The following is a 72,089-nucleotide window of genomic DNA, read 5'->3' as shown; positions in this document are numbered from 1 at the left end:
TGTTTCAATGTAAAATGAGTTGCTTCACTAAGTGATAATTCCTCCTTTTCGAATCGAGCGCACTCTATCGAATCAGGAAACAAACCAACCTGGCCCAGCTATGCATGCCTATGTCTCCCCTGCCCGTGATGCCTCCAGTCTCAGTGATTGATCTGAATTGGAATAGGTACGTAAATCGATAGGCATTCCCTCCCTTAGCCTTGGGTTCAATGGGTGAATAGCAACTGCTTTGAGAACCGAATTAGGCCTGAACTGCTTGTCTGAATTAGGAACTGCAGAACTAAACACTTTTTTTGTTTCCCTTCCGGTGTCTCTCCTGTCTCCTCAGAATGGAATGAAGAAGCAACTCAAAATGTGACACACAGTTGAATCGAATCGGTGAGATGTGAGTACCTGTGGAATTACCCTGCCTTCTTGATAAAATTGAGTCAAGAGGCCGGCTATCTATTATATACTTAATAATAAGAAAACAAAGTGATTTCTTTTTACTTCAGATTGACACTTATTGAAGGTTCCCTATGATTGGCAGGATGCCGTCGATTGCTTTCGCCGCTTGCTTGGGGAGGCACCGAGGGAGAGAGGGCTAGTCAATGAACCGAGCGCGAGGGCTGGCTGGCTGGTCGATTAACCAAGGATGGATGAAGAGATGGCCGGTGGGATATTTTAGCTTGCTGGAGGAGTGTGGGAGTAACTAATAAGACCGTTTGGCCACCCCTAGGCTAAGTAGAAAGCCCTAGTTGCTACGGTGCGACACTTTCCATGGAAGGTATAACCTTGCCAGTCTCACCAGACTAGTTAATCCAGATCCTCCACCAGCAGCACCTCCACCAGTAGCACTAGCACTAGCTCCAGCACCAACAGCAGCATGGGTAGAAGTCAAGGTAGCAGCTATTGACCCATAACCATAAGCAACAGATTCTCCACCAGCACTAGAACCAGTAGCCGCGGAAGCTAATACAACAGCAGCAACACCAGCACAAGTAGCAGCTTCAGTAGCACCAGCAGCAGTAGTCAATCTAGTAGCTTAAGCAACACCTATTGAACTAGCAGCATCACTAGTTGTTGACCTTGAACCAGTTGATCTAGCAGTTTCTTCAGCTTCTCCAGACCCAGACGTAGATCGAGTTGTTTCACCAGCGAAGGCAGGGGGCCGGAGCACCACTAGCGTCGAAAGCAAAGGTATCACCCGCATTTCACCTAGCCTCCGTTGATCCAATTGATTCAGGTGCATTTGATCGAGATCGAGTTTTTTACCCCATTCCATTATACGGACGATAGCGCTTCCTTCCCTAGCGCTTTCACCTTATACCCTAGACCTATCAACTTTTAGGAACAGATCCTAATGACGGAGCAACACCTCTTGTAAGAAAACCTATTCTAGGGAACTAGTTGAATACCTCGTAGCATAAGAGGCAGAGTAACCATCACCAACATAAGGTAGCAGCATAAGAGCGAGCAGTTCCAAGTCCAATACCAATAGTAGAAGTAAAGGCATCGTTTTCAGTTTATCCACCTTTAGCAGATGTAGCAGCACCAAGAGCGAAGGCGGAGGCACCACCCGCGGCTAAGGAATTAGAGAACGTAGCTAAAGGCGCTGTCGACCACCACCATTAGAAACAGGTCAGAGGCCTTTGAATCCATGGGGAAGACAGCCGCGCTTGGGGTTGACCTGGGCACTCATGTACGGCGTTGAATCTATAGATAATAAGCTGTTGTTGACAATTGTGATGGGTTTATAGCTCCTCCTCTTCTTCTAGCATCTAGCTACGAAAAAACAAAAGCAGGAGTGGGGAGGGGCGGCTAAGCGTCTTTGTACAAGGGCGGCTAATGCTTTATGTTCGAATGACGGTTGGAGCTGTTCATCGTCGGTATAGTTGCAGTTTCAGTGGCATGATACACAAGATTGACCTACTAATGCTACTGGAGATGGTAGGGGTTTGGCCGCTGCTGCGTCCGGTAGGGCTCTGCCTCCATAGGCTGGTGCAAGGAAGCGAAAGTCTGATCTTGCAAATAGGAAAGAAAAGCACCTTGTTTCTCCATGTGATTGACGTGAGAGTGATGCTCTTTGGTCGTCCAAGCCAGCAAAAACGGGCAGTATCTCTCTCCATTGGACCGTAAATAACAGCATTTTCTTAGTCCAAGCGATGGGCACTAAATCGGTGTTAAGAATTGCTATCTCCTGGCCGGAGAGTAGGATCTCGATCCCTAATAAGATGATTAGATTAAGTAATTCGATCCATATAAAAAGATCTGGTATGCACATCTGGGGTTTCGTTCCTGATCTCGATAGATAACTGCATTTGCCTCTGTCCATGGTGGTGCTTTTGCTCGGTCCATTCTTAGGCGTGCATAGTTCCTAGGAGATTTGTCCCAGGATTTGTGAGTGTTCCAATAGGCTATGTACCAACTTCTGCTCTGAGCGTTCCTACTTATGATGTTCCTACATAAGCCTGTGCCCCTACATCCCCTGCTTTTACATGTGCCGTTGAGGCATCTGCACGTGTTTATAGTGTTGGTTCCAACAAAGGCTAATGTTATTAAGGAGATATAGGCAAGACGACAGGACAGAGATACCAGTCGCAGTTCGATAGTCAGTAGCTACCTAATACCTTCGCTTGCTCCTTCTATTTTATAAACTATATGCTCCGCACGTACCTACTACGCATGTACCTATCCATTCTAATCGGTGGTCAATTGATGCTCCTACCTTTCTCGCTGCCGGTGATCCTGAGTCCACGAGGTAACCTACTTGAATAGGCTCTTCTACGGAGTTGGCAACGGGCCATGGAAATGATGGATATGCCACTGGTGGATCGATTTGAACGACCTTTGCCTTAGCTGATGGATCTACCGCTTGCTTTGATGCTGGTAGACTTGGAACCGAAAAAAGTGATAAGTGGAGATTTTATCTACACAGATGCTCCTTTTACGCTGCTTATTCAACTCTTTCAATTGGTGCTGGTAGTTCCAGGTCAAATGCAATGGCTGCTATGTATGGTGGTCTCGGATAAGCCCTATACGGCATACTTATTTCCATATCTGAGTGCCCGAAGAGGGATAATTTCTCTCACCGTCTTGACCCTCTTAGTGGACCTCATTCCATCTTGCTAACTCATCACATTCGTATCATCATCACCCCATATAATTCGGAATATCATCATTGTACTAACGGATCCTTGCAACTCGATGACTCAGTTTACCCTATTATATATCTCTCATAAGCGGTTTACCCCACAAATCCACTAGCAGAGGAATATACAGCCATAAGTGCATCATCCATTCCAGATCGAGAGCCAGATGCACCTAGGAAAGGTCCAACCACTGCTCATCCAGTTGATTGAGTTTACCGAGCATATGAACTTGAACCAGTGAATGCATAGCAGTCCTAGTTTATCCAGTTGGATAAAACATGAACCTATAGGCAGCACCTTAATAAGTACCAATTTCCACAAGTAAACCCAATTTCACTAGCCACCACAAAGGCAGTAGTCTCCCCACCACCTTGCTTAGCTTAGTTCTAGGATAGGGTTCCAGGATAGGAAGCATTCCAAGCATCCGAGTCAGAAGCAAAGCCAGCATCATCCCGCTCAGTTCCAAATCCCGTTGAAAATCCATTAGTTGACCTTGCCCGATGCGGACAAGCGACTACGTTCCTTTCATCAGTCGATGAAATTGACTTCGTTGACCGAGCAAAGATAGTAGCTTGGGTTGAGGAACCAGAACCATAAGAGATAGCAGCAAAGAAAGAGACAACCAAGGTGAAAATAGCAGAGGCGCCGATTGGGGATTGGACAGGCAGCTAGGTGTTGACTGAGTCTAAAATAGCAGAAGCGGTTGAAGCACCACTAGAAGCAGAGGTGGAAGCACCAGAAATAGAGCCAGTGGCCCTCACCATATGAATAGTGAGTGAACCCTATGAAGAAGTAAGGGCCCTTGTTTACCGAGAAAAAGCTACAGTTCGAAGGCAAGATCCAGAGCCGGTGGGGATACAGAGCCAGTTGAATCAGTTTACCTAGTTGTGCCAGGTGACCCAGCATCTTAAACCAGCATCAGTGTAGATCAAATATCCACTTAGACCTTCGCACGGTTCCAGATATAAATACAAATGTGAATTTAGTGGCAGTCAATGACTTTGAAGCGGTTTAAGTTTAGCCGGCCTAGACCCAGTGAATGTTCCAGTTATTGATGATGCCGATGAAAAGAAGCAACATGGATGGAGCACCCAGAGCACAGGCAAGGGCAGCAGCATCAGAAGAGCAAGCAGCACTCGCAGGAGATCGAACAGATCCGGTTGGTTCAAGTCTAAGTAGCAGCTTGAAAACAAATAGAAAGGTGGTTTATCCCCATTGACCGAGTGAAGTAACAGCAGGCATCATAGGCTACACATAGGCCTTGAACAGAGAGGCAAGGAGGCCTTGATTGAAACGTACGTAGGTTCTGGTGGGCGTTAACGGGGGTGCATGGAAGTCTCTTTATTGGAATCAATGGATGAAACTACTCGAGCAACTCCAACTACTTAGTCCACCGGACCGGATCAACCGCCTACCAACGCTACGGCCTATACCCCTGCTACTGATAGTGCTGGCCATACAATCTATTTCCCCATGAACTGGCTTTCGCCCCTCTATCCCCACTGGCTTTCAGAACTCTAATACTAGCTTTGGCTTTCACAGAGAGAATATAAAAGGGGGGGGCATTGTTTGCTAACTAACCCTTAGCCTTTATGGATAGTAGAGGCAGCTAGTGGAATAATGAGGGTGGGACAATACAAGTTAGAATGAGTGGTTACCCGTAACCCACCAAAGCAAGCAAGACTAGCCAGCACCTAAGCTAGCAGCATCAACCAAAGCCAGCACCTCACCCATGTATAAGATGCATATTCATGTCGCTCCTCTATCTAGCAATAGAGCGGCCTGTAGGCTCCCCGTCTTTTGGACAGCTTTCCGTACGATCAAAGCCACATCGATCAAGCTGCTCCGATCGAAATAGATCCCTCCAGCTCGAGTAAAGCTTTGAAAGGGTCGACAGAGTCGGAAGTCTGGGCTGTGGTAGTTTATGTTATCCCAACAAGGAATTGGGGAACAACAAGAAGGATATGGCCCAACCAACCCGTGTCGAGAATTAGGATCGAGATAAGAAAGCGCCTACCTGACCCACCTCCGGACTATTTGTGGGGCACGATATATCAATGGCGTTGGCTACGGCAGATAATACAATTTCACTTTATGTTAACCTGCCCAGGAAGAAGCTCTAATGCTTAACACCGTGTAATCAGGACTTACGCTTCGACACTTTCACCTTTCTTTCTCCCAGCCCTCGGGTTCAACCAGCTCCTAAGCTAACAAGCTAACAAGCTCCTCATCCAACTTCTAAACATCTCTTTTCTTTCCTAAGCTCCTAAAATGGGTAATCAACGTATATAACGTGAAGTGTTATGAGCACCTACCTAGCTGGTATGGATCGTTCCGTTGTGGTTGGACTGGGGTTGGTTTCGCCAGGGCTCTTGCTCCTTACTGGGTTGTGGAGTTTGGTGGGCTTTCCAAGCAAGGTAAGAAAGCAAGATCTATTATCCGGGCAAGAGAATATCTCTCTTGGTAGGTGTTACTGGCCTGGTGTGTGACTGGCCTGGTGAGACTGGACTGTCTAGGTCCGCCTTTGTTGGGCAGGTTGGAGCCCATGGTGATACTGGTGGGAGGTGTGTTGGTCTTGGACTGGTGGATTTTTGGTGTAGGCTGTTGGTAAAATGGAGTATATCAATAAATCCATTCAATCCAATAAAAGAAAATCAATCGATCCAGCAATAAGCACGTAAGTAAGCCTGGCGATTCTTGATTGGACCAGCCCGTATTCCTTTCATCTCCCAGCCCGGGTTCAACTAGCCCCCATGCGTTCTAGCATAATGGGTTGTTGGCCCAGCTTTGGTTTATTATTTCGATCAGCCTGGTGGGATTAGTTCTACCAGCTCTCCTCGGTTTCAACCAGCTCTCGGGTTCACCCAGCCCAGGTTGATTGGACCTGCCCTCACACTACTACGTTGGTTGTTGTCCGTCTAGTGTACTGCCTTACCTCCAACAATGTTTGCCATCAATCTCATCAATCGATCACTATCAAGCATCGACCTCCCATCCCATACAGGCACTCGCGGATACAAGCACTAAGTGTATGTTTGTCGCATGATCCTCTACGGAACACGATGGCGTTCAGACATCGATTGGATTGAGGAGGTTACACGATGCATGCCCAGTTCAATTTTGATGTTTATTTTCTTGCGTTGACAAGGGCAGAGCAGCATGATACCACCTACCCGATTTCAAGCTTACCGAGGCTAGACAGGGTTCCTACCTGCACCGCATGACATTAACGAGAAATTACTTACGGTGCACCCGTGAAGGAAGGGTCATACACCTCAAGGGTATAGAAGCATATGTCCAGCTTAAGTGGGGTAATCACCAGGGGAAGTTTTCTGTAGCGGGAAAACATATAAATGGGCAAGAGGGAAGCTTATATGTCCTCCTGTTGAACTGGGGCAGTCAAATCACCGGAAGGCAGTTGAGAAAGAACATAAGGTAGTCGAAACGTAACATAAGAATATATGACTCACTAACTAACGTCTTAACTCACCAGATTGTTGCATATATGGAACCGGTGTATTTTGTTAAGACCTATATTTTGAGTCCAGGCCTGTCGTCAACCCCGCTCTTGTTTGAGGTATAGCAAACCCTCACCATATGAATAGTGAGTGACCCCTATGAAGAAGTAAGGGCCCTGCCCCTGCCCCAAGGATTATTCCCCCTTCAATTATTCCCCATTGAGTAGCTCCACTTAGTAGCTCACATAATACTCATTCCTGGCAAGTCTATGCATCACTCGAAGCTAATTTCTCATACCTAATTGCTAATCGTGTGATCGAACCTCTACCTACGTCCTCATCATGTGTCATGTAATCATCAGCTACGTGTCAGCTACGTGTCATCATCATGTATTGTGTAATCACCATCCATCGTGTCTGCACTAATTGTTTCTGTACTAATTGTGTAACCTCATAGGTAACCACCTCCATCGGTAAGCAAACCTAATGGGAAAAACCTACCTGATTGTGAAAACCTCATTGTGTAACCATTGTATCGTATCGTAAAGTGAAAGGGGCTTATTGAAAGGGTATGAATGAAAGGGGGATTGGGTAATGGTAGAATGCATATTGAATGGAATGCATTAATGGGATTGGGAAATGCGGAATGGTGGCGAATGTGGGAGAATGTGGGGGCTATCAGACTGGGGCTCACCAAGGGAATCAGCACCACATCTTGATGGGTATGATCAACTGTTCACACACAAAGAACCACTACCTCCTGGGGGGGATTGAGAAACTATTCACGCACATAGAATCGCTTCTTGTTCACGTTGAACTGGTAAACACGTAGGATCACCACCACCACAACCACCACCTACAGGGCACGGGGTATTGAGAACTGGTCACGTCCAACAACTGGTAACGGGGGATCATCTCCAATAGGTGGGCACGTACAAATTGAAATACACGTACTAGAGCTTCATTCATGCCCTAGTGGAATAGACTTCATTCCTGCATCGACAAGAGCTTAATACACTCCACTGAGTATAGGTTTGATGAGTGCTTCCCCATGGAGTAGAGCTTCATTCCGCCATCGACAAGAGCTTAATGCACGTTACTAGAGCTTCCACGTGACTAGAACTTCCATGTGACTAGAGCTTTTGGCAAGGACCTTCTATCAGCAATGGCTATTGACAATGCTTATGGGCTATGACTGGCGTATGGTCCTCAAACAGGTGCATCGTAAGTAATGCATCGTCATGGCATCCAGTGGAGGTAGTAACTCCTGTTCCATAGGGGTAATCCCAGCCCCTATGGGTAAGTTCTCCTCTCGTTAGACATGGGCTGTCAATTGCCCGTCCGTTGACCACCCCTCTGTTGGATGAGTGTTGTAGTCTGTGGGAACCCCTCTCATGTGGGCCCTCAATCAATAACTCTCTGACATAGCCCACTTCCCTGACTGTCCTCTACCTGACTAGCACAATGTTTGTTTATGGCGCATGATCCTCCTCAACAGGTGAATCGTATATAACGAGCAGTGTAACCCACTCTTGTCGTGAAGAAGGTATCGCTCACCTAGTTGCATATATTCGTTTGTGGCACCTCATATGGGCACCTCAATGTAGCACATATTCATTCACTACACGAAACCATTCACTGAAGCCAATCACAGAAGCCGTGTTCACTCACCGCACGAATCCATTCACTGCATGCCCCTAGCCCTACCCCACAAGCTAGTCAGCTCACTGTAGCAACACGTCTATCCATTCTATCATATGGCACATGGGTATCCCCCCTCCCTCTCGGCAGGTATGTAGTAATGATGGGGAACTAACTTCTCTCTAGGGCATGGATTGAACGTCTATATCCTTCACGTAGATTGAACTGAACTTCTGTATTGACTGGATTGAACTGAATTGAATGGATTGAATGGATGAAACAGAATGTGTATGCTTGAACTCCTATCTATCCATTGGTTCACATCTCTCTTGTCAGTTGGAACTTTGTCATGCATAGGTGTATCAGTAGTTAGGGTAATCGGTGCACCACCTCACACTTCATCTTCATTTCTCTATCCATGCACTTCACTCACTATCTGGTATGAACTGAATGGGGTAATGATTGAACTCCTATGTCCTGTATGGCAATTCGAGGTAGAGTTAGTATCGTATCGGTATAGAGGTTAGAGTTAGAGTGTAGATCGTTCGAGTATAGAGATAGAGGTAGTTCGTAGAGTTCGATGTGAGGTGCACCAAACACAAAACTTCTCCATGCATCATGAAAAGCAACATAATATGATGAATTTTAGTTGGATGGATGTGTCCCAAAGTTTGTGTCCAATTCCATTAGAAGAAATGAAACAGACTTCTTATCGCTTTCAAAACCACATTAGTGCACTATCGTTTTGTTCTAATTAGTGTGCAACACAACTTGTAGTTCAACCAGCTCTGTTAGTGGCAACAATAAGAAGAAATTAGCTTTGGCACTTGATTCAATAGTTATCCATGGAGTGAAAGCCCCGTAGTGTTGTTTCCTAGAAATATGCTATCTTCATGTTGTTGTTTACTTAACACCAAAAAGAGAAAGAAGTAGGAAGTGTGAGGTTATATTCTTCACCTTTGTTTGTTTACCCAAGCCCAGCCAAGCCCCACTAGCGAGCGTATTCTTATATGGGTACCAACTAGCGAGCATATTCTCACTTAGGCCCCCGAAGAGCTAGGATATTCTCACTTTGTCTTCCCCGATGAGCCAAGCCCAGCTGAGCTCGAATACCTAGGTTCTTCTTAGCCCCACACGAGCTAGCTTATTCAGACCTTTGTTACAAGCCTTGTTTAGAGGATATTATTCACTTTGTACTGAGCCCGACTTGCCAGCATATTCTGACTTTTGACCTAGCCCCACTAGCTACGATCTTCACACTTTTGATTCCCCGAGTACAGCCTGAATAGCTAGATCTTCTTACCTTTGGCCCCAACTAGCTAACATATTATTGACTTTTGATTCCCCGAACGAACTTCTTTCTCTGCTGCTAAGGAATTTGGTAGGTAGCCTCTGTTGAACTGATAGAAAGGAATAAGGCGGCTTTGAACCTGACCAGCCAGACCAACCAGCCCATTCAGACATACCAGCTGTACCACGCCTTTATATCTGGGAATTTCAATACTGAAAAGTGGCCTATCCCATCCAGCCATCCATCGATCATCCATCCAAGCATTGATTGAGTGATTGATGAGTCTTACCAGTAGGCTGATCCGACCGGGTTGCATGAATGACCTAAAGCTTGGGCCCTCCTCTCCTATTAGTCGAGCAAGAAATGACCTCTCCCTCCATGCCTATCTGTTTGGTAAAGGTTGTTCCTTCCCCTCACTCAGTTCTAACGAACCTGTTTTTTTCCTAGTGTTTGAAATCCCTCACCATATGAATAGTGAGTGACTCTGTCGATGGCGGCCTGGACAGTCGAGTGTGCTAACGCACCCTCACCATATGAATAGTGAGTGACTCCATCCCTTAAATGGGAACATAATGAAGTGATCTCTGGAAACGAAGTGAACCCCAACCAGGTAAGTCCTCATATTAGGTCCCAACCCTTATTCTTTTCTTACTTTCCCAATATTGTGATCGTTGGCTCTCAAGATCGGGACCGGGTGATGCATTCACTCATGGTCCAAGAAGATATCAAGTGAGCAGCGAACGAGGAAGGACGACCATCGAGCCCATGACTACAGGTAACGTCTCAGTCGTAGATGTCTTGGTTGGTTGGGCAACGTCAAATAGCTCCCAGCTCACTGCACCGTCTAAAGAATCGTTAGTGCAACGATTTACCTTCTAGGCTAACTTAATGGAAGAAGCCAATGGAGTGAAACGAACAGGTGGAGAGCGAAATCCACCAAAGATATCAATAGATCAGGACACGCACCTACAAGATGATCCGATTCTCAATTAGAAAAGTAACTCCACCTCATGGTATTGGAGTTTTCCAAACCAGCCAGTAGTCCCAACTCCTACTGAAGTCTCAGAATGATAGACCCAAGGTGTGAAGCCGCTTGTCCCTCCGGGGGGCAAGGAATATCAACTGAAACGTGAAAGTATGAGTCTGGAAACATCTTTCATAACATACTACATTGAATATTCACCTCTAGCTTTGTTGTTTCAACTACTTAGTTCAATTCTCGTCTCGGTTTGCTGCTTCACAATCCACCCCCCTTTGATTCTCCCATGAAAGAAACATGGATATGGGTGCCATTGATATCCCAACATAGGAATTAACTTACATTTACAGCTTGGACTTAGTAACTGCACGCTCAGACCCCTCGCTTAACTCACTTTTGCCATAGAAGTTGGGGTTACTTGCAGCACACATTCTATAGATGGTCTTGCCTATCTGTGCTGCCATCACTCAAGTGGCAATGGTACGTATAACTCGGGCGTAGGAAGAAATAGCCACAATCCACATAACTTAGGGATATCTTGGGCCTATGGGCTATCAGTACATTGATTCTATGACTTTGCTCTCTCAGGCCAATACCTTAATGACCGCCATGGAGGGGGAGATTTCTATTGCTATTCATACTATTGTTTCTCCTATAGGATGGGATTGACAGATGCATTTATGTATTTATCCTACTACCATTATGGATTTCTCGATCTTAATGGTGAGAATTAGGGAGGTTCGTTCACTTCATTTCCTCACCCCTGCTACTATTATTGGATTCTTTATCTTGATGATGATGGAGCTTGCTACTGGTGGTGTGTGATTGAAATGAATGAGCATGTGAAGCGTGAGCGAGTGCGAGAGGGGCCTAAGCTTGAAAAATCGGGCATGGGTAAGCGGGATGAGGCGGCTCCGAGCGCCTCCCATAATGGACTGCCTGTGTTTCTCTGTTGCTAGGGCTCTATTAGAACCATACTTGTGACCTACACTAGTACACATTGATTTTGACTAGTTATTGATGCACTAAATCCAAAGCGAGGGCAAACGTAAGGTTAGATTGTTCGGGCTAGCCTTGCGGTAGTACAAGTCGGTCGATGGAATGTGTTGGGATAGTTTTCAGAGTTTACAAGGCAACTTGCATCGGTCAAATATTGACGAGATTGATTGGAAGAGCGCTAGTAGGTTCAACAGCTGTTAGTATAAGGTGGTTCTGAGGTACCTTATATTGACCAGTTGTAACAGTGGGAAAGGCAGTGAATTGCACTATTCAGTACAAAGCAGCTGAAGCGAAGTTTTACTCGGGGTAAGGCGGTCCCTTCGGATCCTTGCTGGACTAGTCTCGTTCCCCAGTAAGTGTCTCTTAGACCTAACCATAACCCCCTGTCTGCAGTTGTTCGTCTCGCCGAACCAATTGATCTCATTAAGAATTTATCCTACCTTAATCCGCTCCCAACTCAAGATAAGGTGTCCCCTTCGTTGAACCATGGATTGAATGGGAGTAAGGCAAAGCTCGCAACCTTAAACATCAACTACTGTTCGACATACCTTGAACAAGTATGTGGGACAGATTGAACTAATGGATTCTTTATTGTATTGTAATGGATGCACGAGTTGGGAATCGGTAACCTTCCCCAGTGCCACTCGTTCGAACTCAATAGTGGGATGCTAAGATTGAGATAGATAGATGTACAGGCATCTAGCATCAAGAGAAGTTGTGAATGTGGAGTGCATGAATTATTGAAATGATTGGCTTTCCCTGCAACCGCAGACCGGCGAGCCCCAAGATCCTTAGCGAAGAAAGCGGTCTACATAGACTACAGACATCAATTTCATCGGTTAGTTACCCATTATTCGATTCCGAGTTCTATCAACGGATTCCACGTTTCTCTGCAAAGGTCACGATTGGTGTTTTTCCCATGAATTACGGGTCCTCAATTTCCGTAGTCAATCTAGTGCCTTTTAGCTCCTCGAGATTGAACCTTGTGTTGACTCATAATCTTTTTATGTTTCTCTTTTAGGCAATATTTAGATGCACTTAAGGTGCACTTAAGGAGGATGACCAACGAGGGGGGCAGGTCAAAGAATATCAAAAGCTAGATTTGCTTTCATCCAAATTCCAGGCTAGTCCCACAAAAACGAATGGACCGGCCTTAGTAGTAACCCATTGAACTAACTAACCTTGGACATAGAAACCAAATGATCCAACCAAGGAAAGAACCCACTATTGTAGAAAGACATTCTCTTACTGACGCTAACGAGGCAATAGTCCTCAATAAAGGGGGCACCGTCCACTACCTCTCTCTAGGCTAAGGCGAAGAGCTACATGGGGACATAGCATTTCACTTTGACTCTCTCCATATTCTCTACTTTACTGAATTACCTCACCCCTCTTACTTACAACAACGATCTTTTCATCTCTCTATCTATATGGTTGTACTTTATGCTACTAACCTTCCCACTGTCACCATAGTAGTGGGTGTAATACTTATGAATTTTCACTGAATTCTGACTAAATCAAATCACATCAATTCTCAAGTTCCATAGGTTTGCTGCTTTTATACCTATGGAATTGACCTTCCTGGGTTGCCACTTTTTCCAATTGCCTTTACTATAATGGATAGCCTGACTCACCTATAGAAGTTACCTTCGTTTTGTAGTAAAAGGCCTACATTACTGATTTTGACCTATACCAGGCTAACTTTTGCTGTATAAATGGAGTGACTCGCAGCACACATCTTATATAAGGTCTTACCTACAAATGGGTGGGTTATAAATACTGAGCTGGGTAGACCGCTTAAGAAAGTTGGCTTATTTACGGGGTGACCAAGTGCATCCAGCCTTTCTCAAAACACTCCATTCAATAGGGTGACCCAAGCATTGCGTTTACCAGGGGTCCAAAGATTGGCTAGTGAAATGATCGGACGACTCCGGTGTGACCTTGCCCCGGCATACGTCGGACTCTGCCTCCCAACCGCTCCATACGCCAGGTTTACGTATTTTCAATTACCAGATTATACGCCAGCTTATGTAATCTAAATGACCGTAATTGAGGGGGACAGTACTTGAGGAAGGAAGTCTCACTTTTGATTAGTTCAGTAAAAGAGAGAGAGAAAGAGAATGCTGCCTGGCCTGCTTAACGAACGCTTCTTCTTATACTTTTGATCAACTCAGTAAATAGAAAAAGGAATGCAATCTGACCCTCACAATTGGTTCATTTATTCGTGTTCGTACTAGGGGTGAGATCGAAGTCTATTATATATGGTGCATCACTTTTAGTCATTGACATTGACAATAGGTAACGCTGGTTTGTTCCTCGAGTTGGATGGATCTTTCATGAATTTCCCCATTGAAAGCGTGGTACGGCTGGTATGGCTTGCTGGTATGGTTGGATGGATGGTCGATATTTCGTACCTTATTTCGTAACTCGCTCCTCTGTCTAAGTGACCGGTGCTAATCTGTTACCGTTGGTCGTTCATTTTACTTATTGGGTGGCCCCTATCAAATAAGTAACTAAAAAAGTCACTAACGTACCTCTCCTTATCAGTCGAGTCACTAACGTACCTGTTGATGTGGGCAGTAGCGGAAGGAAGGGCGGGTTGGTAGCGCTCAATGAACAAGCTCCTAAGACTCCTCCCCAATCTCTTCTTGGAAGCAAGGATCTTTCTTTCTGTCAACCAGGGCTTCAATCTTTCTTTCTTTCTTTCTTTCTTTCTTTCTTTCTTTACATAGACAAAAACTTCATCACGGAATTACATATATAATGAATGAATGCATAATGACATATATAATTCAATGTAGACCGATTCACGTACTCGATCTATCTCTCTTTTCTTTCAGTAACTAGGCAGCCTTGAGAAATATATAAATCCCCCCAAACAAATCAATATCATTATATATGTCATTACATATAAAAACCTCCACCTCCTAAAATGGCAATAATAGGAGAGAAAGATGTGAAAACCTCCGCCAAAGCATATATTCTCTATGTCATTATGCATTCATTCATTATATATGTCATTACGCATCAAAACCTCCGCCAAGTTAGCTGTAGGGTAGGGTATCTATCAGTCCTTCTATGTAAGTGTATGTCTGGTTGATTGGGCTAAGTCTTATCTCTATAGGTCTAGTCAGAAGGATAGCTGTGTTGGCGGACTCTCTTTGGCTGGATCGAATCCCTTCCCGTTCATTGCCCTTCCAACGGAACGGAAGAAACTGATCTCAGCGAAGGTCAGTAGGTGCTAATCTGAATGCATAATGACATATATAATATATCTCATGATATCCCCCCCAATGTATCTTGTCTGACAATATGGGTCGAAGCCTTAACAAAGCTGAGATAGGACAAGAGAAGCCTTTAAGCAATACCGTTTTTGACTTAAAGCCCTCACTCACACTGCACGCCTTATTGAAGGTGCCAACTAATAGAGCAATAGTGAACAGGTCATCAAAAACCTATCACGAGGTCACTTAAAGTGACTCACTAGAAACTCTATATGCAGGAGAGAAGGGAAGGGCTAACGGGGGGGAGCACAGAAGATTCTAGAGGAGATTCTTGATGAACCTCTTGTGAATCACAAATAAGCTATATGCAGGAGAGGAGGGAAGGGAAGGGAGGCTCCACATCCTGAGTCTGAGTTATGTGGTGAAGTGCCAGAATGGATCAGAAGGCAAGCTATCCAACCTTCCAAGCTCGTAGATGGGCTAAGACAGAGATTCTAATGGAATGAGCTAGAGGAGTTTCAGAATCTATTAATAAGCATTCATACAGGTGCAGGTGAGTGATAACCCGCTGAATTGGCATTTGCGTGCGTTTGATCGCCACTTTCACCCTTCAAGGGTGGATCAACCGATATACTCTAAATACTGGTATCTATCGAATTCAATATCAAGCTGAATATGAATAGTCTAGTACTCATTCAGCTAGTAGAGGGAGGTAAGAAAGGTAGGTTAGGCAGGTTAGGTATGCAGGTTAGGTGTGCAGGTAGGTAGGTTAGGTGGGTTGGGTAGGCAGGTAGGTAGATAGAGAGATAGATAGAGCTGGGGTATAGCTGGGGATAGAGATAGAGATGGAGGATGGGGATAGAGATAGAGATGGAGGATGGGGATAGAGATAGAGATGGAGATGGAGGATGGAGGTTTTCACCACTCAAATATACGACGGAGTTGAGTAGAGAAAATGTAGTGAATCTCCGAAATCAATTGTAGGGATAGCTCCTTTGATATCGCTCCAACCATATCTAATCCTTCCTGATTGTAGGGATAGAGAGTGAAGAGAAATCAATCTAGTTTTTTCGGAGTTGAGTAGAGAAAATGTAGTGAATCTCCGAAATTGGCATGGGGAAGGAGGTGGATCCAAGGTCAAGTCTAGTCCTCTGAGGTCTTTATCTCCAGCACTAGCATATTCTCCGATGGGTCTGAGTTCTCCGTAGGTAAAGGTATTGCCAAACCATCGTTAGGCTATCTGTAATGGTATTGCATAACCAACCATAGTTAGGTTATCTGTAATGATGGTATCCGTAATGCTGGGCCAATATAGATTCCGCTGCTGCCCCGCCTGTTTGTTTGCTAGAAGATGAGAATTCAAGTAGCGGGCAGGACCCAGCCAGATGCCCCGCTTTTCAAAAGGTAAGGTGAATCTCTCCATCTTCTTCTCTCACAACAAGACTAAATGGGGAAGGCGGAGGCGAGCTGGTGAATTTCGTACCTGAAAGTTTTCAAGGCTACCTTGCCCTCAGAAGCGCAAGCCCTCCGGACCTTGGTAAATCGGTCTCTCTTCCAGCTATGAGTCTCCATCACGCTTATTTCGAAAAGGTGAATGATTGGTCGAAACGTTCCTTGCCCCTCCTATTTCTTCTCTGGCGGCTTCGCACCTTCAAGAAAGAAAGAACTGCTTTATAACAGTTTTGAGATAACCTCCCTCTTTCTATAGGTCTTCCCCAAGTCTTGGCTACAGTGATATGCTTCCTCGCTTTATTGCTGATGATGGTTGAAGAGAGAGAGTCAAGATGCAGTCTTCCTTGTATGTACAGCTTTGCCTTCCTTCCATCTGCCCAGAAACTGCCCAGAAATCACATCTATTAGTAGGGTGAGCACTCCCCGCTCCCGCTCGTACTAAGGGAAGGGAATAGATCTCTCATTAGTATAACAAGGATTAGCAAGAGGTGTATAAGTAATCACAAGCCATACTAGTTCTATCATTCTAATACGTATTATCCCTAATGAATAAGAGATAAGCACGATCATAAGAGCTAAGTGCATGAGATAAGTCTAAGAGCTAAGCTTCTCCTTATTACCTGTGTTGTACATGGTATGGTGTTTTATCTATGATAGTTATTGATTACTCTTATTGATGGTGTTGGAACAGTAATACGTATAAGCTATGTGTCTAATGGTATTCTCCTAATCATTACTAAGGATTGAATATGAAGCTCACTACTGGTATTGTACTAGTTGAAATAGGTGGAGATACGGATTACTATGAGATTACAAGTAAGCATATAACCTCGTTCTCATTACTTAGATTACAGGAATCGAACCTGTGTAACTTACAGGCAATGAAGTATTCCCATATCATGTCTAATGTCTATGATCTCCATTACTTTGATCTATTGATTACTATAGCTGACTACATGTTAACCTAGTATAAGCTCGATATAGCACTTGACCTTGGTAGGTTAGGTAGGGTAGTTTCGTTTAGAGTAGGGTGGATTAAGCTAGGTAGTTTAGGATAATAGATGTGAATGTAGGGTATGCTAGGGTAGTCTAGGTTGGGATATGGTTAGATTCATATTGGCCATGGTACGGTAGGATAGGGTAGTTTAGGCTATGGTAGTCTAGGTCAAGTGAAGTTGAAATCAATTTGAGGGTAGGCTATGACAATACGGGTTATCTTAGATAGGGTACAAGAATCTAGGGTAAGGCTAGGCTAGTATATGAACACTAGGATAGGTTAGTGGTAGGCAAGCCTAGGGTATGTAGGGTATCGTAGTTTAGGTTAGTATAGGTTAGGGTATAATAGGATAGGTAGGCTAGGGTATGGACGTTGGGTTTGCTAGGAGAAGATAGGTTAGTGTAGGCTACGGTAGAGTAGGATAGGATAGTTTCAAGTATTCTAATCTAGGGTTCCCAAAGGTACTTTAGGATATCGTAGTGTAGGTTAGGGTAGGGTAGTTTAGGTAAAGGATAGGGAAGGTAGTTTAGGTAAATGGTAGGAATAGTTGTTTCCTTACCTTCCTGGGTGTGTAAGCCTCTCTACTGGATAGGATAGATTGATTGGATCAGGGATATTGGTAGAGGAGGCGTAGCCGAAACTACCAGATAGATTCATTGATCGGGAAAGCCAGGAGCGATAGCGAATGGATGGGTTGAGTTCTTGGACTGAAAGAGGAAGGCAAAGCTGAGCTTGACTAGCTGTGTTCTGCGAAGCTCGCCCCTTTAAGGGGGCTCTCCGAACCAAGGCCTCCGGGAATCAATTGGTCTCTATTATTTATTCTCTTTAAGGGCGGGCTATCCTTGCCCCCCGGAGGGACAAGCGGCTTCGCACCTTACCATATCTTTCTTTCCTGACTGTAAGGGCTATCTTTCCAATTTATGTCCTGCCTGTAAGGGCTTTCCCCTTGCCTAGATATTTGGATTGGGGAGGACTGGCTTGTAGGGATGGGTGAAACTATGCTACTGGAAAGAATAGAACGGGTGAAACTCTCTAATGGATAGGATAGATTGATTTGACTGGGAAGGGGGGAGGAGCGTAACCCTTCATAGCTGGATTGATTAATTGAACTTTATAGTAGGGCGGAAGATTCAACCCTTCTCTCTATATATTTCAGGTGGGATTATGACAAGCGAGTAGGTAGATACCCCGTCTTTTCTACCCTTTTTCATTCTTTCTGTAGGAGTTGGCTGATTGATTGATGAATCACCTATATCCTTCCCCATTCATTTCATTCGTCGCGAGCAAGAAGCGAGTTGGGTCGATGAGGAAGGAGTCCAGGGTTCCTAATCGGTAAGGGGGGATTGACATAGTTTCCCACGGGATGCGGAGATATATGGGTCACAACTCCCACTTCGTGGATCCCGCTTCTAGTTACGGAAAGACAGAAGGGAAGGTGTGATTCCCAGTGATAGAGAATAGAGTCCCATAAAACCAAGCTTACTTCATTTCTGGATTCGGGTCAATAATAGAAGGTAGATCTTGTATCAGCTTTCACCCGGGGCCGCCCGGAAGATCTCATTTTCATACTCTCCGTCGATTAGTAATGTCAGGAGCAAGGGGAGCCGAACTAGCTATCTTGAAATGTTCAAGCCGTTGCTTAGAGCAAGAAGTAGATTCGACCTCGCTTGACCCGATCGAATTCCAACTCTTCTCTGCTGCTGGATCGCCGTCTGGCTGACAAATGATGGTTTCTCGCTATCTCCGGTTACTCCAACTCGCTTTCCGAATAAAGAATTAGGGCTTCGTTCGTCTTCCGGTTTATCTTCCAGGCTCCGCCCAATTTCGCAGGAATATATTGACGGGATAGAGCTGCTCCTATTTGATCCCAAATCACAGATTCCACCACCCAACCTAAGAACAGACTCAAGGACAGATTCCACAGGACAGACTCAAGGACAGACAGATTCCACCACCCAACCTAAGGACAGACTCAAGGACAGATGAAGCCACCCAACCTAACACGGCAAAAGTATGTGCAGATTCAGCCACCCGACTCTATCTCATCCATTCAGCTTAAAAGAGAAGGTAGGGTAGGGAAGCCTCTCTCTCCCTCTCATGAAGCTTATAGAGGGAATAGAAAGGTTGAACTCTCTAACTCACATCACAAAGCCAGAGACAAAGCCAACCAGTTACTAGCCCCCCACCTCGCTAGCCAGTAGCAAGCCAGAGAGACAGCTAGCTATCCAATGCCCATTTAGCCAGCATTGCTAGAAAGAAAGCCAGAGGGTTGGTCCCATCCATCTCTACCCACTCTCAGGTTTATAACAAACCAATTCTACGACCATGTTTCAGGCATTCGAACCTACCTTGCCTTGATGACCGGTTCGGTGGTTCCAGGTCATCCAAATCTTCTTTTTGAAGTTTTTCTTAAGGTGCGAAGCCACTTGTTCCCTCTGGGGGGCAAGGATTAGATAAGAAATTAAGAAAGAAAGGTAAGGGAAGACAACCCCGAAGGGGCATCTACTAGCTGTTAGAAAGGAAGGTAAGAAAGAATAGTAAGACAGATTAGATAGACAGTAAGGTGCGAAGCCGCTTGTTCCCTCCGGGGGGTAAGGAAGACTAGTAAGAAAGGCTTAACTAGTTCTGACTGGACTAGAGACTGGACTCTAAGACTGGACGACAAAAGGTTGGACGGCAAGGTCCCGGAGGGGCTTGCGCTTCCTAGTGCAAGGAGGTAAGGACAAAGAGAAGCTTTCTTTCTAGACCATACTAGCTTAGATAGGACAAGACAGACTCTTCTACCGTACTAGTATTGGACTAAGAGAGAGAGGTTGTTCTGTCCTTATAGAGCTGGACGACAAAAGGTTAGACGGCAAGGAGGTAGGGACTAAGACAGACTATCTGACTGGACTAAGAGAGGGACTGGACTAACTAGTCTGGTATACTTATATCCAGTGACCGTACTAAGAAAGCTACTGGAATAGATATCGACCTAACTAGAGAGGGTAATAAATACTAAGAGTATGGAAATAGAGTCTAGTATACTTCTATCCAGGTTCTAGAGGTAGGAAAGAAAGACTAATAGACTGACTAAGAAAGACAGACATATAGGTACTTATACCCAACTGAAGGGAGGCACAGAAAGGAAGGTTGTATGATTTGAATAATAAGGTTTGGAATAGGAAAGCACTTATACTCTCACCATCTTATTTTGCTAGATTCTCCCAACGTATAAGGAATTGTCATCCCATCTAAGGAGAAAGATGAGAACCGAGAAGGAATTCAGACTAGAGGCACAAGTGGATGGCTATTATCTCTAGGATATGATGCTAGACCTAGGATCTGATGTGAATATTCTGCCAAATAAATCCTAGGAAATGATGGGGAAACCGGTTTACTCTCCTATTCAATTGTGTCTGGCCAACCAGTACCGCATCTTTCCTATTGGGTGGTAGGATAATGTGTGGAGGTCATCGAGATTGTGGATGAGAGGGATCCCTATCTTGCTTTATTGGGGATCGAGTGGAATTTTTACAACAACATTGTCTTTGAAGAAAGAAACTATTAGAGGTAGATAGTACCATAGTAGTACAACCTCTAGATCCTTATCAGGGCCCAAGGTACACCAAACCTACCAAAGACAATTTGAAAGATACCATTATGAATCAGATCTACAATCTAACAGCAGGATGGTGATAAGAGGATCTAAACCCTACTGCAGATGGGTTAGTTAGTTGGCAGAGTATCCATTCTTTTGACGATGACTTTGAATAAGTGATGTACAATTGGCGGGGCCGTAACCATGAGATTTCCACTCGACGGTGTGTTTCACTAAAGTTTGTTCATTGAATTGGATCTAAGCTTAGAGACCCTCCTATTTATGATGGGATTGGTAATGTAGAAGATTTCCGCTCTGGAATATAGAGTTTTGGAAGAACAAGGAGTACCTGCGTTAGATGTGGTATTGAAGGCTACCCCTTCTCACTGGTGGGCTATGCATAAGGAGACTCTAAGCACTTGGGCCACAGTTCAACTAGCTATAGTACACAGGTGAATTCCCCCCACCCTCGACTTCAAATGTAAGGTGCGAAGCCGCTTGTTCCCTCCGGGGGGCAAGGATTTGTCCTTAGCTAATGGGGAATCGATGAAGTTGGTAGAGCAGTACGAAGGGGAGAGAGACCCACCCTACAATTCACATAGAAAACTTTCTACAGAAGTGGGGGCGGGAAGGCCTTCAACGTGAATATTGGGTGCATAGATTCCTGTATACCTTAAGGCCTATTCTGAGGGCTTGGTATCTTCATGAAGAGTCCAGGAAGCAGACTAAGTATGCTTCAATAGCACTTTTGTGCTTCTTTTTATTATAATAGCAATACTCCTGAGATTACAACAACACTAATAGTTATAAAACCACTTTTGTTCGCAGATAAGTTGCGGTACTAGTTCCTCACTGTGATATGCTCGCAACACCGCAAGATGGCTAGTTTCAAATATTTGGAACGACAGTTGGATGAACCACTCTGTTGTAGGAAAGTGGGGCAGGATGAAGGAGAAGATGATGATCTGGAAGAGTTGCAGCTTCTATCCTTCTAGGAGTTAGAAGGTTCAATACAAATGAAAGAAAATGGTGCAGACACATATGAGTAGCCTTATTAGCAGCCTGTGAAGTTGCACAAGATGAACATAGGAAGTTCGGCTCGAAACCCGAATCCTGCTTGACATGGTAACTAGAAACTTTTGATGGTTGTATCTTCTGTGCACAGATTATGGTAAAGATAAGCCGCTTCACTTTATGCTTACATCATATCAAGCTTGTTTCCCTTTCACTGGGGCCCTCAAGAGAGAACTAGGTGGGCCGAAGAGATTGAGATTAGCTTTCACTGGTTCACTGTATGACCTCAATCCATCACCCTAATTAAAGCATACTAAATATATGCCAGAGAGGGGCTTTCACTGTCTTCTCATAACATCATAGCAAAGAGACTTCACATCCCACTGTACTTCCCCTAATATAAGGGAAAGCATATGGCTTACCTTTAAGCCTTTCACTGGTACAGATACATATCAAGGCCTGTCTTCCCTGTACTTCATCTATGGGCTTTCACTGGTACCATCCCACTTAGCTAACGAACTTAATGAAGTCTAAAGGTCCATAATTTGGAAAGCAAGGGACGGAGTCACTCACTACTCATATGGTGAGGGATATTGAAAGCTCGGCCAGTGGCCAACTATGGGCCATGAAAAGACATACTTTCCTGGATCTCTATAACATAGGTAATTGGTAATCATTTTTTATATAATTGAAGAAAACGTGGAATGTCGGTAACTAGAGATACGAGCGAGTCTCTGGGACATAACACCTAAATAGAACAAATGAAAGTAAGTCTTTAGGTAGACTCTTATTCTACGACGGATCTCTTTTAAGGCAAGCCGCCTTTGCTTTGTTTGAGGGGAAGAAATGTATCATGTCGGTAACTAGAGAGTGAATAAAGAGAAGACACAACTCCCTCCATAGACTCCGCTTTCAAGGTTCTTCTTTTTCGTAAGTCCAGCCGGCACAGGACCTTACCTTACTGCTACAGGGTTTACCGACACTGCTTTCTACCTATTCTTATTACTCACTTATTGATTTGGCTGGCTCTTACCTATGATTTGTCTCTGGCCCGGACTCTTTGATTTAAAGACCTTTCAATTTGAAGCATAGATCCAACAGTGCCATGCGAACTTTAATCCACTCATTTCTTACTTAACAAGCAAGCCTATGCTTGGGCGAACGTAGAGAAAGGGATAACCTCCCCCTTGAATCCCTATCAGTTTACGCCCCTTATTGACTCTTTTAAGAGGGACACCGTTCCACCTCTATACTTCCCACTGAAGAGTTTTGATTCTTCCAATCCAATATAGTCACTCACATTATGAATTTATTTAGGGCCTCTGCTTCACCGACTGCTTTTTCAACTGGATCAACCGGTGCTTCCGCTGGTCAAGAAGAAGATCCTATAGAAGGAACCAAGCGAAGGGATGCTAGGACTACTACTAGTGGGTATGCTGGCCCGGATGCTAGCTCTGTTGTTGTTGGTGCTTAGTCAATGGGTTCCGGATCGACTACCGGTGCCTTTGCTTCTGGGACAGGAAGAAATGTTGCAGGCTTTGCGACTGTATGGTGCTACTGAAATTGTGGCTTAAGCTTATTTTCACACTATCTCTATCTCTGCTACTGGCTCTGCTGCTTCTGGATCTACTACTGGATCATTTGCTGGATCAAACTCAAAAACTGCCATTGGTGCTGGTTCTTCAACAGATGCTTCCACCTTGACTATTGCCTCTATCCTTGCTTCTGATGCTACTAATGGTTGTGTTCGAACTGGTTGGTGTTGTTGGAACGTATTCTTTGAGGCGTAGTAGTATAGCTGGAAGGCGTAGTATAGCTTGGCTTTATGACTGTATTACTGGCTTTGTCTGTATGGCTTAGTTATATAGCTGGCTTGCTGGCTTTGTATGCCTAGTGTCTGGCTTGGCTGGCTAGTGACTCGCTGGCTACTGGGCTAGCTGGCTGTGGTGATGTTGCTGGCTCTGCTGCTGGACCTAGAACTTAGGAGGTAAAGTTCAATTTACTTATTGGGTGGGGGGGCTAGCGGTCGAGCCTGCTTACGCATCCTCTTCCTTATGGTCGAGCCTGCTTGCGCATCCTCTTCCTTATGGTCGAGCCTGCTTGCGCATCCTCGCGTTCATAAATCAAAGTCATATAATAGAACAACCTGCCTTTCTTCTTCTTTCTCTTCTCGCTTATTCGGCCTTCCTATTCCTTACGGGTATGACGAGATAGATGACCTGGCTGGCATTACATGATCGCTTGCTTGCTGGCTGCTAGCTTGCTTCTCACCGACCTGGCTTGCTTGCTCGCCTACCTACATTATGATTCTTATTGCTCTCATTCTGTCGATCACGATTTCACTTTATCTTGACGAATTCGACCTTGCGAACTTACTTACGAGCCACCAAGACCTGGGGACCTGCCTTCAATTGCTGTATGCCTGATACCACTTTACTTACTTTCGACCTTGCGACCTGACCGCCTTCAACTTATATTGACCTTGCGGCCTGCCCTCTCGATTGATACCTATCCGTCTATATATATCTCCCTCCTGAGATCTTCTCCCTCCTATCCCTTTCGAACTACAAAAGTCATCCCACCTACTAAGGACGTGAATCTCAAGCCGTTTCCACCAAGCCCAGTTACACCTGATGCAGTTCAACACCCCCCACAGTTCTTGAATCGCCCAGTTCCCCATATCCACGATACAATATGGAGAGTGCATGTTTACACCCAATGAGACACGACGGACACAGTTAGTTCAACAACTTCCAGTTATCCATTTTGCCTTTTCATCACGTCTCCTTATGTTAGGCGGGATGCATTCATTAGATGGGCGGGGCTACTCGGTTGAGCTGCTGGGCAGGGCTGCTTGGCTTATAGGCTGGGCTTACGCGCTGCTCAGCTTGGCTCCCAGGCTCGGTTGAGCTTATAGGCTTGGATACTTTGCTTTGCTACTTGACTGGGCTACTTGGCTGGGTTACTTCGCTTGGCTCCCGGGCTCGGTTGCTTGGTTGCGCTCTGCTCGGTTAAGCTACTTGGGCTTGGCTGCTCGGTTAAGCTACTTGGTTGGGCTACTTGGCACCCGCTACTAGACCGGAGACAGTCATTGACAGAAGGTCTCCGATAGCCGGTACTCGATACAGATAGATGGCGATCACTCGATGACAAGAGTCATCCAAGAGTCAATGCCTGGTGTGTAGATGTCGGTACTCACTCGATTCAGGTGACGATGCCGGTACTCCATGCCAAGGTTCAATGCCAGGTTTCAGTTCATGCACTCAATACAAGTGTTGCTGCACTCGACGCTTAGCTTGAATTTCTATCACGTCCCAATGCGAGGTATAATCTTTCGTCCCAATACGAGGTATAATCTAAGTCCCCTCGAACCTCGAACCTCAACCCTCACCCTCACTATTTTTTACCCTCCCTGTGTGGGAGTATTGGTAAGGGTCAGCGGATGTAGTAACTTGTGTTCCGTATCGTGTTGAGGGGCCTGCCTCCTTACCGCTTCCCTTACCGCACTGTGCCATAGATCCTTACCGCCCGCTTCCCTTACCGCACTGTGCCATAGATCCTTACCGCCCGCTACCCTTACCGCACCGCTATTCCCCCTTCCCGCTACCCAGGTGAGCCGCGGCTGTATCCCTCTCCTCTCCTTATCAGTCGAGCCCCCTAAAGGGTCCTTGACAGTCGAGTGTGCTAACGCACGATGGCGGCCTTTTAGTTGAGCCATGCTTCCTTGATGCTTATTGGGTGGGGGCGGTGGTCGAGCCCTCTCCTTAACAGTCGAGCGTTCGTACCTCACCCTGCCGGGGGCATCCTCAGCACCTAACGTCTTTATTGAGAAGTATCTAAAGGGAAGTATCTCAAGCCATCTGGTCATCCCTATGGCTTCTCTCGCTAGCTGTTGGGCTGAAAAGCTGTGACCCAAAACAAGCCACCTGCCCAAAAGAAAGGGGGATCAGAGATAGTGAAAGACTTTACTAAAGTGAAGATATTTTGGCATAATATAAACGTAGCTCTAAGCTCAGATCCCACCGAGTCAACATACACCCCAGCTCTATGAGAACTCAGAGTCAAACTCGTCCCACATAGAATACTACCCATCAATGGTCCATTCAAGATGATTTCCACAGCCTTGAGTGTTAGGGGAGCTTCAGTGTATGGCCGACGTCCGCCCAGGATCTCACGACCCAACCCCATCCGAATACACAGCATCCATACTAACAGCTGCTTTTTACCGGCCTCAGCCTATACCAATGCTGCTTCCTATCTGCACGACCTATACCAATGCGGTAACGGACTTCGAGCTCGGGCTCTTTTATTTCACTCGCCTACCCCTTCCATCAAAGGCAAGAGAGATAGATCTTTCCTTACCGATCTAATAACAAGGCAGGCACGAAACAACCTTCAAATTCTTCCTGACCTTCAACTCCTTCCTGACCTTCTAGCTCTTTTCCCCAGACCAATAGCGTATGTTTCCTTGCACTCGGGAGTGTCCACCGCTTTGCGTCAACGCTAGCTCTTACTTAAGCAGTATCTTTTACGAGGTACCATGTAGTCCGGTTTTTTTGGCATGCTTCAACCACGAACATATTAAGCGCCTCATAATATGTCGACCGCTTTGCGTCAACGCTAGCTCGTACTTAAGCAGTATCTTTTACGAGGTACCATGTAGTCCGGTTTTTTTGGCATGTTTTAAAGAGGCGACCTTTTGGATTTTTAAATTTTTTATTGATTGTTTGATCTTCTCAATATGTTATTATATGAAATAAATTTAATATTATGAGTTTTTGAATATTTAAAAGTTATATATTCCATAATTTTAATTTATAATTTTGACATTTAAACTGCATTTTCAATCAAATTAATTAAAAATTTATTACAAATAGTACAATATTTTCAATAACAATTTTGGAATCCACGAGATCCATGGGTTTCCATTCATTCATGAAAATTTTAATGAAATGCAATGTAATTTTTGGAATCCATGGGTTTCCATTCATTCATTAAAATTTTAATGAAATGCAATGTCGCAGCATCCTCTGTTGTGCCTTTCTAGTAATATCTTAAAATTTCTGAATTTCAACTGTTCATTTAAACCACTTCGACTTTCAGTACTTTCTTTTCCATAATGACTTCAAAGCTGAAGAAGGTTAGGCTGCCAACATTGCCAGGTTCTCGTATGGTTACCTTGCATGGGCCTTTGGATAATAGTTAGCACTTACCTCAACAGTTGGGCTAAGGTTTAACTACACTATCATAAGACACCATATATTTCCACAATGTGGGCACATCATACATTGTCATGGAAACCATGATGTGGCTAAGGTTTCACTACATTATCATAAGCCACCAAATAAATCCCACAACGTGGGCACATCAGACATTGTCATGGAACCATGGTGTCAAATACATTGTGTTTGATTTATTGTATTTTTTGTTTACATTACTTTTCTTCATCATCTTATGGGAAGATAGGCACTTGTGCAGTTTGTCTTAACTAGTCAGCTTTCCACGCTAGAGTGACCACGTTCCTGTTCTAGCACACCTTCTTGTTTTACAGTGTTTGCAAGTGCAATGGCCCAGTGGAATTTTGGATTGTGATGATTGGTGGCAACCGCTGTCCACTAGTAGTAGATGAAACCTTCGTTCTTAGTTGTTTCTCTTGGTTTTCTAATTTACATCAAACATATGAGATTTTAACTTTTTGTTTGTTTGTGATTTAATAATTTTTGTTGTTTTCTGTGTTTTCTGATCGTTACCTTGCCACCTTTTTCCAGCTGTCGCAAGCTTCAGTACTAAACTTTGAAATAAAAACCTACAGAATAACTGAAGTTTCACTTAGTTTTACTTCATTAGTGGTTGAGCATGCTCTCATAGCAAACTGTAGGTGCAGCAGAGAGTTCCTGAACTTCTGGCCTATAAACCAACACTTAGGTTGCCATTGGCAGAGTAAACAGCTCTTCTCATAGACATAAAGAAAATGACAGGTCATGATATGCATTGGTCTCAGTTGAGTATCTGCAATTTTTAAAGTGCAACGATGTTGAAACAAAACTGCAGTTACTGTAGTCAATATATATCAGAAAACTCTAGAGTATTGAATATTAATAGATCAGATATGTTACTACTGTAGACAACTGCAAGAAAGTGTGAAACGCCCACAAGAGACATTTATAATGATGCAACTATTTTTATGTTAACTTGGAAGTTGATACCAATACCTATTCCCCGAACTGCTTGTAGCTTATCAAATATATTGCATGCAACAGGTCATTTTCTTTAAGGCTGTCCTTTCATGTTGTATGATTTGTCAGTTGTCTTGTTCTCGTTGTTTCGTGCCCACCATACCCATCTGATTACAACAGGGATCTACTCTTTATGTTCTTTACAGTGATTTCCTCATCGGTCCTTTGCAGTTAGGAGTGTGGTGGAAACTGAAGCCTAACTCTGGGCATTGATTGTATTAACTTTCCTGCCTCTAGTCTGTCGGCAATTATTTTTTCTCATTGTTTGAATACAAGATGTTGCTTCACAAGTTCTTGAGATCTTGCTTGAGAAGTTAATTCTCTTTATAGCATAGTGTGCCTTTAGTTCCTCATAAAAAATATATCTTCCTCTAATGTGTTAAGCAAACACTGGTAAAAGCAGAATAGAACTCTCATTCTCTCCTAATAGCTTGTGCATGTTACACTGCACGAACTTGCTTACATACTTCATGTTTACAACATTACTCAATCTTTGCAAACTAACGTTCTCATCTTCTATTAAAATAAACCAGATTGGATAGAGCAACTAGATGATGATGATAATGAAATCTAACTGCCATGCTCAGCAATATTTCAGTGATTTCCCAATCCTTATAAACTTGGAGTGCAATAAATATTTCTTTGCCTAGTCAAGATTAAGATATTTTCAATGCCATCAAGATTAAAACCATTTCCAAAGCCTTCATCTTTAGGATTGGTGCCTTTTGAATCTTCCTTGATGCTATTCAAATGTCTTAGGGATTCAGATCTAATGAATATAGGTGCTTGCTAAATTATCCCTTCTCCCTCAGCCAGATGAAAAAGTTGACTTATGACATATTCAGAAGATATGATTTAAGCATATATAATTTCTTTCCCTTGAGAAAGTATATGATGTTACTGTAGAATATTTATGATTTCTCCCTTTCTGGGTAACTATTACATAGTTTAGAGAACATTTGGTTTTGCAATTTATTTTCCTGTTCCATTCTGACTTGATTGATACACGTGGGAATCCCAATAAGCAAATTGTGTTGTCTGATAAACATTTGTGTTAGTGTTTATTAATTTGTAGATAGTTACCTACCGTATATTTTATCCCTTTTGCTTGGTTATGGCTGTGATGATGTTGCCTTTTCTGTTTTACTCGTAGATTGCATTTTCAATGATACTTTAATTTCTTTTGCATGATAAGAAGTCTGACATCTAATTCCATTGTTTTTTAGTTGCAAGGAAAGGCATTTTGATCTCTTTAAATTTATGAATTCAATGGCTTGTATATTTTGCCATGATATCTGTACATGACAAATTTGCTTGCCTAAACACAATAGAGGTAGAGAATAAGAGTAGGCAATTATTTTTTAGTTACTGTTTCACTTTTCTAATATATTGAAAATTAATTTCTGAATTCAGTAAAGTTGAACGCCAACAGAGTGGTGGTTGGTACTCTACGAGGATTTGACCAGTTCATAAATTTAGTCCTGGATGATACTGTCGAAGTAAATGGCAATGAAAGAAATGAGATAGGCATGGTGGTAGGTTTTTCCTCTTTCTCATGTCGTTTTCAAATTTTTCAATGTCATATAAAATTAGTTAAATTCAATTTACTAGGAGATTCATTTGTTTTGTTTCTTATCTGCAGGTCATCAGAGGGAACAGTGTTGTGATGATTGAAGCTTTGGAACCGGTCAATAGGCCATAATAATTTATTTTGAAACCTTTTCATGTTTGGGAGATTCATGGGTACCTCAATAGGGGGCCTTTGGATAATAGTTAGCACTTACCTCAACAGTTGGGCTAAGGTTTAACTACACTATCATAAGACACCATATATTTCCACAATGTGGGCACATCATACATTGTCATGGAAACCGTGATGGGGCTAAGGTTTCACTACATTATCATAAGCCACCAAATAAATCGCACAACGTGGGAACATCAGACATTGTCATGGAACCATGGTGTCAAATACATTGTGTTTGATTTATTGTATTTTTTTGTTTACATTACTTTTCTTCATCATCTTATGGGAAGATAGGCACTTGTGCAGTTTGTCTCAACTAGTCAGCTTTCCCAGCTAGAGTGACCACGTTCCTGTTCTAGCACACCTTCTTGTTTTACGGTGTTTGCAAGTGCAATGGCCCAGTGGAATTTTGGATTGTGATGATCGGTGGCAACCGCTGTCCACTAGTAGTAGATGAAACCTTCGTTCTTAGTTGTTTCTCTTGGTTTTCTAATTTACATCAAACATATGAGATTTTAACTTTTTGTTTGTTTGTGATTTAATAATTTTTGTTGTTTTCTGTGTTTTCTCTTCTTTACCTTGCCACCTTTTTCCAGCTGTCGCAAGCTTCAGTACTAAACTTTGAAATAAAAACCTACAGAATAACTGAAGTTTCACTTAGTTTTACTTCATTAGTGGTTGAGCATGCTCTCATAGCAAAACTGTAGGTGCAGCAGAGAGTTCCTGAACTTCTGGCCTATAAACCAACACTTAGGTTGCCATTGGCAGAGTAAACAGCTCTTCTCATAGACATAAAGAAAATGACAGGTCATGATATGCGTTGGTCTCAGTTGAGTATCTGAAATTTTTAAAGTGCAACGATGTTGAAACAAAACTGCAGTTACTGTAGTCAATATATATCAGAAAACTCTAGAGTATTGAATATTAATAGATCAGATATGTTACTACTGTAGACAACTGCAAGAAAGTGTGAAACGCCCACGAGAGACATTTATAATGATGCAACTATTTTTATGTTAACTTGGAAGTTGATACCAATACCTATTCCCCGAACTGCTTGTAGCTTATCAAATATATTGCATGCAACCGGTCATTTTCTTTAAGGCTGTCCTTTCATGTTGTATGATTTGTCAGTTGTCTTGTTCTCGTTGTTTCGCGCCCACCAAACCCATCTGATTACAACAGGGATCTACTCTTTAAGTTCTTTACAGTGATTTCCTCATCGGTCCTTTGCAGTTAGGAGTGTGGTGGAAACTGAAGCCTAACTCTGGGCATTGATTGTATTAACTTTCCTGCCTCTAGTCTGTCGACAATTATTTTTTCTCATTGTTTGAATACAAGATGTTGCTTCACAAGTTCTTGAGATCTTGCTTGAGAAATTAATTCTATTTATAGCATAGAGTGCCTTTAGTTCCTCCTAAAAAATATATCTTCCTCTAATGTGTTAAGCAAACACTGGTAAAAGCAGAATAGAACTCTCATTCTCTCCTAATAGCTTGTGCATGTTACACTGCACGAACTTGCTTACATACTTCATGTTTACAACTTTACTCAATCTTTGCAAACTAACCTTCTCATCTTCTATTGAAATAAACCAGATTGGATAGAGCAACTAGATGATGATAATGAAATCTAACTGCCATGCTCAGCAATATTTCAGTGATTTCCCAATCCTTATAAACTTGGAGTGCAATAAATAGTTCTTTGCCTAGTCAAGATTAAGATATTTTCAATGCCATTAAGATTAAAACCATTTCCAAAGCCTTCATCTTTAGGATTGGTGCCTTTTGAATCGTCCCTGATGCTATTCAAATGTCTTAGGGATTCAGATCTAATGAATATAGGTGCTGGCTAAATTATCCCTTCTTCCTCATCCAGATGAAAAAGTTGACTTATGACATATTCAGAAGATATGATTTAAGCATATATAATTTCTTTCCCTTGAGAAAGTATATGATGTTACTGTAGAATATTTATGATTTCGCCCTTTCTGGGTAACTATTACATAGTTTAGAGAACATTTGGTTTTGCAATTTATTTTCCTGTTCCATTCTGACTTGATTGATACGCGTGGGAATCCCAATAAGCAAATTGTGCTGTCTGATAAACATTTGTGTTAGTGTTTATTAATTTGTAGATAGTTACCTACCGTATATTTTATCCCTTTTGCTTCATTTCCTTTTGCTTGGTTATGGCTGTGATGATGTTGCCTTTTCTGTTTTACTCGTAGATTGCATTTTCAATGATACTTTAATTTCTTTTGCATGATAAGAAGTCTGACATCTAATTCCATTGTTTTTTAGTTGCAAGGAAAGGCATTTTGATCTCTTTAAATTTATGAATTCAATGGCTTGTATATTTTGCCATGATATCTGTACATGACAAATTTACTTGCCTAAACACAATAGAGGTAGAGAATAAGAGTAGGCAATTATTTTTTAGTTACTGTTTCACTTTTCTAATATATTGAAAATTAATTTCTGAATTCAGTAAAGTTGAACGCCAACAGAGTGGTGGTTGGTACTCTACGAGGATTTGACCAGTTCATAAATTTAGTCCTGGATGGTACTGTCTAAGTAAATGGCAATGAAAGAAATGAGATAGGCATGGTGGTAGGTTTTTCCTCTTTCTCATGTCGTTTTCAAATTTTTCAATGTCATATAAAATTAGTTAAATTCAATTTACTAGGAGATTCATTTGTTTTGTTTCTTATCTGCAGGTCATCAGAGGGAACAGTGTTGTGATGAGTGAAGTTTTGGAACCGGTCAATAGGTCATAATAATTTATTTTGAAACCTTTTCATGTTTGGGATATTCATGGGTACATAACTTTTGTAAGCAATGCACCATTTGTTAAAATATTCCAGTAATGATTTTGCCTATCTATTTTTGCAATGTTTTATTTTGAATGGATGTTATCAGCAAAGTATGGAGAGTATTCTTCCCCCCTTTTTTTATGCTTTTAGGAGTTAGAAGATGGCTGAAATAGCTGCACGGGAAGATGGCAGCAATGTAGACAACCGAATTTCACAATGTAGTTTATTTGCTTGATATAGTAACCACATCCTAACATGTTGCTTAATAGTAACATCAATTCTTATTGGCTGTGAATGCTTTTAGATGGTTGGAACAATTTCCTTATATTAAGGCTTCATAAGTTTGTGTGTGCAATGTTCTCAGGTAGCATTCTGATGATGTTATCTAATGTAGGTCCTTCATTTCCATATGGGTTGGATTCATATCAGCCATGCTTTTGCTATAAGGGCCATGCCATGTTTTAGGAGTTAGAAGATGGCTGAAATAGCTGCATGGGAAGATGGCAGCAATGTAGACAACTGAATTTCACAATGTAGTTTATTTGCTTGATATAGTAACCACATCCTAACATGATGCTTAATAGTAACATCAATTCTTATTGGCTGTGAATGCTTTTAGATGGTTGGAACAATTTCCTTATATTAAGGCTTCATAAGTTTGTGTGTGCAATGTTCTCAGCTAGCGTTCTGATGATGTTATATAATGTAGGTCCTTTATTTCCATATGGGTTGGATTCATATCAGCCATGCTTTTGCTATAAGGGCCATGCCATGTTTTAGTGCATGCTGATCACCTTTCTAGCTTTGAACTTAAATGTAGGATCTTTTCCTCCGTTTTTTTTTAATAGAAAATCTGTTTTAACCTTGGATTGGATCTATCAAGCATAGAGAGGTATCATTGATCAAAGACAATGTGCAAACCTCTCATTGTGCCGAGAGGTGCTCTCCAGCCCAATATGGTAGTGATGTTGTAATGTTTAACCTTTTGACTTCCTAGAATGACAAAGATGTTGTAATGTCCTGTCTAACATTTTTGGATTCCAACCCATGGTTTTTCCACATGGTATTGTTCTCTAATGTAGCCTATATGAAGGGTAATAATTAAACCAACCTAGATCCATCTCTTCACTCTAAAAAATGTTTGCACCTCAAGAGAGAGAGATTTTATCCCTCTTGGCGCTTGGTAGATCCGGAGCTAAAGATGGATATAGGCTAGCGGTATAAAAGAACGCCCAAGGGTTGAGATGGATCTATGTTAGTTTATTTATTTATTACGTCGTACGGCGTTCCCTCTGAAATGAACTTCCCTCTCTGCCCACTTGTCATTTTTCTGCATCATTAGATAATATGTTAGACGATTGAAATAGGTTTAGTCGTTCGATCAGAGGATATGATTAGTTAGAAAAAAGAGTTATTATGCCCTAACTGCCTTAACCACCTTACACACAAATTCTATCCCTCCCGAATGGTTTCCACTTCACGCAGTGGATTGCAGGCTGTGGGGGCTCACCCACTGCCTATGGGAACCACTATGGATCTCTCTATCACAGAACTCAGACTGCGATTCAGCTTGGTGCAGAACAGTTCCCGTCTGGATACAAACTCCCTCAATACAGTCTACCACAACTAATGGACCATCTGTGATTCTGAGGGTTACTGTGACTTCTGATGATTACGCCATTTTTTGTTTTTTGTACAATTACAAAAATGGATATGCATTGCTGGCAATTGGTATTTTCAAGAGCATGTGCAAGGGAGAATTGTGTTTTTGGATTGTGGGGTAGTTAGCATTGATATGATAATTTTAATGGTTCCTGATTTACATAAATGCCTAATGCCTAGAGCATTGGCTTGTGTTTTGGATTTGTTGTGCGTGTTAGGTTAATGTTACTACCTTATTTTCAATGATTATTGCTTCGTTGTCGTAAATGTTTGTCCAAAGGCAACTTTTTGACTAGGGTAAGAAAAAATGTTTTCCAGGTTATATGGATGTCTACCTGTGATGTTCTGAGCTATTTATCGTTATATAATGCTGAAGAATATACAACAACCTATTTTTCATTAAAAATGTGCCTGCTTGATTGTTAAAATCCGTTTTCCCCCTCCTTCTGTATGTTAGGGGTTTAAGGGTTAGTTGTTTTAGGTGGTTTCAATGTTTATGTAATGTTTTTAGGGTATGCAACCTATAATAAAGGTGAAGAAAACAATATCGAGCACTATTGCATCTATTACTATGGTGATGAGGCTATGAAATGTTAGTGGAACCTTAACAGGAATTGAAAGTTGTCTCCATGGACCATCTTTGTTTCTCAATTCTAAAATATTTTAAACAATAGTGAGTCCATTTGCCTCTTGCTGTGTTTTTGAGATAAGATAAGATAAGATAATTATGCCGTAAGGCGTTTCCCTTTGAAATGAATTGCCCCAGCCGCCGCTGTGTCCTATTGTTGATCGTGGATTTGTGGTGTTAGACGATTGAATGAATTGTGATCGTTGATCCAACACTAATCCAAAACTGAACGGTTAATGAGGAAGCGGGACGGATGCACCGCCAGCGAGCCATTCGTTTCGCAGCTGACATGTGCTTGGCTCGCACTGCCAACAAGGGCTTTGCCTGGACTCTAGCTCTGAACCTCCGCCTCATGCGCAAAAAAAAGACCATCACGATGATGAAGCAGAAGAAATCCTCCCTCATAACGCTGGCGAGAAAAATGAAATCGGCATCTTTCCATCGAAAATGTTGTAACTTCTCAGGTAGGAGCGGGAGCGGCCGAGGCCTTGAAATGCGAAGTTAGAAGTCTTGAATTCCTGCAGCCATGGCAGAACAGGTATTCCAGCTCTATTCCTTCAAGGCTTTTTATGGTTTGTTTTATGTATTTTGGATTTTTTAGGGTTTCCGCGGAAGAACAAGCGAGTTTCTGGAGTGGAGAAGATTTTGGTTTATTGAGCTCTTTCAGATTCATGTCGTTTTATGGTAGCTGTTGTTTTTCTTACATTTGTTTGGCCCACAATATCCAGTTTTTATTAAGGAAACCCTTCTTTTTCATCCTGTCTCTCTTCCTATGAAAAATGTGGGATTGGGGCTTAAGCTATTTGCAGCGGTTTTGTTTTGTATGACTCTAGCGCTGATCAAGGTGACATACATTGCAATTACCAGTTATTTCGCATTGAACTGCTGTCTGCCCTATTTAGAAAGTGAGAAGGTTGCGTTGTTTGTGGACAACATTCTGCATAGTCCCTCGTTCTGGCTATATGCAATAAGGCAAGGATCCAGGGCTTTAGTCGTTGGGGCATTCACTCCCTGCTGAGATTCACTTGAAATAGGGCTAATGTAGGGATTTGTTTCGTTGGAAAAGTTTTGTATGGTGTTTGTTTTTGTGTGGAATGGTTCAACGCATTGATTAATGGCCCAGATTTGATAAGTGTTTACTGGTTAGACCCTCGGTAATCTGTGTTGTAGAATGGCCAAAAGATATTTTTGGTCCCTTGTTAGTTTGGCTTGTAGGATTCGCGTTAAACTGTTTGGTCCTTATTTGGAAAATTTTGGAAATAACATAAATTAGTAGACAAAGTTTCCATGATGCCAACTTTATTCGGATCTTGTTAATAATAAAAAAAAGATATTCCAATGTGTTGGTGCCTTGAGCTGGTCTTCTTTTCTCCAGTTGTCTTACGAACGGCCAGCTCAGGATTTGCCCAAGACTTTTAATTTTTTTAAACAATGGGGATTTGAGTTTAGACTTTAGTACTTTTATCAAACGGGGTTCTTGATTTTGTCATGGTTCTTTTGCGTGTTTGGAGTTGCAAGCTAATGTTAAAGCTATTAATCTCAATGCAGGGTATGGGTATATATGTAATATTGGGATAGGCTCTCCGATCATCCATTCTATTATTCTATCACTATGCTCAAGTATTGGTAGATGGGTTTATTTATAAAAAAGCAGTTAACCATAACAAGCCCTTTTAATAGAAGCCAAACGCCTTTTTCCAATATTCTATGCCACTCTGAAGCTTGTATTTGTGGGTGAATAGTGAAAATGTTGTTGTTAGTATTGTCATTGTTATCAACTAATGGGACATCTCTGATACAAATTCCTTGTATTGTTTTCATAGATTGAGAGAGCTTTTCTAAAGCAGCCAAAAGTCTTTGTCAGGTAATCATATTGCAGTATTATTTGATTTTATTTCATGTTTAGAATCTTTTGATTTTCTTCTCTTTTGATCCTTAATTTATATTGTTGCAGTTCTAAGAAGTCTGGGAAGGGGAAATGTCATGGAAAAGGTGGCAACAGGTTTTGGAAGACTGTGGGTCTTGTCTTCAAGACCCCCAAAGAAGCTATTCAAGGTATGGTGATTAAATTCTGGGCATATTTGATTATTGCGATATATTTTGTTTGTATATATTATTGTGCATTTAATTGTTGTTTCTATTAAATTATCCATTTGAATGCCAAAATGCTTCCTTGTAGCAAGGTTGCACGAGTAGGAAGACACACCAGGTATAGAAATGGTGTAGTTGTTATGAATTCCCAAAATATTGTTTGTTAGTATGGGGGATCATGGTGCCATTTGAAATGTCTTTGTGCTTGCCAATTTAAATGTAACTTACTTGATCCATGTGTATTGGACTCTGGAGAAAATTCTAACACTGCCTTTTAGTTGTTTCCCATAAATACATTTGAGCTTGAAATACATTTTAAGTCTTCATACTTAAGACTAAAAATTGACTCCATCATGATAAAAACACAATTAAACCTATAAACAAGAGCCCTTTATAATTTAGTATAGACTGGAACAGACTTCTCATGCCCAATACGTGCATCAATCACTTACCAGGCTCACACTATGCTGCAGATCTTCAACTATCAATCCATATGAATTAATTGAATGTAGAATAACATTTCTTCCTTATTGTTTACCAGAATATATAGTGTCTGTGAAGTCAGGGATGTAGCTGTTGTGATTCAAAAATAGCTATATGATGAATCATCCCAATTGATACAATAAAAAAGCCTTTTTGTAGGATGTTTTGAATTCTTTGAACACATGTTCTGTAGGTCTCTGTAGCTGAAGAGCCCCTGTTTAGTAAGAACATTAGTGGTAAAAGTAGCATGCCAGGTATGGAAGTGCTTTTTGAGTACCAAATTCAAATAGCATAAGTAATGATGCAACAATCTTGTCTAAAGCTTTTACAATATATCTTGTGTTCTAAGACACCTTTTGAGCATTTTCAAAGAAGATAGGAATTCTCTTCATCATAGGTTTGCCAACAAAACCAACTTGCAATAGTTTTATCTCTTGCATTTACAATATATCTTGTATTCTAAGACACCTTTTGAGCATTTTCAAAGAAAGTAGGAACTCCCTCCATCATAGGTTTGTCAACAGAACCAACTTCTACTATCTGGTCAATCAGTGCCAAGGCAATTAATTAAATTGACTACCAGTAGGGAACTTAGCAAAAAATCATCAACTGCAAAGATAACCCCATGCTTGCCTTGTATCAGCTGTGGCCAACAAACAATCATTCCAGATGCAGGAAAATCATTTGCGGGGTTACTGTCATAAAAATAATACGGACTTGGTTTTCACTTTTAACTATTTCTTTACAGAGAAAGATGGTATTCTTTACAGACTCGATTTTGCTTTTAGTTATTTCTTTACAGAGAAAGATGGTATTCTTTACAGACTCTGTTTTGCATATCCGATCTTACCTGAAACATTCAAAGCTTTGGAACTCATTTCAAGAAGCTATGATACTCGGTGCTGAGAGGTAGTTGAATGATCATTGCCCTACTGTTTTTATTTTTAATATTATCTATATGCACTGATTAATTTTTTTCTTTTTCCTTCATCATTAACATATGATAATAAAAGCAAAATTAAGAATCTTAAGAATAATCAAGATGTCATTCTTATGATTAGTTTTCGTTTTTTCTTGATTCTGATACATGAACTAGAAGTTGTGCAATCATCTTGGTTTTATTTATTTATTTATTATTTTATTTTTATCTATAATTTTTAGTTTGGTCTTTCGGTTTCCACTGATTCATGCAAATATTTTCTGATTGGTGCATATTATTTTATATTGCTACAGTCTTTCTCAACTAGTTTTTCAATACACGTATTTGTCTGTGATATGTTTTTGGGTCTTTCTCCACTGGATTGTGTGAACTAGGTTTTCTTGGTTTTTATGTAGAGACCTACATCGACAAGAAGTGCCCATTCACTGGTATTGTTTCAATAAGAGGTTGTATATTAGCTGGAACATGTTACAGTGCTAAAATGACATGGACAATTATTGTCCGTAGGGACTATCTCCATTTTGTCAAGAAATATCAGAGGTAACTAGAGAACATTATAGTGAATTGCAATTATATTTCTATACAGTTCCATTTAAGTAGTAATTTTTGAATGTCTGCATACTTAACAGATATGAAAAGAGACATTCGAACATACCAGCCCATATTTCACCCTGTTTCCGTGTCAAAGAAGGGGATCATGTTATCATTGGGCAATGCAGGTAAATCTATTTATGGGAATATCCACTAAAACCTGTGACTCTTTTTTGTGTTTTTATTGGTTGTTAACATTTTATATGATTTGCTTGTATCAGGCCCTTGTCCAAGACTGTAAGGTTTAATGTTCTGAAGGTGATTCTTGCAGGTTCTAGCAGTGGTTCTGCAAAGAAAGCCTTCACTACAATATGAATCCGTTTTTTTTTTCTTCCATTAAGTGTGATAGAGTGGGCTTCGACAGAGTTGAGGGTTACTTACTATTTTATCATTTGGTCAAAATTAATTTTGTTAGTTTAATCCTTCTTTTGGTTACTGTGTTGAATTTTGAAAAAGATGTACGGCGCATGTTTACTCTTTGGTAGTTGAAAGTCCACCGTTCTTGGATACTTTTGTTTTGGTTTTAGCATCCAGTAAACCTTTGAAGGCATATTCTTCGAATATATATATATATATATATATATATATATATATATATATATATATATATATATATATATATATATATATATATATATATATATATATATATATATATATATATATATATAGATATATATATAGATATATATATTTTTCCAATAGCCAAATATGACGATGTCATATTTATTTTATTATATATGGCAAGGAGTTTCGCTTTTAATTATTTCTTTAGGAGGTGACATTCATGTGCTTTAAGCTGTTGACTTGGTGATAATAAATATTGCTATCAAATGATCAATACATCTAACTTTTTTGGATTGTAGGTTTCTGTGGAGAGGTTTTTGAGAGATTGTATTCGGATAATCCACAGTATTCATCATTTTCTTTTTGTCGACGTTTCGAGTCTAGAGCAAGACTCATCATCAGGACTTTGATATACAGAGAAGAGAAAAAGATCTGAGATAAAATGCAGATCCGATTCTTTTCTCTGTATTTTGACCCTTGTTTTTTCGAGATTTCGTATCTCTTTCCAAGTATCCCCTCCGTACAGGGTAACGATTTTGGATTGCAGGTTTCTGTGGAGAGGTTTCTCAGTATAACTTTGAATTTATGAAGGTGCCTAAGACAATCTAGTTATATGTGATGGTTGCCAATAGTATTTCATGTGAAGATGTTGAAATTTAATTCACACAAGAGGTTTGTAATGTGCGTGGATTTTAAACTATAGGAGCTACAAAGAAGGATTCTTGCTGAGTTTTTTGTACTGATCGAATATCAAGGGTTCTAGGCATTGTGAATCCTCATCATTATTTTGATGCTTATTCCATTTTCTATATCACTGGATGCAACTGTCTAGGCTTATTTTGGGGGCTTATGCGAAGTAAAGTTTACGGGCATTCAAGGGTCAAGGGTCCTTTCGGATTCTTTACTGGGCCACTTTAATACAATATTCTCTTATTCTCGGATGAAAAAAGAAACCATACAAACAATTTTAGCGAATGCCCAAAAATTTTGAGATGATTGAAAGACGACTGAAAATAATGAAACAGTCATGCCCTGCGATTTTACTAATTTAGCTGATGTGTGTTGATGAGGCGTTGTGCAATTAAATCTAGTTAGTATCAGTATGCATGGCCGTGTGAGAGAATCTTAGAAAGGGGATGGGGGGTTCTGATATCCAAATTTGATGTCTAATAATGTGTTAAATTAGATTATTTCTATAATTACCAAATTAAGATGATTGATATAATTGCAATTATTAAAGCATCGAATATGTCTTATAAAGAAATTATTTCATATTGTTGTGTATAAAGAAACTTTTGTGATTGAAATTATTTACTTTGTATAGATTATTTTAGCTTGTGATTAATCAAAGGGCGAATCGTTTTGGATACTTGTGATGGAATCAAAATATGATTGTATAGTCATTATATTCTAGGCTATTTTGGTCAGAGGGAATTGTTTTGGTAATTTGTTATGGCATCATGTATATATATTATATATGATAATACTCTTTTATTCAATGTTTGCCTCTATACTTAATTATCGACCAGGGAATCATAATAAGTAGAGCTGATGCACTATATGTGCTGACAATAGATAAGTTATGTTGTCTGCTGCACTATGGTTTAGATAGTGAGTATTACAAACTAACACTTCATTTTACAAACTGTAATTCATTTCACCACACAATTAATGAAAAACTGGTAATTTGTTATGGCATCATGTATATATATTATATATGATAATACTCTTTTATTGAGTGTTTGCCTCGATACTTAATTATCGACCAGAGAATCATAATAAGTAGAGCTGATGCACTATATGTGCTAACAATAGATAAGTTTTGTTGTCTGCTGCACTATGGTCTAGATAGTGAGTATTACAAGTTAACACTTCATTCTACAATTTGTAATTCATTTTGTCACACAATTAATGAAAACTGGTAATTTGTTATGGCATTGTGTATATATATTATATATGATAATACTCTTTTATTGAGTGTTTGCCTCGATACTTAATTATCGACATGGGAATCATAATAAGTAGAGCTGATGCACTATATGTGCTGACAATAGATAAGTTTTGTTGTTTGCTGCACTATGGTCTAGATTGTGAGCATTAAAAACTAACACTTCATTCTACAAACTGTAATTCATTTTGTCACACAATTAATGAAAAACCAGACAATGCTCAAGTACCGCAATTGAATATTCTAAATCAGGGAACAAGTTCCTCCATTTATAGGCTCATGAAATAACAAGATGCATCTAACTTTGTTTCTTGTTACTCTTAATCAATTCAATGCGTTTAAACAAGACAGTCAAAATCAGTACAGGAAATATGAGTCTTCACTAATGGTGCATGTAGGTGTATGGTGAGATCTCAAATTTTATCTGACGTGTACTTCAAACAGTTAATCATTAAACCTATAGCACAAATACAATTTGAACTATGAAAGAATCACTCGTAAAATAAAATTGGAAAGACTAAACTATTTAATAACTTAAATAAAGGGAAAACTTGCCTTGATGGCTTCGGTGGGCCCTTGCTGATCTACTAGGTAAGCTAAAGAATTACAGCGCTAAGAAGTAAAATAACACATTGATCTTAACAATTGTTGTTCATATTATTAATGAAAAAAAGGATTACAATATCAACATTACAAATCTCCATTTATAGGCTCATGAAATAACAAGATGGACCTAACTTCGTTTCCTGTTACTCTTAATCAATTCAATGCATTCAAACAAGACAATCAAAATTAGTATAGGAAATATAAGTCTTCACTAGTGGCACGTGTAGGTGAATGGTGACATCTCAAATTTTATCTGACGTGTACTTCAAACAATTAATCATTAAATCTATGGCACAAATACAATTTGAACTACGAAAGCATCACTCGTAAAATAAAACTGGAAAGACTAAACTATTTAATAACTTAAACAAAGGGAAAACTTGCCTTGATGGCTTCGGTGGGCCCTTGCCGATCTACTAGGTAAGCTAAAGACTTATAGCGCTAAGCAGTAAAATAACACATTGATCTTAACAATTGCTATCATATTATTAATGAAAAAAAAGGATTACAATATCAGTGTTACAAATCTCCATTTATAGGCTCATGAAATAACAAGATGGATCTAACTTCGTTTCCTGTTACTCTTAATCAATTCAATGCATTTAAACAAGACAATCAAAATTAGTATAGGAAATATAAGTCTTCACTAGTGGCACATGTAGGTGAATGGTGAGATCTCAAATTTTATCTGACGTGTACTTCAAACAATTAATCATTAAATCTATAGCACAAATACAATTTGAACTACGAAAGCATCACTCGTAAAATAAAACTGGAAAGACTAAACTATTTAATAACTTAAACAAAGGGAAAACTTGCCTTGATGGCTTCGGTGGGCCCTTGCCGATCTACTAGGTAAGCTAAAGACTTACAGCGTTAAGAAGTAAAATAACACATTGATCTTAACAATTGCTGTTCATATTGTTAATGAAAAAAAGGATTACAATATCAGCATTACAAATCTCAGAGTGCTTTGTTTCCAACCTAATCTCCCTTCTTGGATCTCTCTGAAGACTAAGAGATTAACTATTAACCATTCAAGAAAGATTTTGATTAACCTAATTGTTCGACATACCTCTCTTTTATAAAGAAGAGGGTCGTTACCATAATCTGTGTAATGAAATTGAAATTACATTTGTAACTTTGTCCTCATGACACGAAGTGCATGAGGAGGAAGTGGATCTTGGGTAACCAAGTAAATGAGATGTCTTCAACAACTTCATTGGTTCCATAGTGGATTGTTTGCTAAAGCACTAAGTCTGAAGATGAAGTATGGTACTGGAATCAGACAGTAGACAATGGAATATAGGTACCAGCATTGAACAAAGAATATGAGTACTGGAGTTAAAACGATAGAACAATTGGAGCAGTTGGTACCAGAATCAAACTGTGGAGCAATTTGGTTACTAGAATCAAACAATGGAATGGTTGTGATGAGCGCATTAGCCAAAAGCTCGGGTAACGGGTCAAGTGTTGGATGAGTGCACGCGTGGTGAGAAAGATCGTTGAGAACACAACTATTGCTCAAGTACTAGATAGGTGTGTAGGTGGTTGACGAGTGCAAGATTGTCGAATGAGTATTGGATGAAATACCGGATCGCTGAGCTTCCCGAGTACTGGAACGCTGAACTAGCTGAGTACCAAAATACTGAATTGATAGAGTATCGAAATGCTAAACGAATCTGGAAGAGTAGAAAATCCAGAGATCTATGAGAACCAATCAGAGAAATTAGAGTAAAAGATCAAATAATGATATTTTTACTATAATTTTCTTATAGTGCCGCTAATCAATGCCAATGGCATGTCCATGTTTATTTCAAAATGATTTTATGTATCTAACATCATCTACAATATAATCTGAAAGATAACCCATCGATCATAACAAACCATAGCAGCTAGATTCTTTTAATGTCTTAAAAAAAACCAATGGATGCAACTTTGTGAGAGAAAAATGGCATTGCCACAGTAATATAAATCATAGCAGAGATCTTCATTCATATATATATATATATATATATATATATATATATATATATATATATATAGATATATATATATATATAGATATATATATATATATAGAGAGAGAGAGAGAGAGATAACGAGTATGTACTATAGAGATTTATTTATCTCAATGATAACTTGAGATTTTTATCCCACGCTGCATACGATTTCAATGTATGTAAATGAAAAATTAATAGATTAATTTAATATTAATTTTGACGGATTTGATTACCTATTTTTCCCCACTCTATGCTATTCTTCCCCACTCTATGCCTTACGACGTTTCCTTTGCAACATAAGGTGCAAATGCTAGTATAAATTTGAGTTACGTTATAGTGAAAAGTTATAAAGGGTTTTTGCTATAAGGTAACCGTGATTTTTTTTATTTTTTATTATATATATATATATATATATATATATGTTTACCCATATTTGTTTGAAGTGGAATATTTTAAAGATCAAGGAAAAGAAATGATCAGTTATGAACGTAAGAGCTTTGGTGGGGATTTTTAATCGAGGCAATAGCTTTCATCATAACCAAAAAGTTTTTATTAAGGGAATAATTTTAATAAAACCATAACTTTGATTTTGGTTTGTGTAAGAATTTTAATCAATTAAAAATTATAAAAAATATAGGGATTTTAATTGATAAAAGAATTGTGAAAGAATTTTTATTCATATAAAAAAAAATTGAACAAAAGAATTTTGAGTAAGGAAGGAACTTTTTTGGTAATGTCGTGAAATTTGTGTTTCTAAAAACTTTTTTATTTTTTTTAGAGGCTATGGGATGATTTCATTTAAGAGGAGACAATATTAGAGACTATATTATAAGCATGGAGGAGAAGAGCAAAATCTTGTCCTTGTTAGCAAGATGAAGAAGGGCAACAAGAAATGAGGGCTCAAGAAGGGTTGCAAAGGGAAAAAACTATAATTTAAATTCTTCTAGCTAGGAAAAGGACATGAGCTACATCAAGTGATTAAGTGTCAAATGTTTGGGTAATTGCTTCCTATCTTCATGAGAAGGAGGGGGAGGCTAAACAATAATAGCATATGCAATTTGCACGGAGTGCAGACACATCAATAAGAGTATATGAGCTTTCGTACAAGCTTGAGACACACTTCTTTATGGTCTCACACCTATTATTTAACATCATATCTATTGTTGATTTGTATTGTTGATTGATATGTGAATAGTGTAGCCTCTAAACATATAACCTATAATAAGAGGGCCTTCAACAAATTTTTGGGGCAAGAGGCAAGTTGTAAGAGTGGGATCCATCTCATTCTAGATGCCATAGAGTGATATCCTTTAGCCTTTTGGTGTTTCATATATACTTGTCTTAATTAAAAATCTCCTTTTAACTTCAATGATGATAAATCTATCTTAGATATAATTTGATGATGAACAAATATTCATTCAAAAAAATGCTTTAGATCCTAGTCAACACTAAATTTCTGAGAATGTTTTATATAAATTGTGTGGAAATCCTATGGGGGCACTATTGCATAACACTAATAACTTGTGCGAGAGTGTGCAAACTTCAGTGCAAAACACTTCTTCTTTCTATTAGAAAAAATGATAGTACGTTTTCTATCTTTTCGATTCTACCTGTGAATGTCCATTCTAGTCTTTCCTTCTTATGTTACTACCTTTTACAAAACAGTTCAATTAAAATAAAAATTGACTCTACTTATAGCTCGCTTCTTGGTTCATCATACATAAAATATCTTACCTGTTACTTTTATCTACTAACTCAGAATCCTCTGTCTTTGTGCATAGATTGTCTCCTATGAATAGTTAATGCTTCCGACATTAACCTTAACTCCCTATTCAAATGCATTGAAGAACTTACCAGATTCCTTTTTTATGCCACGCTTGGATAAAATATTAGTCGTCCAATTTTGTTCCCTATAGATATGTTGAAATTGAATGTCCTGAAAGGTGCTTACCAAAGTTTTGATTCTCTTCATCCAATTCGTCAATATAGGAGGAGAGAAGTTTGTATAATCTTTTACCCAGTCAATAATGCCTTTCACATCCCCGAAGACCTTCATCCTCTCTAGTCTTAGCCACTTTTCCACTATTAGGACTCCCCACAATGTTATGATCTCTGCCTTGTTGTTAGACCCCTAACCACCTTCCCACCAAAAATGGTAGTATCTTCCTGGTTCTATGATAATTACTGCCCCACATCCACATTGTCTCCTGTTACTTGCTCCATCGAAGAATCCCACTGGGAATTCTTGCCACAGGTATATATACTTGCAAGTCCTCTAACTAAATTTCTTCATTGACGGTCCCATTTCATTATAGAATGCAACTGCCTTGATGATATCTTCCTGAACCTTCGATGTTTTTTGATAAAAAATAAGGTCATTTCTACTTCTCCATATAGTCCACACGATATAATAGGCGAGATATCTGAATCTTTTATGTATTTTGTTCCATACCAGAATACAAGAGATTAGTGATTGATAATTATCCAGATGTTTTATTTTCATAATACCCACGATGCCTTTCCATACTTCTCTAGCATATTTAAAGGTGAGGAGTAAGTGATATGTACTTTATGGGCCCCTCATACATAGCGAACAGATGCTAGGTCCACAAAACCCCCACTTTTGTAAGTTATCCCAAGTTGAAATTCTATCATGTATTGCATGCCAGCCAAAGCATCTTAATTTGTAGGGGATATTCCATTTCCATATGTCTTGTATCCACTCAAACCTTTGAAGACCCTTCTCAACTCTAGGCATGCTTTGATATATTCATTAGAGGAAATTTCAACCTAAAAGTTCCCATGAAATTTCCACGTACATAATATGTGAACCAATCAAAATCCTTTAAATTTAAAAAGAGGTACATGTAAATATTTTGGAGGGAAAAAAAAAACTACCTTTTTTAATTGTATTTTTGGCTTATCTCCCTATAGGTTTACTCAAATTTCAAGTGTAGACACTTGTTCAATACAGAATTAAATTCTACATCCAAGGAGTACCCATTATGCATATGTATGAGAAAACCAACATTGATAAAAATTGAAGATACATTAAAAAAACATATTCAACACGTTTTTTTAATGTATCTACAATTGTTTTATCAATGTGGGTCTTCTCAGAAGTATGCATAATGGGTATTCGTTGGATGTCTAAATTAATTATGCATTCAACGAGTGTCTACACTTGAAATTTGAGTAAACCTATAAGGAGATAAGCCAAAAATAAAATTAAAAAAGTAGTTTTCTTCTTTCCCACCAAAATTAATAACTCTTATTTTATTATTTTTCCTTAGCAGGTCACTTTTAGGCTGAAATTTCCTCTAATGTCTTTAAACATTGGAAGACTTTTCTTAAGACTACCTCCCCAAATCATTTGATCCTAGTCCACTTTGGAATTTAAATAGATACCAACATTCCGAAGCTGAGATATGTCTCTCCCATTCCTCAACATATTCCTCTGGTATCCCATGTCTGTAGCCCTATTCCATTATTGTTGATCGATGCTCTATCCATGTGGGAGATAAATCTGTCATAAAAAGAAAATACCATTCCTAAGGATGAAGTTGAGAATCTACAATGATAAATATTAATTACTACTCAACCCCATGATATCATCTAGGTGTATTTTGATCCTATAACCATCTCTAGCTTCCCATAACATGAATCCCATCGTCTATTGTAAGTTATGCATCATGCTTTTCCAAATGAATGAAACACATGATTTTTTCCTCGCCCCTCTGCCTATCCATGTGAGAAATCAAGATCGTACATATATTTATCTTTTATGATAAGAGTCCATAGTCCATTATCGAACACTGCTCTCCACATATTTTTTATAATAAGCTCCTTATTAAAATATGAAGTGTCAATAATCCCCCACCCTCCTTCTACCATCTGAGCTATGTCATACCATCTTGCCAAATGTATTTTCTTTTATTGGTATGGACTAGAAAACAAGAATCGACCCATGAGAGCATCAATTCTTCGAATGATCTCCCTTGGTAGTAAAAACAAGTGCATCCAATATACTAACAAATTTTGTAGGATAGATTTCAGCATAACTACTCTACCTCCTAACGATAACCATCTGTGTTTCCAACTGTCTAATTTTTTCTAAAATCTAATGATCAACCAATCCCAATCTTTATTACAGTATCTGAAAGGTTTTAGGAAAAACCAAAGATATGTAAACCCGTTATCTAGATGCATGGATGCAACACTGAACAAATTCGAAATTTCCTTTGTCCCCAACTCATCTCCTTTCACATAGATCAGTATAGATTTCCTTCATTCATACATAAACCAATGGCCTTCCCAAAATATTTAATGATTCTATGTATTATATTCCATTCCCCGACAAAGGATTTTCCCCCAAAAAGAAGGTCATCTACGAACATTAAGTGTGAAATGACATGTTGCCTAGACATCCTTATACCTATAATTTGTCCATTGTCTTGGGCTTCCCTCATGTTTCTACTTAGACAATCAATAACCAAAAAAAAGAGAAGTGGGGAAAGGGTACAACCCTGCCTCAAACCTCTGAATTCTTTGAAGAATTGAGTAGGTAAACCATTAATAATGACCGCAAAGTTATTTGTTTTGATACAAGCCATTATCCAATTGATGTTCCTGAAGGACATACCTGTTTTGATCATAACCAGTTTGAGGAACTCCCAGTCTATGCAATCATATGCCTTAACCAAGTCAAACTTAAGTAGGCATGATTTCATTTTCTTTGATTTTATAGAATTTATCATTTGTTGTGTTATTCCAATTGCATCATGTATCTGTCTACCTTCTAGAGAGCCAAACTATTCTTTTGTAATGTTTTTTAACAGAACCGGTCTAAGTTTGTTGGCTATCAACTTTGATATCATCTTGTATACCGAGTTGCAAAGAGAAATCGACCTATAATCTACAAAAGACACAGAATTCACCTTCTTAGGGATCAATGCAATAAAAGTGGCATTGATGAATCCCGATATGAACCCTTGGGTTCTAGATTCCTCTGCAACCGCCAATAAAGCTGGAATCATCAGCTCTTTAAAATGCAGAAATAATTCAACCCCCATCCATTCAAACCTAGATGCTTCTCTTTAGTACATACCTTCAATATCTCAGTCAATTCTATCCTCGATATTGGCTTCCCCATATTTTCATTATCCTCCTCATAAAACATATTGGGAACCAATGTGATATTGTTCATTTGAGATGCTGAAGTAGGTACTTGTGCCGAGAATTGTCCTTTAAAGTGAGAAAATGTGACTTGTTCTATATCCCCTTGTGTATTGTGAATATTGTCTGCAGCATCATTTATCTTCTTGATGGTATTATACATTTTCCTCCTATTAAATTGAGAATGAAAGAATCTTGTATTTTTGCCTCCTGCACTGATTTAGGTAGCCCGACTTTTCATCATGATTTCTTCTTCCTGTGATCTAAGGATATCACTTATTTTTCCTTCTAGTTCAATTATCTTAGAACGATAAGTCTCTAAAAAGAATAAGGGGTCCAAAGGATCATTGTAGTATTGAAGACTTACTTCTATCTCTTTAATGTCTTTTATTTCTACCTCCTTCTTTCCCTTAATCCATAACCTGGTTTCTTTTTTTAGAACTTTAAGTTTTTGGAAAATTGATGCCATTTGATTAATAGGAGGAGAGGTAACCTCTTGATTTCAAACTTCATGTACTAGAGTCCCAAATTCCACCAACTAAAGCCATTTCAGATTAAATTTGAATGGATGAGTTCTCCTCCTTTCTACTCCATCCCACGAGAGCATGACAGATAGATTATCAGAGATAAAAATATGAATAATGCAAGATCTGGATCCAATAAGTGGATTATGCAACAAAGTACTCACAATAAATCTATCGAGTCTCTTGGAAATCCCTTTTGCACCAATTCGGCAATTCCACCATGTGGGTCCAATGTGTTCTGGAACAACATCGACTAAGGAAAATTCGTCCAAGAGTTCTTTGAAGAATGTTGATAAATGGTCTTCCTTCACTTGTGTCCCGCAAAACTCACCCTTTCCCACTGTGAAATTAAGATCTCCAGCTATGATCAGGGAGCTTAGTCTTAAAATACTAGATCCTGTCACTTTGTCCCAAATTGTTTGCATCCAATATACGGTGCATAAGAATTTAGAATACAAATCCTATGGCCATTCAGTACTATACCTGCATGATGACGGAGAAAACTGCCTAAAGGTAGTTTAGCTCCATCTTTATAAAATTAATAAGATGACCTATGGGTTATGGCCCACACTTACATCGGAAGCGTTTACATTGGTGAGTTTTAACAAAAACCCGACCAATCACCAAATAGCGAAACAACACATAATCCGCCATTGAACGCCGGTTCCACTTTGAACACACAAGACTAGACCCCAAATAAAATAAACTCGTGTCCATAAACTTCTCAGGTCCACTCAGGCCCAAGCCTTATCGGCTTCAATCTTCGCTGCTTATCCTTCCCTTCAATCCGGCAGTTGATGATACACCCAATCAACGAAGCTAATCGACGATCCTCCACCATTTGATCAAGGTGCACTTGATCCAACGATTAGCAGCGATATCAAATGGGGATCATGCACAACGTTTAACCACCCTTATGGAGCCGATAAGGATTATAAATCCTTGATCTATAAATGTTCAGGTTTGTTTTTTAGATGAAAGTTCGATCACTTTATGACCCGATATCCGTTGGATATACGAGGTCATCAAATCTACGGGTTTGTGAGACTTCAACCAACACACAGATTAAAACAGGGTTAACCCCCACAGTTTACTGTGATCTAAAAGGTTGAATATGAGATCGACAGCTAGGAGCGAGTGTGGGACTTCAACCACGATCAAGAAAATCTGTACTCTCCTACCCCCGCAGTTGTTGATCATCGTCGATCTAACAGATCTGTTGATCTAATGATCCAGATCTATTCCTCCACCATTCTTCTTCTGCCATTAATATTTCTCAATCTGAACGATCCGACGGCTCCCTCTACACTTGATCACTTATGATGGAATTTGCGTTATAACACAAATTAACTTTGCCACTCTCTGTTTAAGTTGTCTCACACGTATATCGTATTAACGCTAGGTCGCCATCGATCCTTATAATGATTGATGGTCGATCAACAATCCTGCAACATGGAATTTCACTTATTCAACACAGACATCTAACTATTGGTAACTAGACACATGAAATCCACATAACAAACATATTTATATTATACATAATCAATTACAGTCTAAGGCATTTCAGCCTTAGTCACAAATTCTCTATCGATTACATTATATTCTCACTCTTTGTCTATGCTCTCCCTATTAGAACACGCAGGCTCATAATATATAAAAATAACTATAGAATCATGGATCATTCTAGATCCGTGATCTTATCCTAAAATCGTTGAAACATTCGCTAAATCTTTCATTATGCATACATGGCAGATTAATCACAATTACTTAAGTCTTCTAGAGACTTACCAATTCCATCAAATTAGCTCATTTTTAACAGAAATTTGCTCCCGGTTCACATGATTGTCCATGTCTCCTCCTCCATAGCTTTGACTTCGACTTTTGATTAAAGGTGTTCGGATGCTCCTACATCACTGCATACGATAGAAAAGCCCACATCTCAAAAAAATTTCGGATTCCACATCACCCCCAACTCGCTAGAAAGTTTGTTCGCATTAGACGTACAAACATGCCATTTAGGACATAGAGACAACAAAGTATCCCATGTTTTTTCTCTACTTATCATAGCTTATTGTATTAGAATCATCGTCGGACATTGAATTCTTAAAATACCCCAGAGAGAGTGTATTTTGAGGGTTGCTCCTAGACCCCGAATATTCAATGAGATGATATTCATGGGGGCACCTCCTTCTTGGGAACATCCCCTCTAAGGACTTGGGTTCCATTGTAATCTGAAATAGATACACGACCATACATATATACAGGATCGATGTCAAAAATGGAGACCTTCGATCCATTGCCCTCACCCGAAGAGAGATCCTGAATGTAGCAAATCAACACCTTCTTGTATTTGGGAGGTCTCTTCTTCTGGTGAGTGACATTTTTATAGCAATTAGGGGCCTCCTCGGGATGACTATAAAAAGACCTTTTAATGGTATGCTGCTCCAGAACCTCTGAGGAGGAAATCAAAGCTTCCAACTCCTTATCACAAGACTGTGATAATATATCTTTCTCTGTAGTAGTAGTAGGTAGGGGAAGTCAAGACGACTTGTTAGGTGAGAGGGTCGAGGTGTCGACAAAAGATAGAGGGGAAAAGATAGAACCAGAACCTTCCCTAGTACACTGACTTCCCACAGACGAGAAATGATATTGACCAGGTCCCTTAGCAGACCCATTTGGGAAAGCCATAAACATCATATCTGACATTGACAGGGGAACTTCATTTTCTTAGCATAATTACTAACTTCTGGGAAATTACAAAACTGGTGAAAGTGTTCTCCCTTTCTCGAATCGAGAGAAGTCGAACCAGTGGTGGGGTCCATAATCATCTGATTAAGGGCATGACCGGGAGGGTCTAGAAGACATATTTTAGACTGTAAACCATCTAACGACCCTTTAGTAAAATCATAAGAACCCGAATTCGACCTAGTGCATGGGTACAAATTCCCATTTGAATTAAAAATTACTTTATAATTTTTATGACAGGGTAATGAATTACCTCCAGATCTCGGGGAGACTGTTGTAGTGCTGCTTGCAGGGGCCGAGTATATTTCTTCATATTAAAGCACAGATGAATCAGGTGACCAAAAGTCCTTCCCCTGCATGAATTTCCTCAGGCACATCACAATTAGGTGTCTAATGTCATGGAAATGCAAACATTTATATGGCGCATGGCAATAGGCTATGGATAGTTTGAAAGAAAACCTACTCCATCGTATTTCCAATTCTGCCATAAATACCCTACCCATCTCCACCTCTACCAACACCCACCCATACGCATATCCAATTGACCGAAACATCTTTCATCCCAGTAATATAACTTCCAAATTTGTGTGCAATCTCCATCACCGCTGAGATGTTCCATAATTCCAGGGCCAAGCCAGGTAATTTGGCCCATACCAAATTCCAGCGAGGGACCTCCAAGAAGGGGTCAAAACCTGCCCTCCATCTCTGCAATATAAGAAATCCCCTCCCCTTTAGCCACAAGACCTTCAATATACTGTCCACGTCCTCCGAATTGAGAAAATGGAAGCATATCCATCCATTGAACATGATACTCACTTTTCGTCTATACTTTAGCTTCTAAAACCACCTCTCCTCAACCAACTTCTTCTTCTTCTCCCTCGACATCTGCGTATGATAGCATTTACCCACCAAGGCCTTGTTTCTTAGCATTTCAATACTCTCCCAATATGACCCAGCCCCTAGCACCAGCAGCGGTTCCCCCCAAGTTGCTTTGACAACAACTTTCTTTGGCTTAGAAACACCAAAACGATTGGTGACCCACATGGTGATGTGCTAGGTCTGATGAACCCTTTCTTGAGCAACTCCTGCACCTACTTCTTGATTTCAACATTCTCTAAAGTGGACAACTTGTACATTCCAATGTTAGGTAATGGAGCATCTTGTTGCAAAATAATATCATACTCTATTTCCTTTTTAGGTGGTAGACCTTTAGGTTCTTGAAACAAGATATCATACTCTAAAACCACCTTTTCTAAATCAGCTTGCTGTTTAGCATTACAACCCTCAAATACATTGGTTTTATCAGTTTTTTTTTCCTTTACAACCATCAGTAAGAATTGTTTGCATGAATTTATCATTCGTTTCATCTGCCCTGAGTTTATGAGAGTATAATTATTCTTGAGCTTATGAGCTCTTACAAAGTATTCGATTCTATCTTTAACAAGTAGATACTTGTTCTCAGCTCTATAGAAAATAACTTTTCTATCATACAAGTAAGGACTTCCTAAAACAATTCCACATATATCCAAAGGAATTATGTCTAACTCAACCTCATCTACAAATGCTAACCCAAAAGAAAACTTGAGTTTGCACTGTCTAGTCACTTGTAGTTGTGCTTTATCATTTAATCATCCTAATGGGTATGGTGTCTTGTGAGGTGTAGTTACTAATCCCAACTTCTTTACAACTGCTTCAGAAATTAAATTTACTTGTGAGCCACTATCGAACAAAGTATCAATCTTTTTATGTTTGGAAATAGCTCGAATATGGAAAAGCTCATGTCTTTTTCTCTCATTTTCTTCATCAACAGTAGATTGTGCAGAATTACTAGTAGATGCTTTAGAATTCTTACCTTTTATACCTGTGGCTGCAATAGTTGTTTCATCTCCTAAGTCTAACTCCAAATATTTCTGAATAGCTGCAGCAATCTTTTTCTTCTTGCCTTCGAACTTCTTAGGTCTTAGCTCTGGATGCAGAATCCGACAGTGGTCATCATCATGCCCATCCTTTTTACAGTGAGTGCATGAAGCCTTGCTTTTCTGTGCAGTGTTAGCCTTCCTTACTTTCCATTTATGCTTTCTTTTCTCCTTATTCTTTCTTGTAGTGGGTTGGGATGCTCCCCCAACTTCTGGACTTCCATTCTTTCATCTAGCTTCTAGATGAGTAGCTTGTACAAATACCTCATCTATACTAGTGGGGATTAAACATGAGGATAGTGTGCCTCATGTAGCTGTGTAGACCACCAATGTGCTTCAACAGAGTCTCAGGTGAGTCTAATGATATTCCTAGAATCAATGCTCTTTTTTAAATTCTTGAGTGTACCATTGTACACTTTGCCCTTTCAACTGTCGAAGAGTTTGCCAACTCATCATGGCTTGCTGCATGTAGGCAAATCGATGGAACTGCCTTTTGATTGTAGAAACAAATTCGCTCCAGACAGAGATAGTCTTACCATGTCTTTTCATATCAGCTTGGGTACTGCCTTCCCACCAAACCAAGGCAGTGCCTCCAAGGTGTAGGCTTGCTAGCTAAATCTTGCTCTTGTCTGAATCGATATTCTGCACTTTGTAATAAACATCAATTTGTCTAATCCAATTGTCCAGCTTTTCTGCATTCAACTCTCCATCATATATAGGTAAATCAAATTTAACATCTAATTTAATCAAAGATGCATTCTTCTTATGTCCAAGGCTATTAGGAGGTGTGAGAAAGCTTTCTTCTTTCCCTTTGCCTTTTGAGTGGTCATGGGAGTGAGACTCATCTTCTCCTTTGTCTTGTTTAGAGCCTGATGAATCTTCATCCTTGTGTTTTTTAAAGTACCTATACATTTCCTCTACCATGGACTTTATGGCTAGGAAACTATCTACGAATTGAGGGTCTAGCCCCATAGAACCTTCCTTTGACATTGTCTTCTGATTATGGACTCTCCCAATTTCAGGATTAGTTTCGACCAACTCTCCTTCTCCTAATTTGAGCTTTGATCTAGTTAGCATTCAACAGCTAAATCCAACACAAGCTTGTCTAACCTTAACAGCTTTTAGCTCTGATACCACTTGACCTGAAAATCACTTGTGAGTGATCTCAATTAAATAATTAATAAATGAAGGTATTACAGACTCATGTGCTGGTGGCTTGAGGTGCGCTCCGCCAGTACTGTATCAAATTTGTTGTTTTGAAAAAAAAAATTAATTTTAATGTTATTTGAAAGAAATTAAATTTTAATGTTAGCTCCATGATTTGTTGTTTTGAATAGATTATATTATTGTTGTTTTAAATAGAGTATAGGTTTAATTCTTGTCCTGCTGGGGATCTTATACCAAATTTATACACGATTTTAAGAGTTTTAACATCACATGTCATAATGGAATTGTTAGGAAGCTCGCTATCAAATTTAATGAGAATTTTAATATTTTGAAAACTCAAAAGACTCTAGCTATGCCTCTTGATATAGTGACAACTTTAATAACATAAAAGTTCCCCGTATAAATATATCACCACTTTAAAATCCATGCGCCTGACGATATATTGGTTCAACCGGCCTTATTACATGAAATTATTTGTGCTTTTCATTACAAGTGGTGTTATGTCTACATGCAAAAGATTTATGCTTCTTCATATGTTCGTGCTTTTGTCTATCTCTACAAAAGGACACATGCTATGCACGGAATAGTGAAGAAATGCTGTAATGAAGAGTCAAAAATGTGGATTGGAATTGTCAAATATATATTTATGTTAGAGAAATAAATAAAGATTTTGTTAAACGTGTATATCTGTCATATTACCATTTATACAATATAATACACTCAGTAGATGTTTGTTTGAATAAAATAGTTCATATTTTTCTCAATATTAAAAATTATTATTTTTAAATAATTTACTAAAAAAAATTAATATTAATTATAAAATTGGTTTTAAAATAATATAAAATTTCTTTTACAAAATGCTAAAATATTAAATTATGTTAATTAATGTAAAATCAAACATATAAAAAATCAAATCAAATAACAATTTTTCTACTAATCCAATATCAAATAGACAAACAATTTGAAATAAACAAATTATGTAATAATTGTTTAAAAGAATATCACATTTTCAAAATAAAGCATAAATAGATCCATGTGTGGGTTCAACCATGGAAGATTATAGCAAAATGTTTCCAACCACATTTGTTATGGAAAAATCTAAAGAAAAGTTTCATCTACTCTTTTTTAAACCAGAGCATACTATTCCTCCTATGTCTCAAATCATTGAGCATCCCTCAAGTATTAATATATTCCAAAATCCTGAAGTTGAATTATGGTCTAGAAAATGCAAAGCCCCACAAAAAATTCCAACACTCTTTTCTACCAAATGAACATGCAAATGAAGAGGAAGACCTTTGTTCAATGGTTGTTGTGCCTCTACATATCTTTATCATTTTTCCATTTATAGTGTGTGGTTCATCCAAATTGAAGAGTTGATCTTGCATAAATCATCTAAATTTTTAACTGCAACCAAAGATCAACACTCAACAATTTATTGGTGAAACGCATAGGATTTTGTGGAGCTCGAGTTAGATTTTGAGAAATAGAGTAGGATATGAGGTTAACCCTTGGTGAAAAATCTATAATTTATATACTAAAAAAATAAAAATCAATTTCTGAAAAAAAAAAATCATATTCAATTCATTTGTAAAAAATCTACACAATTAAACATAAAAAAAGTAAAAGTAAAGGTGAATTTATTATGACAACCCCATTTATTTCTGCAAAACCTAAATCCAAACTTATAGTTTAGTTTCAGCATTATTAGTTTAGCCCTAACAATGCTACTATCGTGCACATAGTTAAGGAAGGCTATTACTCACAAGCTTTTCAATGATAATTTGACCATTTATACTTCTAGCGTGTGATAAAATGGATTCTTTGGAATTTATACTTCTAGCATGTGATCAAAAGGATTATTTGGAAGAAACGATATAGTTTATGGAACACTTCCATGAGAACGGGTGTCATGTATACCATTATGTTTTTGTCTGATCAAATCAACATCACCATTATGATTTACTCACGAGTAATGAAATCTAGAGAGTTTTGGGGATCCATAACAAGATATAAAGATTTGTGAGGAAATGAAATATGAGGAATTGAAACCGACTTCTCGTGAAAGAGAGCATGCAACATAAGGAGAATATGAACGGGGAGTCGTTACGCATAGCCATGCCACATTTATGACAAAGGCGAACAAGGAGAATATTGACACAAAGTCACATAACCTAGTAGCATTTATGAGAAAGATAGGGCATGAAAACATGTCCTTATTCCTCCAAGTTTCAACATTCATACGTTTCAGAATGCAAACAAACATCTGTTTCAAAGGCATGCTTCATAGTAATTTTTTAATTTCATTTTCTCTAATCCCTCATATATGGAGAGCCTTTCTCGCCCTAATTTTTTAATTTCATTTTTTTTAATTCCTCATACGTGGATGTAAATAAGAGGTAAACTAAACTTTTAGTGATAATTTGCTAAAAAATTAATTTGCGTAGGGTTTAAACATTTGATTTAGATATGAAAGGAGGTTATCGCTTGTAATTTCATTTATTGATGGAGTGGCGATGATGAGAATATACTAGAATCTTTCAATTTAGACCTTCGGATGAAAAAAATTAATTAGCAAAAGGATTAAAGTGTCCAATTTCAATAGGGGATGCATATCGACATAAATATAAACAAACTAATTAACATAGAGCTTAAAACTTGAGTTTCAACCGAAGGAAAATGTGTAATTTCTTAATAATTAATATAAAGTTAACATTTTATATATATATTTTTATGTTTTACATGAATTTGACACATAATAGATACATAGATATATATTTATATATTGATTATAAATAAAATATTTCAATATTAATTTTATATTTTAATATTCTATATAATAAATAAAATTTTGAAAAAAAATTATGGTTAAAACACTTTAATGATGTATTACTTCTTATGAGGGAGATATGTAAGTCTTTCTATGCTCCATATGATTGATGTTTGTAGATTTTTCATGTGGAGATAGAGATAAAGTCCTTCAAGGTGAAAACTTTTTCTAAATTAGAAAACTCTTGATTAAGGAATTTTATCCATTAAGATAAATTTAAAGTTAATGTGCCTTGTCCGCATTTGTTTGTGGAGATTTTATCTTTTATTTCTATAGTTGAAAATTCTATAGCCTAATAAGTTGAAGAGAATTATAACAAACTTAATAGAGCAATTGAAGAGAATACAATAATTGAAGACATGTTTGAAATGATATAAACAGAATATGTACAATTTAATGGCTTGGGTAACACAATAACATGTTTTTGTTGTGGATTAGCGTTGTTTCAATGAGTGACTAATCTATTACATGTCGTGTTGGAGAGAAATAAGGGTAAAAAACTTAATAGAGAAATTGAAGACAACTCAATAATTGAAGACATGTTTGAAATGATATAAATAAAATATTTACAATGTAATGGTTTGGGTAGCACAATAACATGTTTTTGTTGTGGATCAACGTTGTTTCAATGAGTAAATAATCTATTATATGTCATGTTGGAGAGAAAGAAGGGGGGATATAGCTTCAATCCAAAGTTCTCTTTATTCTAAGATAATCAAGGAAGTGGATTTGTGTTTCTCTCACTAAGCAGAAACCACATGGGGAAATTTAGCATGATTGAGAGGGGAAATTATAATTTTAAACTTGATTTTGGCTTGGAAGATTTGGTCATATCATACACTTGGAAAAAGAGGAGACTAGATTGGAATAAATTGGTTTCAAATCGACCTTTAGAGAAAATTAAATATGAGGAAATGGAGGAAGTGAATCAATGATTCAATGCAGTAAAAACCAATGCAACGTTTTAGCAATTGCTACACTTCAATTGTAGCGTTATGATTAGGGATTGTTTTTGTTTCATTGTTCTAGGGTTTTCAACATCATTTGTTGGATTTTATGATGTAAGCACTATGTGTCATATATTTTGTTGGCTTCTATGATGTAATGCACCTTGTGTAGTATCCCAAGCCTATTCGTAGACCGTTCCACTTAGAGATTGTGCACTACAAGCAATTTATATTTGTATGGTTCATGAACTTGTAATTTACCTCTATCCTAATATAGGAATTCATAAGCCAATATTGCCGATCCTCCAAAATGGGCATGTTATATATGGTGGTGTATATATAATGGTGCTAGTTGTTTTAATAGAGAATCCTTCACCATTTATTGACTTACACTTTCTAGAGAAGTCATGCCCTAACCTACTTTGTTGTGTTCTCTATCACGCTCCAAGTATATGTCCTTTTGATGGAGATAATATTACACATATTGACAAGGAATTAACAAATGTAACCATGAAAGAGTTACTCAAGGTTGACATCATTACCTACAAATGAAGATCTTGGTAAACATTGAGTAAAAAAGTGACTATTGGGTTTTGATATTGCGTAATTGAGGATTTGATATTAAAATATTAAAACTAAATTTCGTTAATAAGGGAAACAATTAGAGAGGAGATGTGAAGTCATGAAGAGGAGGACTTGGGAATATTCATAGAAAATTGAGGAGGAAGTGATGGAATTTTTGGAGGATAAATTGGAATGCGAGTAGATATAGTCCAAGATAGTGATCAATTCTCTGGAATATGTTCTTTCCCCTTCAAGTAAACTTCAGATGAGACCATATCCATTAGAGGAAGAAACCATGGAAATTCTCTATGAGTTGGTGATAGCACATTTAGATAGTGGCACATGTGATGTCGTTAGTTTATGTGAAGGGTATTTAGTCTAAAACAAGATATGACTTGTGAGGAAACAATTTGTGGAAAGGAATTTAACAATAAACTACATCTCGACAAATCTCATGGATTTTAGAACTTACTTTCTCTCTACATAATCAAATAAGGAGTTACCATTGATACATGGAATAGTTATTCATGTAGTAAATTATCCCACCAAAATTTAACTAGATCCGACACTAGGATCATCTAATTTCACTTTTGATTTCAAATATGGAAATGTTGGTTATTTCACTGGATCAAGTTTCATTGGAGCTATACTGAAGCGAGATCTGATGAGCGAGATATATGATCCTTTGAATCAAATGATCTAGGATTTTAGAAGTTGAAGTGTTTGGGATGTGGAAGGGAAAATAAATCAAGTAAATGTTGTAAGTGTATTAAAAGGAAGTAGAAACTAATAAACCTACAATTGGGTGAAAACATAACACTTCATGAGATTATGAATTTAGAGGACTCAACATTAGTTTTTTTCTTCCCAAACAAAATAATGAGGATATTTAAAGGCCTAAACAAAGAAAAACTTTGAAGTGGAGGTAGGATACACTCCTTGAATCTTGGTTTTAGTAATAAGGTGCATTATATGAAAAATTGGATCTATTACAGAGGTTGACAAAATTACCTAGAACTAGTGGAGTGTGGGTCAATCTGTTTTTTGAATGAAATGGATCTTGGATTTTGATGCTAGATCAGTTGGGTCAACTTGTGTGGAGCATTTCCAAGTTTAGATAAGACTTCCATGGTTCCCCCTAATTTTGTGGTTTGATGATGCTTTATGGAAATCAATAATTATTTAGGTATATTTTATCTGGTGGATAAATCTTATATGATTTTGTGTATATGGGGATGACTCAAATCTTGGTTGGAATGTATTTTACAAAGGGTTTGGCATATTTTTCTAAAACTAAAAGGGGAACTAATATGTTCTATAAATCCATTGATTATGAAGGAATTTCATTTAGTTATGGAAAATTTCATGTTCATGGTTATCCAACGTTTAATTGTCCATTTCCAAATAGAAGCTTTGGGTATGAAAGGAACAACAAGGTGCTAGTAAGAAATGTTTTAATATTGTTGCACATATTTCAAGAGTTAAGGTGAAAACCAAGGACAATTTGAACAACACGTTATTCGAAAGGGATCCTCTTTAGCAAAAGTAAAAAAGCTAGACAGACGCAGTCTTATTGGGGTCGTATATTTCGAACACTAAAAATTCCATAAAGGAAACCTAAATGCATCAAGCAAGTCTAAAATTTTCCCACACCCTCATAATCGAAAAAACTCTAAAGATTTGTATTTTGGATCTTCAGTGGTAGGTCAAGCTAGCGGGGAATAGGGACAAATCAATGACTTCCTACCTAGTTTATTTTGGATAAAATCCTTGAGTCTTCTCGCCATATGTTGAGCCTCAAACCTGCACTTCTTTACACATCCTCTCAGCCTCCTTTTCCTATTCATTTCCTTCTTTTGCCACTCATTCCCTTCATCAAATTGCTCAAATCATTGTATTTTAGGACTTTTTACATGGTTTGTTAATTATGCTAATGACTGTGTTGTTGGATTAGAATTTTGGTTCAAGTGCTACGCTTTCCGCAGCTCACACAGGGTTTCCGCAGCTGACCCCGATTTCCGCAGCCAACCCCGGATTCCGCAGTTGTTTTATTAAACGGCATGTTCCAGGTGTCCTCCGGGCAGAAGAGCCACATGGGCAAGTTCGTGGAACCAAGGACATGGTGTGTGTCCTTCCAGCTCAGCCAAACCAGTCATAAAAACCCATGGTCAACGAGGGGGCAACTACGGTCAACAGAGGTCATGGGCGGTGGCACGGCTCTGCGTGTTCGGTTTTAGAGCACGTGAAGAACAGCTGGCCTCTTCCTCAGCCACGAAGATGATGGGAAACACAAATCCAACAGAAGATTTAATGCCCACCACGACCGTTGCCTAAATCCGAGGACGCTGCCAGATTACGTGTTTTTACACAGCTGATAAAATAGCGTAGTTTGTGTTAAGTTAGTTTTGTTTTCCCTGCTATAAATAAAGCGTCTCTGAACGCTGGATAGTTAGCTGCTGATATGTAATTGTGAACCCCACTATACTTTCTATTTTGCTACGTAATATATGAGAAGACCGTTCTATTTCTAAGCGTGTAACTGATCTTTTGAGCTGGCTGGAGTAGGCAGAGCCCCTGTTTACTTAAGGCCTGTACAGTGCTTATAATTTCCTGCATTTCTTTTTATCATTTTATGTATAATAGTTGTACAGAATGCCTTTGATTGCTGTGTTTCGATCATGTACAATAGCTGCATATAAACGTTGAATTCTGCTCATTTATATTTCTGCACTTTTCCATGACTGATCAGTGTGTTTTGCAGATTGCTTAGGTGTGCCCGGGACAGTTTCTTTTCTTTCTTTTTCACAGCTAGTGACACTTGTGATCATCTTGTCTATGTTGCTGACCTTCTTTGTTTTGCAGCCTTTATTTCTTTGTTATCATTTCTTTAAGTTGCATAGTTGCTTACTAACTTTGGGCATCAAGTTGTTTACCTATTGATGGTTTCTTCTCTATAATTCAATATCTTTATTAAGGACCAAAATATCACTAACACAGCTTGGTTTAGTTGCTCAAGAACTCACAATTGCTTGGCTTATTTATGACTGTTTCTCACATGATATATTCAGTTAAAAGACAAGAGGTTAAGAAGAAGTTAAAGTATTTGTGACTAGTCTTTCTTTTATGTAGATTTACTTTAGTTTCATATTACTTAGTTTTAGCTAGACTTGACATAGATTTCATCTTCATTTTCTTGCAGCAGCATAGATACTGGGCCAATGTCATTAGTCTTTTATTTGATGCCTTCATTTTCCTTTAAGAGTTGATTTCATTTCAGTTGTTGTTCAAAGCTTTCTTGTAGAATACTTTTAAGTTTTAAGAAATCATTTAGAACCCATCACAATCGCACACACTTCACTCACTCTATTTCATTTCCATCAACCTCACAATAGGCGAAATATATTTGAAAACAAACTTAAAGAGTTAAAAACGACAAAAACTTAAGAAACAGTTGCCTAAGTACATACAGTACACATCACTTCATTAGCTTACGAGCCCCGAGTTGACATTTAAAAGTTGCAATTTAGACATCACTAAATTGACCAAACATTTTGGCGTCGTTGCCAGGGAAGTGAAAATTAGGTAGCCAATTCTTAAAAAAAAAAAAAAAAACAAGAAAAATTTCAAGGAAGGAAAATTAATAACCTCTCAAAGTATGCTCTCCTCTTGCACCTAGAGTGATCTCGAGGATCAGAAAAGAGAAAGTTATTGGTTTAATAGTTTCTTGAGTATGCTCTCTTCTTGCACCTAGAGTGACCTGGAAGATCAGAAAGAGAATTATTACCCTGACTTGAAGGAAAATAAAAAATGACATGCATAGAGCAAGAGATTCTAAGGGAAGGTTTTTAGCTAGAGCCAAGAGTTCGATTTTTACAAGTCCATCTACTTCAAGGAATAGACAAGAGACACCTCCTCATCTCCAACTGACACTCCTAGTCCTAGGATTCCCGGAATTCAAGAAGCAGGAGTCGACTCTCCCATACCTTCCATCGAGTCTGAATTAGAGAGAGACCCTTTCCTTCTTTCTCGAGAGAGACAAATTGTAATTGAAGAAGTAGAATCACCTGAAGAAGAAGGAGAAATTCCTTCTCATACACCCTTAGTAGAAGAACCAAAAGACTCTGAAGTCTCTAGGGAAACTACCATGACAGAGGAAGGAGCACCTGGATTTGGTAGAGGTAGAGGTAGAGGAGGAGGAGGAAACAATGGAGGAGGTAGAGGTAACATTGGAGGAAATAGGGATGGTGATAACTCATTCGGGTTTCCTATAGTTGATGAGGACTCCCGAGCCACAATGAAAAACATCTCACCATCTGTCCTCCCAAACTTCCATGGGCTTAGGAATGAGGACCCTGAAACATTTTTATTTGAGTTTGAGGTAGTGTGTCGAACTTATGATTATCTAGATGACTCTCAAAAACTCAAACTGTTTCCTTCAATATTGAAAGGATCAGCTTTGAAATGGTTCATGGGATTACTCACTCAATCCATTAGGTCTTGGAATGATATGAAACATACATTTTTGGATAGGTACCTGGACTATTGTATGCCCACCAATCACAAGGATGAGGTATTCAAAATGATGCAAAAAGAAGATGAAAACTTGGAGGAATTGATTGAAAGATTTCAATATAATCTGAAAAGAGCAAAAATGAGTAACTTGGATGAGGAGACCTTGAAAGCCCTTTTACTAAAATCCATTAGAGATGAGTGGATAGATCTTTTGAATATGATGGGAAAAGGAGATGTATCTCAACTTCCACTTTCTGATATAGCAGAATTATGTGTCCATCTCTCAAGGGGGAAATCCAAAACTCAAAAAGGGCCTAGAGATCCTTCTCTCATCAGAGCAAATAAATCTACAACTGGATCGGTAAGTAGGGCTGAGATTGGCAACATGCTTGATGAATTCAAAACTGATATCTTAGGGAGTCTTAGTGAGCAACTAGACACCCTTAAAATTCACAATAAGCAGAAAGCAGAAGCTGAGGCTTTGGCCATCTTTTGCCCAAAGTGTAGAAAGAAACATGCTCTAAGGGAATGTCCCTTGGATGCAAAAGTTGTAGAAACATGTGTAATCTGTTCAGAGAACCATGAGACCAAGGATTGTCCTTCAATTCCTAGGCTCAAAGCTGTCTTTCAAAAAGATCCAAATACAATTGAATCTCTCTGTTTTGTTGCAAGGAGACCTTGGCAGGGGCAACAAAATCAAGGGTTTAACAACTCTATGAATTTTCAACCCCAACCAAATTGGAATCCTTGGCAACAACCTTGGTCCCAACCTCAAAATTCTTTTCAATCATGGGTACAAGGTATGCAAAATCCTTATGGGAGATTTGCTCAATTTTACCAATATCCTCCATCTTTTCAAAACCAACAAGCTCCACAACTTCCAAATCAAAATCCGCAACTATCATTGCCATTTCCACAACAACAACCTTCTCAACAGAATCCAAATTCTCAACTCTTGCTTCCATTCCAACAGAAGTCAAATCAACTTCCTTCTCAGCCATTGCCAAACCCCAATAATAAAAACCCTCAAAATGCTTACATGATGGAAGGTCAACCATTCCCTACCTATATGATTGTTCCTCTTAATGAAGTACAACTCAGGTCAGGTAGAGTTCTAGATAAACCTTCTATAAATGATCAAAAGCAAAGCATTTTTGAGGAAGAATCTCTTGAAGCCAATAAGGGTTCTGAAGCATTTCTTCAAAACCCAAACACTCAAAAAGAAAAAGAAAAAGAATTAACCCCCACAACTCCCATAGTTGAGCAACCTGCATCCTTATCCACACCTCCTTTCCCTGAAAGATTACAAATTGATAAAGGAGTGGAAAAACAAATTTGGTTGCCTGACTATAATTTTCTAGATGAATTGAAAAATGTCTGTATCAAGATTCCCTTGTTACAAGCCATTAAAGAGATTCCTATTCTAGCAAAAACAATAAAGGAGTTGAGTCTTAAAAGACCAGGAAGGAAACCAAGAGATACCAGAAGGATCCACCTGGTAGGAAAAATTGCAGATATCATGATGGGAAAAATTACTATGCAGAAATATGTAGATCCCGGTAGTCTAATTGTCAAAACACATATCAATAGGGTAGAAATATTAAATACATTGATTGATTTAGGGGCTGCTATCAACATCATGAGTAGACAGACTATGGACCAGCTAAAACTTCCTAATCTTCTTTTTACACCTACTTTATTGCAACTTGCAGATCGATCCATTATTAAACCAGATGGTGTATTAGAAGACATTCCAGTCTCCTTAGACTCTTGGGAATATCCAGTGGATTTCATGATTTTAACTCCCAAGAGTAATCTAGGAGGACATCCTCTTATTTTAGGAAGACCTTGGCTAGCCACAGCTAATGCTTTCATAAGTTGTAGGTCTAGGGATATGTATATTTCTGATGGTAATTCGACAAAGAAGTTCAATCTGTATCCTCCAGCAAAAGCAATTACAAAAATAGGGGATAATGAGTGGGTTGATGATGAAGATACTATACAACCTGTCTTTACCATTTCTGAGATTAGTGAAGATAGTCAAATTCTGAACACATTAGAAAATTTTGAACCATCTTCAGAATATGACTCCACACAATTTCAGTTGGATTCTGACATAGAGTGTCTATCATCTAGACAAATGTCTCTTTTCTCTATGGAAGAGTTTGGTAGTTCTGCCATTGAGATCTTTCCAGGAAAAACACTAAACATCAACAGAAACTTGGAAAAATCACAACAGGGAGAGCTAACCAAAATCTTGCAAAGACATTCTACTGCATTTGCGTGGGAGTATACCGATATGAAAGGTATTGATCCTAAGACTTGCATTCATCACATCTACATTGAGGAAAACAGTAGACCAATCAGACAACCTCAAAGAAGGATGTATCCAAACCTTAGGGAGATAGTGAAAGAAGAGCTCCAAAAGTTACTTAATGTAAACTTCATTTACCCTATTTCAGATAGCCGGTGGGTTTCTCCTTTGGTTATAGTACCTAAAAAGAATGGTAAATGGAGGGTTTTCATTGATTATAGGGAATTAAACAAAGCAACTTTGAAGGATCACTTTCCTTTGCCCTTTATTGATCAAGTATTAGATACTTTAGCAGGTAAAAAGTATTTCTCATTTCTGGATGGTTTTAGTGGTTACAATCAGATTCAGGTAGCACCTGAAGATCAGGACAAAACCACATTTACCTGTCCATGGGGGACTTTTGCTTACCGAGTACTTCCTTTTGGATTATGTAATGCACCCGCAACATTTCAAAGGGAAATATTAGGAATCTTTTCCGATCTAATTCATGATTGTGTGGAGGTCTATATGGATGATTTTACAGTTTATGGTAACTCATTTGAAGAAGCATTAGAAAATTTGGAAAAAGTCCTTATAAGATGTAAAGAAACAAATCTTTCATTAAGTCATGAAAAATGCTTCATGATGTTTACTGAAGGGATTGTTTTAGGACATCATATTTCGGGAGATGGGATTAAGGTTGATAGATCAAAAGTTGAAGTCATCTCCAAGTTACCTATTCCAAATTGTCAGAAAGATGTTAGAAGTTTTCTTGGGTTTACTGGGTATTATAGAAGATTTATTGAAAACTTCACCAAGATAGCATCTCCGCTCTTCAAATTATTTACAAAAGACTGTGAATTCAAGTGGGATCCTGACTGTCAATATGCATTTGAAACTTTAAAAACTAGAATATCTGAAGCACCCATTTTGAGAGGGCCAAATTGGAAACTCCCTTTCCACATTTCTACAGATGCTTCAGAAACATCTCTAGGAGCTGTGTTGGGTCAAAAGGATTTAGTTCCTTATGCCATTTACTACACCAGTAAAAATTTGACTCCCACTGAGTTAAATTATACTGTGACTGAAAAAAAGTTCTTAGCCGTTGTTCATGCAATCAACAAGTTTAGACATTATATAACCGGCTATGAAACTTTTGTCCATACTGATCATTCTGCAATTAGATATCTCATGAACAAACCTGTTACTAATGGCAGAGTTACAAGATGGCTCTTACTTCTACAAGAATTCAATATTATTGTGTTAGATAGACCAGGAAAACAAAATACAGTAGCTGATTTCTTGTCTAGAATCCAAAATACTAACGAAGATTCTCCTGTAGAGGATAAGTTTCCAGATGAATATTTTTTTGCAATAACTACTAAAACCCCTTAGTATGCAGACATTGCTAATTATTTGGTTACAGGGAAGCTACCTCCACACTTATTTCCTAATGAGAAAAGGAAAATCATTCAGGAAAGTTCAAAGTATTCATGGATTTCTAATGAATTGTTCAAAACAGGGCTAGATTGTGTGATCAGAAGATGTGTTCGGGAAGATGAAATGCCTGGCATCCTTAAGGCATGTCATGATGAATCGTGCGGCGGACACTTTGCTGACAAGAGGACGGCCTATAAAATCCTTTCTTTAGGATATTATTGGCCTTCTCTCTTCAAAGATGCAAAACAATATATCAAAAGGTGTGACAGTTGCCAAAGAGTTGGGAGACCAACTCCTTCAAATGAAATGCCATTACAGCCACAGGTATGCATCGAACCCTTTGAAAAATGGGCTTTAGATTTCATTGGACCCATTAACCCACCATCTAAGCAAAAGAAGTATATATTGGTTTGTACTGATTATGTTACTAAATGGGTAGAAGCAAAGGCATTGCCTTCTGCCACTGAAAATTCAGTTGTTCAATTTCTTTTTGAGGATATTTTTACTCGTTTTGGTGTCCCAAGAGAAATTGTGACAGATCAGGGAAGCCAATTTACATCTAACTTGATGGAGAAGCTGATGGAAGAATACAAAATCAAGCATAGAAAATCTACTCCATACCATCCGCAAGCAAATGGTCAAGTGGAATCCACAAATAAAGTTCTTGAGAGCATCATCACCAAAATTGTTCATCTTCATAGAAGAGATTGGGCAGAAAGGCTTCCTGAAGCCTTATGGGCCTATAGAACTACATGGAGGAACACAACAGGACATTCTCCCTATGAACTTGTTTATGGGAAAGAAGTCTTGCTCCCCATTGAGTTTCAAATCAAGACCTACAAGATGGCAGTTCAGTTGGGGATGAATCTATCAGAAGCCCAAAAGCACAGAATGGAGCAGCTGAATGAGCTAGATGAGATAAGACAAGATGCAATTTTAAGGACTGATCTAGCTCAGCACCAAAGAACTAAGTGGCATGATTGACACATCAAAGAGAAAAAGTTTCAGAAGGGAGATTGGGCACTATTGTTTGATTCCAAGTTTAAGGACTTCAAAGGAAAATTTCAAACTCATTGGCTTGGACCATATGAGATTGATGAAGTCTTTAACAATGGAGCAGTTCGAGTAAAGACCATTGATGAGTTTCAGACTCCTCTCATTGTGAATGGCCACCGATTGAAAGTCTACCACAAGCCACTCTCAAAGGAGGAATTTGTTAAAATGTTCCAAGAAGATTCTGCAATATGGATGGTGGAGAAGAATTCTTCTCCTCCATCAGCCTAGTCTTTGTTTCTTTCAGTTGAAAAAAAAAAAAAAGTCTCTTGTATAAGCCTGAAAACCAATCTTGAATTGGCAGTCTTATGCAGAAAATATAAGGTGAAAATCAGGGGCACCTGACACTTTGTATTTTCCAAAAAAAATCTCTCTCTCTTTTTCCATCTCATTCGCCATTTCAGTTCATCCATCACATCATCTCCATTCCACTTCATTTTCATTCCATTTCATTCATCTCACTCCATTTCATCAATAAAAGTCCCTCTTAGGACTATTTCATTTAGTTAAGTCTTATCTAACTACTTCTTGGTATAGACAGAAGGGTGTTGTTTCAGTTTCCGCAGCTGAGAACTGTTTCCGCAGCTCGCACCAGTTTCCGCAGCCAGCATCACTCTGTCTCTACAGTAGCAGTACTCTGTTTTCAAAAATCACAGTCAGAGGTATCAACATCACCAAGGGAAACAAGGATGGGAGGCACCTGCAAGATAAGAAAGCAATAAGGGGTCAGAAACCTTAATCAACAAATGGCAAACCCATGAAGGTATGATCAAAATCTTTTCCAAACAACCATTTAAATGTCATTTTATGCATAATTATTAAATCATGGACAGAGCCACTAAATACAATGGTTCGGCAAGATCATCCCACTTCTCCTCCACGGGAAGAGAGTCCCTCCCAGCGAAAACTTCAAACAGAATTTCATTTTGAACATAGCCCAAGGAGAACACCTGAAATTGACCCTGACCAGCAGGAGGTATACAATTATTTAGAGACCTTGGAGCAATCAGTTGTAGGTCCAAGAACTATATTGCCTCTTAATGAACAGGTCCAATCTTTAAAACAAGAGGTGTTTGAGCTAGAAGTCCTGAACCGGCATATTAAACAAGAAAACGAAGCATTGAAAGAACAAAGCAAGGTGGAAAAAATTGTCCATGACAACACCATGCTTCACTTAGGACTCTGGCAGAAGAAGAACATAAAATTGAAGAGAAAATGCAAGAAACTGAGCAGGGCCTTGATCAATTTGAAATTCAAGTGTTTAGTTAAGAAACCAAGAACAATTTTGGCAACAAGAAGAAAGAAAAGAAGGCTAGATGTTTTGGCAGAAGCATCTAAGCACATGGACTGAAAAGCAATGACAAAGTTTTGATTGCATGAGGACATGCAACACCTTCACAGTGGGGGTATGTTGAGCCTCAAACCTGCACTTCTTTACACATCCTCTCAGCCTCCTTTTCCTATTCATTTCCTTCTTTTTCCACTCATTCCCTTCATCAAATTGCTCAAATCATTGTATTTTAGGACTTTTTACATGGTTTGTTAATTATGCTAATGACTGTGTTGTTGGATTAGAATTTTGGTTCAAGTGCTGCGCTTTCCGCGGCTCACACAGGGTTTTTGCAGCTGATCCCGGTTTCCGCAGCCAACCCCGGATTCCGCAGCTGTTTTATTAAACGGCATGTTCCAGGTGTCCTCCGGGCAGAAGAGCCACATGGGCAAGTTCGTGGAACCAAGGACATGGTGTGTGTCCTTCCAGCTCAGCCAAACCAGTCATAAAAACCCATGGTCAACGAGGGGGCAACTACGGTCAACAGAGGTCATTGGCGGTGGCACGGCTCTGCGTGTTCGGTTTTAGAGCACGTGAAGAACAGCTGGCCTCTTCCTCAGCCACGAAGATGATGGGAAACACAAATCCAACAGAAGATTTAATGCCCACCACGACCGTTGCCTAAATCCGAGGACGCTGCCAGATTACGTGTTTTTACACAGCTGATAGAATAGCGTAGTTTGTGTTAAGTTAGTTTTGTTTTCTCTGCTATAAATAAAGCGTCTCTGAACGCTGGATAGTTAGCTGCTGATATGTAATTTTGAACCCCACTGTACTTTCTATTTTGCTACGTAATATATGAGAAGACCGTTCTGTTTCTAAGCGTGTAACTGATCTTTTGAGCTGGCTGGAGTAGGCAGAGGGCCCCTGTTTACTTAAGGCCTGTACAGTGCTTTTAATTTCCTGCATTTCTTTTTATCATTTTATGTATAATAGTTGTACAGAATGCCTTTGATTGCTGTGTTTCGATCATGTACAATAGCTGTATATAAACGTTGAATTCTACTCATTTATATTTCTGCACTTTTCCATGACTGATCAGTGTGTTTTGCAGATTGCTTAGGCGTGCCCGGGACAATTTCTTTTCTTTCTTTTTCACAGCTAGTGACACTTGTGATCATCTTGTCTATGTTGCTGACCTTCTTTGTTTTGCAGCCTTTATTTCTTTGTTATCATTTCTTTAAGTTGCATAGTTGCTTACTACTTTTGGGCATCAAGTTGTTTACCTATTGATGGTTTCTTCTCTATAATTCAATATCTTTATTAAGGACCAAAATATCACTAACACAGCTTGGTTTAGTTGCTCAAGAACTCACAATTTCTTGGCTTATTTCTGACTGTTTCTCACATGATATATTCAGTTAAAAGACAAGAGGTTAAGAAGAAGTTAAAGTATTTGTGACTAGTCTTTCTTTTATGTAGATTTACTTCAGTTTCATATTACTTAGTTTTAGCTAGACTTGACATAGATTTCATCTTCATTTTCTTGCAGCAGCATAGATATTGGGCCAATGTC

General features: G+C 39.0%; 1 protein-coding gene and 1 pseudogene across 2 annotated transcripts; both read left to right on the top strand.

Annotated features, from left to right (window-relative positions):
* Positions 1-32,092: 32,092 nt before the first annotated feature.
* Positions 32,093-32,867, top strand: LOC149213463 (putative small nuclear ribonucleoprotein G pseudogene; annotated as a pseudogene). The gene is made up of 3 exons (XR_016250041.1): positions 32,093-32,099; positions 32,237-32,358; positions 32,466-32,867. The product of XR_016250041.1 is annotated as a putative small nuclear ribonucleoprotein G pseudogene (transcript).
* A 2,361-nt stretch (positions 32,868-35,228) lies between these two features.
* Positions 35,229-39,517, top strand: LOC149213462 (small ribosomal subunit protein uS17z-like). Its single transcript, XM_089390761.1, has 6 exons — positions 35,229-35,389; positions 36,675-36,715; positions 36,806-36,906; positions 38,761-38,905; positions 38,995-39,084; positions 39,178-39,517. Exons 1-6 carry the CDS (start codon positions 35,378-35,380, stop codon positions 39,269-39,271), a joined length of 483 nt encoding a protein of 160 aa, XP_089246887.1. The 5' UTR covers positions 35,229-35,377; the 3' UTR covers positions 39,272-39,517.
* The last annotated feature ends 32,572 nt before the right edge of the window (positions 39,518-72,089 follow it).

The sequence above is a fragment of the Pinus tabuliformis genome, chromosome 1_1 (assembly GCF_031772625.1).
Source record: "Pinus tabuliformis cultivar Carrire ecotype Pingquan chromosome 1_1, CPIR1, whole genome shotgun sequence".
Lineage (NCBI taxonomy): Eukaryota > Viridiplantae > Streptophyta > Pinopsida > Pinales > Pinaceae > Pinus > Pinus tabuliformis.
The sequence above is the reverse complement of the archived record's forward strand: the minus strand, read 5'-3'. Positions and strand labels throughout refer to the sequence as shown.

Bases quoted from the DNA above. Each gene is read 5' to 3' on its own strand.
- LOC149213462 (XM_089390761.1), top strand. The intron at 38,906-38,994 runs GTAACTAGAGAA...CATACTTAACAG, and splicing joins TTTGTCAAGAAATATCAGAG to ATATGAAAAGAGACATTCGA. The intron at 39,085-39,177 runs GTAAATCTATTT...TGCTTGTATCAG, and splicing joins GTTATCATTGGGCAATGCAG to GCCCTTGTCCAAGACTGTAA.